At 48.6% G+C, this 53,235-nt stretch overlaps 2 protein-coding genes across 2 annotated transcripts; both read left to right on the forward strand.

The window, feature by feature from the left end:
- Positions 1–2,389: 2,389 nt before the first annotated feature.
- On the forward strand, positions 2,390–10,446 carry LOC140197275 (transmembrane protein 88-like). Its single transcript, XM_072257198.1, has 2 exons — positions 2,390–2,826; positions 10,180–10,446. Exons 1-2 carry the CDS (start codon positions 2,455–2,457, stop codon positions 10,444–10,446), a joined length of 639 nt encoding a protein of 212 aa, XP_072113299.1. The 5' UTR covers positions 2,390–2,454.
- A 10,631-nt stretch (positions 10,447–21,077) lies between these two features.
- Positions 21,078–47,252, forward strand: LOC140197796 (pentraxin-related protein PTX3-like). The gene is made up of 3 exons (XM_072258252.1): positions 21,078–21,232; positions 27,271–27,612; positions 42,991–47,252. The coding sequence occupies exons 1-3, from the start codon at positions 21,136–21,138 to the stop codon at positions 43,545–43,547; spliced, it is 996 nt and encodes a 331-aa protein (XP_072114353.1). The 5' UTR covers positions 21,078–21,135; the 3' UTR covers positions 43,548–47,252.
- Positions 47,253–53,235: the final 5,983 nt, after the last annotated feature.

A 53,235-nucleotide genomic window follows, 5' to 3' on the forward strand; every position in this document is an offset into this window, starting at 1 on the left:
TCCACCTCCATCTCAATCGTCTCCCCTCCTTCCCAAACCTCACCCCTTCCTCATTCTCCATCCCAATCATCTCCCCTCCTTCCCAAACCTCTCCCCTTTCTCCCAGTCCATCCCAAACATATCCTCTTCTTCCCATCGCTTCACAAACCTCTCCCTTTCCTGCCCCTCCTTGCCAAAACTCGTTCCTTCGTCTTTCCCGCATCCTAAGCCTTTCCCCTTCCTCCACCTTCTTCACAAACCTCTCCCTTCCTGCCCCTCCTTCCCAAACTTCTCCCCTTCCTCCCCTCTAACATAAATTTCTCCCATTCCACCCACTCCTTCCCAAACCTTTCCCCAGGCTCCCACTCCATCTCAAAACACATCCTTTCTTGGCCCTCCTTCCCAAACTACTCCCATTCTTCACCTTCTTTTCAAACCACTCCTCTTCCTCCACCTCCTTCCCAAATATCTCCCCTTCATCCCACTCCGTCCAAAATCCCTCCTCATCCTCCCACTCCGTATGAAACCTTTCCCCTCCCTCCCTTTGATCTGAAATCTCTCCCCATCCTCCCCTACTTCCCAAACCTCTTCACTTCCTCCCACTCCTTCCAAAACATTTTCCCTTCCTCCCCCTCCATCCCAATCATCTTCCCTCTTTCCCAAACCTCTCCCCCTCATCATTCCATACCACTTTCCTTTCTCCCCTCCGTCCCAAATCTCTCTCCATTCTCCCCTCCATCCCAATCCTCTCCCCTTCCTCTCCCTTTCCCAAACCTCTCCCCTTCTTCCTATTCCATCCCAAACCTTTTCCCATCCTCCTCTCCTTCCCAAATCTTGCCCCTTCCTCTCTCCATCCTAAACCTCTCCCCTTTATCCCATTCATTCCCAAACCTCTCCCATTCCTCCCACTCCTTCTAAATCCTCTCTCCTTCCTCCACTCCATCTGAAACCTCTCCCCATCTTTCCCTCTTCCTAATCCTCTCCCCTTCCTCAACATCCATCCAAAACCTTTGCCCTACCTCCCCCTCCATTCCAAACCTCTCTCCTTCCTCCCCTCCACCACAAACCTCTCCCTTTCCTCTCCCCTTTCCCAAACTTCAGCCCTTCCACTCCCTCAATCCCAAACTTGTCCTCCTCCCCTCCATCCCAGTCGTCTCCCCTTTCTCCCAATCCTTCCCAAATTTCTCCCCTTCTACCCACTCAATCCCAGACATCTTTCTTTCCTCCCCTCTGTCTCAATCCTCTTCCCTTCCTTCCCAAACCTCTTCCCATCCTCTCCCCTCCATCTCAAATCTCTCCCCTACCTCTCACTCCATCCCAAACCTCTTTACGTCTTCCCTCCCTTTCCAAACATCTACCCATCCTCTCCTGTCGGTCCTATAGTTCTCCCCTCCATTACAAACATCTCCCATTCCACCCCCCTGAATCCCAAACCACTCCCCTTCCTCCCCCTCCTTCCTATCCCACTCCTCTTCCTGCCCTGCTCCCCAAAGACCTCTCCTTCCTCCCACTCCTTCCAAAACCTCTCCCCATCCTCCCCTCCATTACAAACATCTCCCATTCCACCCCCCTGAATCCCAAACCACACCCCTTCCTCCCCCTCCTTTCAAACCTACTCCTCTTCCTCCCTCTCCTTCCTCACCTACTCCTCTTCCTGCCCTGCTCCCCAAAGACCTCCCCTTCCTCCCCTCCATCCCAATCATCTCTCATCCTTCCCAAACCTCTCCCTTTCCTTACCCTCCTTCCCAAACTAATCCCACTGTCCCACTCTCTCCCCACAGCCCTGTGTCAGTCTCCAAACTAATCCCACTGTCCCACTCTCTCCCCACAGACCTGTGTCAGTCTCCAAACTAATCCCACTGTCCCACTCTCTCCCCACAGACCTGTGTCAGTCTCCAAACTAATCCCACTGTCCCACTCTCTCCCCACAGACCTGTGTCAGTCTCCAAACTAATCCCACTGTCCCACTCTCTTCCCACAGACCTGTATCAGTCCCCAAACTAATCCCACTGTCCCACTCTCTTCCCACAGACCTGTATCAGTCCTCAAACCAATCGCACAGACCCACCGTCTCCCAGCAGGCCTACCTCAGTACCCAAAGTAATTCCAGTGTGTGTGTGTGTGTTTCGGTGGTTGTGTGTGGGTATGTTTGTGTGTCTCTGTGTGTATCAGTGTGTGAGTATGAGTGTATGTATCTCTGTGTGAGTGTGTGTGTGTCTTTGTGTGTGTGTTTGTATTTGTGTGCGTGTGTTTGTGTTTGCGCGCTCGTGTGTATATCTGTATTTACGCACGTGTCTCTGTCCCTGTGCACATATTTGTGTGTTTATGTGTGTCTGAGTGTATTTGACCGTGCCTCGTGTCTGTCTGTCTATCTGCGTGTTCGTGTGTGTGTTCTTGTGTTCCCGTCTCCCACGTCCTGCCTCCCCCTCACCGGAGCCGATCGTGGGGGCGGGGGGTTTATCTCACATTCCACACATGAGTGGCCCCCGCCCCCCGCCCGATCGGGGGAGCCTCTCCTGTACCAGGGAGCGCAGTCTCTCCAGTCATCCAGCCAGGGTCCGAGATCGGTCGGAGATCGCCATGTCGGAGAGCAGCGCCTGGACCGCGGAGCGAGAACGAGAGGGAGAGGAGCCGCCGGTTGCCGTCCCACCTCCGTACAGCCCCCCGGGGCAGGGCGAGGCGCCCCAGCTCCGCACAACGCTGGACTGCTGGGCGTGCGGCGTCCTCATCTCCGCTCACAACCTGCTGGTCGCCATGCTCAACCTCCTGCTCCTCATCCTCGTCTTCGGAGCCGTGCTGCTCCCCGCCGCCGTCATGGTCTCCTTCGGTCTGCTCTGTCACTCGCAGGTCAGTCACTCCCTCCCTCCTCGCTCCCAGGTCAGTCACTCCCTCCCTCCTCTCTCCCAGGTCAGTCACTCCCTCCCCCCTCTCTCCCAGGTCGGTCACTACCTCCCTCCTCACTCCCAGGTCAGTCACTCCCTCCCTCCTCTCTCCCAGGTCAGTCACTACCTCCCTCCTCTCTCCCAGGTCTGTCACTACCTCCCTCCTCTCTCCCAGGTCTGTCACTACCTCCCTCCGCACTCCCAGATTAGTCACTACCTCCCTCCTCACTTCCAGGTCAGTTACTACCTTCCTCCTCTCTCCCAGGTCAGTCACTACCTCCCTCCTCACTCCCAGGTCAGTCACTACCTCCCTCCTCACTCCCAGGTCTGTCACTACCTCCCTCCGCACTCCCAGGTCTGTCACTACCTCCCTTCGCACTCCCAGATTAGTCACTACCTCCCTCCTCACTTCCAGGTCAGTCACTACCTGCCTCCTCTCTCCCAGGTCAGTCACTACCTCCCTCCTCACTCCCAGGTCAGTCACTACCTCCCTCCTCACTCCCAGGTCAGTCACTCCCTCCCTCCTTTCTCCCAGGTCAGTCACTACCTCCCTCCTCACTCCCAGGTCAGTCACTCCCTCCCTCCTCACTCCCAGGTCAGTCACTACCTCCCTCCTCTCTCCCAGGTCTGTCACTACCTCCCTCTGCACTCCCAGGTCAGTCACTCCCTCCCTCCTCACTCTCAGATCAGTCACTACCTCTCTCCTCTCTCCCAGGTCAGTCACTACCTCCCTCCTCTCTCCCAGGTCAGTCACTACCTCCCTCCTCTCTCCCAGGTCTGTCATTACCTCCCTCCTCTCTCCCAGGTCAGTCACTCCCTCCCTCCTCACTCCCAGGTCAGTCACTACCTCCCTCCTCTCTCCCAGGTCAGTCACTACCTCCCTCCTCTCTCCCAGGTCTGTCATTACCTCCCTCCTCTCTCCCAGGTCAGTCACTCCCTCCCTCCTCACTTCCAGGTCAGTCACTACCTCTCTCCTCTCTCCCAGGTCAGTCACTACCTCCCTCCTCTCTCCCAGGTCAGTCACTACCTCCCTCCTCTCTCCCAGGTCAGTCATTACCTCCCCTCCTCTCTCTCTGTCACTCCCAGATCAGTCACTCCCTCCCAATGGTGTATCTAAGGCATGGCACATGCCCTGGGTGCCACTTGAGTGGGGGGGCGCCACAGAGCAGTTTCTATTAAAGTCAGACAAGCCATCCTCGGATAGTGAAGAAAGAATTTTCTTCAGATGTATGATCTGTCTTTGATTACCATGGGTGAGAAGCACTAGGATGGCCTTACTTCAGAGCATTGTGTAGGAAGACCATGAAACGTTTCTTCATGAAGAAGAAGGGAAGTGGAGCTGAAGGACGGAAGAGACGAAAGTTGGAGGCAGAGGAAGCCAAGAAGTCGAGTAAGTTCTTCATGCTCTTCTTTGAAAAGCCCGGAACAAGTAGTTCGACACGTTTCATGGAGTCACCTGCACCTGCTGCAAGTTTGTTAGAATCGGAGGTGGATCAAGTACAAATGCGTCACAAGCCGAGGAGGAAGTCAAGTCAGATAAATCTGAGTATGATGAAATTAAGAGTGAGGCTGCCACAGAGAACGTGGACATGACAGGAGGGGAAGACAATGGTGGTGGTGGTGATGTTGAGTTTACTGACAAGCTTTTACCTGATGACACTGAACCTGTGAACTGGATGGTGTCAAAGAGCCTCAAACTGTCATACCAGATGAGATTGAACAGCATGACACTGGACTTCTGAAGATTGACCAGGATACTGGAAAAGCAATTCTGACTGACGCGTTGAGAACAGAAATTATAAAACTGGGTTCAAAGTATTTCCAGAACAGTGAGGGGCCTTTCCTACCAACAAATAACTGCTCAATGAACAAAACTTGGTCCAAGAGGAAATTGGGAAATGGTCGTGGTGAGGAAGTGACTCGCTCACGGCTGGTCTATTCCCCTTCTAAAAAGTCTGCATTTTGTATCAGTTGTCTTCTCTATTCCCGGTCAGTCCATCAATCCTCACTGGAGCAGGAAAGTGGATTCAACCAGTGGAAAGCACCTGAAAGAATTAGTGTTCATGAAAATGCCAAGAATCATCGGGAATGCTTCACACAGTGGAAAGAAATGGAAAGCAATTTAGCTGGAAACAGAGGAGATGGTGACGCGGTATTTCAGTCACAGATTGAGAAGGGAAAGCAGAAGTGGCGTGATATCTTGACGAGAATTCTTCACTGCATAAAATTCCTTGCGACTCAGAACCTGGCTTTGCGAGGACACGGGGAGTTACTTCAGCTAGACAATGACTCCAATGTGGGAAATTTCTTTGGCTTACTGAAACTACTGGCCATCTTTGACCCTGTCATAAAAGAGCACCTCACTCAATTGGAAAATCGTCCTGGATCCATGCCTTATCTTTCACCGGTGTCCAGAACGAATTCATCCATGTGATGGCTTCCACCGCTCGCCAGAGTGTACTGAGAAGCGTTCGTAAAGCCAAGGAGGAGAAGATGGCGGCGCGACAGCAGTGCGCGTGGCCTCTCCGGTGAATGATGTCTGTAATCTGTCAAGTAGGGGACCATGCACAATTCTAATTTGATGGAGACGGACGTGAGAGTACGGAGGAACATCTGGAAAACTTCTGAAATGCCCGCTTCGCTGCCGCTGCTACTGTGTGGTAACCGGAATCTCCGGAGCAGAAGGCCCCGAAATCCACGGCTTTGCTTGATTTAGCAGCCGGGGCTAGGTCGAAGGCACTCGGCAGAGGCTGTATCGGAGGGGCTGGTCGGAGGCTTGAAGTTTTTGGACGAATGGACTCAGTGTCGGTTGTGGTCGGCTGCTTCCAAGGCATTGGCAAGTTGACGGTGCCTGGAGGTTTATGGCAAGGAGTTTCTCCCTTTTGCCGCCTGCTATCGGGGACTCGGGAGTCGATCGACTCGGGGACTTTTGAGACTATTTTTACCGTGCCCATAGTTTGTTCTTCTTCAACTTATGGTATTGCTTTGCACTGCTGTAACTATATGTTATAATTATGTGGTTCTGTCAGTGTTAGTCTTTGGTTTGTCCTGTGTTTCTGTGATATCACTCCGGAGAAACATTGTATCATTTCTTAATGCATGTATGTATGCATTTCTAAATGACAATAAAAGAGGACGTGAGTGTCCTCATAATCTAATCTAATAACACTATTGGCTCATGTTCGACTTGACTCCTGATCAGCCACACCGTGAGCAGATGTCAGAAGTAGTGAGGTATGTGGAAGTTGATTTTGAGAGGAAAACAGTCCATGTTGGAGAGTCCTTCCTTGGTTTTATCCAAATAAGCCAGAAGGATGCTGAGAGCTTGGTTGAAGACATCTTGAAACAGCTAGAGAAGGACGAAATGGAGCTGCAAGATTGTCAGTCACAGTGCTACGACAACGCTGCTGTGATGTCTGGACACAGAGGTGGTGTTCATCAAAGAATAAGTGAGAAAAACAACCGGCAGTGTTTGTGAATTGCAACAATCACTCACTCAGCTTGGTGGGTGTACATGCAGCCAAGCAGGATACAATGATGGTCACATTTTTTGGAACCATCGAAGCTCTCTACGTGTTTTTCTCTCATTCAACACAGCGCTGGGAAAAACTCAAAAACACCGTGCCTGTGGTTGTTAAGTCAGAGTCCAAAACCAGGTGGAGTGCAAGGACAGTGAAGCCCGTCAACAAGTATCCTGAGGTGATACTTCAAGTTCTCCAGGACATGATAGACAATGAAAACGAGACCAGTGAAACAAGAAGTGACGCAAGGCAGCTGTACAACCACATGTTGAGTTACGATTTTCTGATTTTGCTAGGATTTTGGAACAAAGTACTGATTCGCATTGACCATATTCAAAAGAGGCTGCAGGATCATAGCATGAACTTCCACGATGCTGCCCTGGATTTGAAAGCCCTCTGAGATCATTTTTATGATGAAAGAGAAGTGTTGGTCAGTGAGTCACTCGGGGAAGGAGTCGGTCTCTGTCAAGAATGGAATATTGAAGTTGAAAGATGTCAGAGACGAGAGAAACGATTGGCTGATGAGAACTGGAGAGACGCTGGGTTAACAGTTAAGGAGGAAATGGAAAGAGTCATGAAGGGAACACTTGACCGTCTTCACAGAGAAATGGACGAAAGGTTTTCTCGTTTGCACGACACTGACACTGGGTTCCTTCTTGATGTCGAGAGATTGTGTTATGGCACCGACAGTAACGACCTAAAGAAGAAGTGTGAAAATTTGGGCGAATTGTACAGCTCTGATGTTGATGGACAGCAGCTATATGAAGAAATTTTGGATTGCAGAATGTTGCTGTCAAGGCGGGTCAACATGAAAATATCAAGACCTGAAGAGCTTCTTGAATTTATTGTTCAGTATGGAGATGAGAGCGTCTTCCCCAATCTTCGCATTGTTATTCAGATAATGCTACCCATCGCAGTTTCCATCACCTGCTGTGAGAGATCATTCAGCAAGTTAAAGCTAATACTTTCATATCTGAGAGCCTCCATGGGTCAAGGCAGACTCTGTGATCTTGCTCTGCTGAGTGTAGAAAGAGAAGAAACTGAAAAAGCTGACTTTGATCACATCATAGACCAACTTGCATCAGCGAAAGCAAGGAAGGTGCAGTTATAATTTTCATGTAGTGCCATAATTTGTTAATTAAAAGATTAACGAGCTTGACTTGTATTTTTGAGCTGATTAATGGTGTTATCTAAAAGATGGGTGTCAGATGTTTGGATGGGGGCGCAATTTCAGTGCTTGCCAGAGGCGCTATTTTCTATAAGTATGCCCCTGCTACTCCCCTCCTCTCTCTGTCACTCCCAGGTCAGTCACTACCTCCCCTCCTCTCTCCCGGGTCAGTCACTATCTCCCCTCCTTACTCCCGGGTCAGTCACTATCTCCCCTCCTTACTCCCGGGTCAGTCACTATCTCCCCTCCTTACTCCCGGGTCAGTCACTACCTCCTCCTCGCTCTGTCACTCCCAGGTCAGTCACTCCCTCCCCTCCTCTCTCTCTCACTCGCAAGTTAGTATCTCCCTAGTCATCTTCCCTCATCCCATCACTCCTTCCTTCCTCACACAAGTGAGTGACTCCCTTTTTGCATCTTCAAATCAACGACTCCCTCCCTCCCCTTCCCACTATCTCTCCCCACCTCCCTCCTCCAACCTCCTGCTCTAATTGAAGAAGCTGATGGGTACTAGCCTCTCAGACTGTCCCCAGGCTATCCCGGGTAATAGATGTTGCTAAACAGTTGTGATTGCAAGGAAGTCTCCTCTGTTCCCAGCTCTTCGTGATGTTTTAATAAATGACTTGGATTAGAAGTGGAAGGGTGGATTAATAAATTTGCAGATGACACAAAGGTTGGTGGGGTTGTGGATAGTGTAGAACATTGACATGGGTTACAATGGGACGTTGACAAGATACAGAGCTGGGCTGAGAAGTGGCAGATGAAGTTTAATCCAGATGAAGGAGTTCTGTGTCTGTCCTGAACAGCCAGCCATCCCCCTTTCCTGATTCTTAAACCATGACCCCTTGTTCTGGACTCCCGAGGGAAACTGTCATAATGTGATCATAACTCCAGCACAAATTGTAACTGAGGGCTGACTGCCCTCACTTGGCGTATCTTCGTAACCCACCATGGCAATGACTTTGACAGACCCACAACCCCACCCCCGCCCCCACATAGACACACGAAGCCAGCTGAAGAAATTCCTCTTCATCTCAGGAGGATGATCCTTTGTTCTGAGGATGGTTCTAGACTCTCCTATTGATGGAAATATCCTCTCCAGGTCCACTCAACACAGACCTTTCAGTATCCAATGGGTTTCAAAGAGATCCTCCTCATCCTTCTGATCTGGTTCGACCTCCATGTCCATTCCTCTTCTCCCTATTTCTATCTGGCAGAAGATACAGAAGCCTGAAAACACATACACCAGGCTTAAGGAGAGCTCCTAGCCCACTGTTAAAAAAACTTCTAGCCAGATAACTTTTACAATACGAGGGACCCTTGACCTTGGAATTACGTGATTGTCTGCTGGCATGGCACTTTCTCTGTAATTGTAACACTTTATTCTACACTTTGGTTTTGCTTTTCCTATGACTACCTCAATGTACTGATGTTTCCCCTGGACTATCTCAATGTATTGATGATTTCCCCTGGAACTATCTCAATGTACTGATGTTTCCCCTGGACTATCTCAATGTATTGATGATTTCCCCTGGAACTATCTCAATGTACTGATGTTTCCCCTGGAACTATCTCAATGTACTGATGTTTTCCTTTGGACTATCTCAATGTACTGATGGTTTCCCTGGGACTATCTCAATGTACTGATGTTTCCCCTGGACCATCTCAATGCACTGATGTTTTCCTTTGGACTATCTCAATGTACTGATGATTCCCCTGGACCATCTCAATGCACTGATGTTTTCCTTTGGACTATCTCAATGTACTGATGTTTCCCCTGCACTATCTCAATGTACTGATGATTTCCAATGGACTATCTCAATGTACTGATGCTTTGAAATGGTCTAGTAGTACAGGTAGTACAAGTCATTTCATTGATAAAACCCTGTCATATGGCTTGGGCAATCATGATTGTTCTTTGCAAATTTTTCTATGGAAGTGGTTGCCATTGCCTTCTTCTGGGCAGTGTCTTTACAAGATGGGTGATCCCAGCCATTATCAATACTCTTCAGAGATTGTCTGCCTGATGTCAGTGGTCACATAACCAGGACTTGTGATCTGCACCGGCTGTTCATACGACCATCCACCACCTGCTCCCATGGTTTCACGTCACCCTGTATTTTGGGTGGGGGGTGGTGGTTTGGGTAGGCTGAGCAGGTGCTACACCTTCCCCAAGGGTGACCTGCAGGCTAGCAGAGGGAAGAAGTGCCTTACACCCCCTTGGAGATGTGTACTTTCACCCATATCAAATCGTTACACAGTGCATCAAGATTGAACAAGGTAAAGGAATAACATAATGCAGATTAAAGTGTAACAGTTTAAGAGAAAGTGCAGTTGAGGTCGACAATAGGAACCAAAGGCACTATGTGGTACATTGTGAAGTCAAGAATCCATTGTATCTTACAATAGTCTTATTACAGTGGGCTAGAAGCTGTCCGTGAGCTTGGTGGTACGTGTTGTCAGGCGCTTGTATCTTCTGCCCGATGGGAAAGGGGAGGGAGCGAGGTGCTGGGGTTTTTGATTACATTTACTGCTTTACTGAGATGTGTGGACAGTCAGTAGCTGTCACGGCCCTTCGAGGCAGAAGAGCCCTGAGACAATAGTGAGCTGGTTCCATTTCAATCCCCTGCAGGTCCTGCGCTCGCCGCCCGCCCGCTGTCTGGAGATCCTGGGTGACGGCAGCTCCACAGCCCTGATGGTGGTGGGCTTCGTGCTGGTGACGCCCCTGGGAGTCCTCGCCCTTGCTGCCTACTGCCGCCTCGCTCGGCACCTCCAGCTCGGCCTCTGCTTCGTCCCCTACAGCAAGGCCGTCTACCGGAACCTTCCAGCCGCACACTACCGGGCAAGGGGGGTGTGCTGCCTCCAGGGGGCCCAGGAGGCAGGCAAAGTCTGGGTCTAGGGGGCAGCGTAGGGGGCAAGAGGCAGGCAAGGTCTGGGTCTAGGGGGCAGGAGGCGGGCAAAGCCTTGGTCTAGGGGGTGAGAGGCGGGGCGGGGAGGAGGGTGACAGGGCAGTCAGTGACTCTGGGGAAGAGGTTGGGGAGTCTTGACGGACCCCTATCCCCTTGGTGGGGAGGGACTACAGGACATCCTTACTCCTCCGGCTGGATACTCGACTCCAGGAGGCTTCACACCCAACCCCCTCATCAGAGCCGGCAGTTTCCCCTCACTGACTTACATGGGGGGGTGACGGGAGGAAAAGGTTCACTGCGTTAACAAATAGGACTGGTGGGTGGGGCTGAAATTCCCTCCCATCCCATCATAACCAATCATAGATTCAAAGGTTCATTTATTATCAAAGTATACACCTCTGAAATCCTTCTCCAGATAGCCACAAAGCCAGGAAAGAAAAGAATGGCAGTACAATCATCAATCCCCTCCCCCAAAATTCCCCTCCCCACACAAAAAACACGGAACAGGCACACAACCCTCAACTCCCCCCTCACACATAAAAAAAAACGAGAAGGATTGGGCGAAAAACACAGAACCCTTTCCCCCTCTGTAGCAGAGCGATCCCCCAGCGATCAAAAGGCAGTGATCCAGTGCTCACCTTCTGCACTTGCCTCGGTGTCCACTCAGCCTGACGTTCCCAATAGAGAGGCTCAGCAGATAGTCCTAACCCAACGCCATAACTTGTTCCAGCTGTCAGTCATTTCAATCCCCTCCTCAGTCCCATCCAACCATTTTCAACCTTCCAACCTCAGCCTTCTCCTCCATGGAGTCATACATTAAGAAACAGGCCCTTCGGCCCAAAGCGTCCATGCTGACCAACCTAAGCGGGTTCCATTTGCTCTGGTGAAGCTGAAGAACTAGAGGAAGAGAACCTCGTACCCCTCACTAGGGGGTCTACATTCCGACGGCATGAATGTTGAATACACCAATTTAAAGGTAACCTGCCAGAGAAGGCCACTCAGCCAATCATTACTGTCACCTAGACCATCAGATCATCAGCAGCCCATTGAGTCTGCTCGCCAGTCAACCACGGCCAATTGCTTTTCTCTCCCACCTTCTCCCTGTAAGCCTTAACCCTCTTACCAGTCAAGAACCTATCAATCTGTGCCTTAAATTCCACCAGTGCCTTGGCCTCGATGGCTCTCTGTGTCAGCGAATTTCAGGGATTCACCACTCTCTGGTTAAAGAAATTCCTCCCCATCTCCATTCCAAACGGATGTCCTTGTATTCTGAGGCTGTGCGTTCCGGTCCTGGACTCACCCACGCTAGGAAACATCCTCTCTACGTCCACTCTATCTAGGCCTTTCAACATTCGATAGGTTTCAATGAAGTTTGGCCCTTCCCCCCATTCTTCTGAATTCCAGTGAGTACAGACCCAGAGCCGTCAAATGCTCCTGGTTTATTAAACCCTTCATTTCTGTGCGGCTCCTCTGGACCATCTCCAGCGGTAGCACATCTTTCCTCAGGTACAGGGCACAAACCTGCTGGCAATATTCCAAATGCAATCTGACCTATGCCTTATAGAGCCTCAGTGTTACATTCTTGCCTTTGTGTTCTAGTCCTCTGGGAATGAATGCCAAGATTGCATCTCCGATATCTGAACTCCCTCCACATTTAGAAAATAGCCTACCTTTTATTCCTCCGTCCAAAGTGAATAATTCAACACTTCCCGACACTGAATTCCATCTGCCACTTCCTCACCCCCAGCTGCAACCTGTGTAACCCTACAGGCTCCTTGTCTCCGCCACACGACCTGTCCCCTCCCCCATTTTGGTGTCCTCTGCAAACGTGGCCATCGTTCCCTCGTGATGATCATTCCGTTGTTCACTGGGGTTGTGGCTGTACCTCAGCCTACCTTCCCTCCTTCTCCCCACAAACCCCGATCACATCACTGACGAGAAGTCCACCTCAGACGTAGATGTGGGATTCTGATCTCTGAGAAGTACAACCTTCGCAGAGAAGAAGACTTTCCTCATAGAACCTTGAACAGTACAGAACAGAACAGACCACTCGGCCCACAATGTTGTGCTGAACCGGCTAAATAGCAAATCAAAAACACCCAAACACTAATCCCTCCTACTTACACCATGTCCATCCCTCCATCCTCCTTACAACCATGTGCCTATTTAAATACCTCTCAAAAGCCTTGAATATATTTCCCTCTACCACCATTCCAGGCATTCACCGCTCTCCGAGTAAAAAACTTACGCCTCACATCCCCCTTGAACCCACTCCCTCTCACCTTCAATGCATGTCCTCTGGTATTAGACATTCCAACCCTGGGAAACTGGCACTGTCTGTCCACTCTATATATGCTTTTCATAATCCTATAAACGCCTATCTGATCTCCACTCAGTTTATCCAGCCTCTCATGACAGCACACGCCCTCTAAACCAGGCAGGGTCCTGGTAAACCTCTTCTGCACCCTCTCCAAAGCCTCAACATCCTTCCTGTAGACGGTGCTCTCTCATTCAGAGGCCCTGCCTCTCCCAGAAGAGAACCCCTTCAACACTGATCTTCCACCGTCCACTGACACTACCTTTCACTCCTCTGTACTTGACTGAGTAGAAGAATTCACCAATTTAACCTTTTCCCATACACAGATCCACCACACCGAGGAACATCCCAGCGAATTTTCCTGGGCTGCTTGCAGAAACCCACGATCTTTTGTAATGCACTGGGAGCAAGATAAATTATTTAAAAATTCAAAGTCAATTGTCGTGTGTTTTTGTGTTCCAGCTGTGAGCACCACCCATCAAACTAACGTTTTCTCCCACTTTGCATTCTGTGGAAGGCAACGCTGTGACGATTCCCCCAAGGAAGCCTTTAAAACGATAAAAGGAGACAAAAGTTAAACTCGAGTTTATTGTCTAGTCACAGTGAAAAACTTACTTGTAGTAGCATCAAAGGTGCAGTGCAACAGATACCCGAAACTGTTCCTCAAGTGGTGGGACACAAGGGTTAGAGGTCATAGTGTACACTCATTTAACATTGGAATTAAAGCTTTGGTTAAGTTTAATTTGATTAAACCATCCTCATTCTTCACTCTGTCACTTCTCTGTCCCTCTCCTGGGACTGAGATGGGACAGTGTAGAGGGAGCTTCACTCTGTGTCTGACCCTGGGAGTGTGTGATGGGACAGTGTAGAGGGAGCTTCACTCTGTGTCTGACCCTGGGAGTGTGTGATGGGACAGTGTAGAGGGAGCTTCACTCTGTGTCTGACCCTGGGAGTGTGTGATGGGACAGTGTAGAGGGAGCTCACTCTGTGTCTGACCCTGGGAGTGTGTGATGGGACAGTGTAGAGGGAGCTTCACTCTGTGTCTGACCCTGTGATGACTCTGCCCTACGAATATGTAATGTTCAGCTCAGCTCAAGAAGCAGAGTAATTTCTTCCCAACAATCAAATCATATTTTTACAGGAATAGATTTTATTCATTTTAGATTATGAGAACAGTCAGTCCTCTTTTATTGTCATTGAGAAATGCATACACGCATTAAGAAATGATACAATGTTTCTCCAGAGTGATATCACAGAAAACAGGACAGACCAAAGACTAACACTGACAAAACCACATAATTATAACATATAGTTACAGCAGTGCAAAGCAATACCATAATTTGATAAAGAACAGACCATGGGCACAGTAAAAAAAAAAAGTCTCAAAGTCCCGAGTCGATCGACTCCCGAGTCCCCGATAGCAGGCGGCAAAGGGGAGAAACTCCCTGCCATAAACCTCCAGGCACCGTCAACTTGCTGATACCTTGGAAGCAGCCAACCACAGCCGACACTGAGTCCATCCGTCCGAAAACTCCAAGCTTCCGAGCAGCCTCTCCGATACAGCCTCCCGAGCACCATGCTCTGCCGAGCGCCTTCGACCTCTCCCTGGCCGCTGAAACATGCAAAGCCGAGGATTTCGGGGCCTTCAGCTCCGGAGATTCCGGTTACCACACAGTAGCAGCGGCAGCGAAGCGGGCATTTCAGAAGTGTTCCAGATGTTCTGCTGTGCTCTCACATCCGTCTCCATCAAATCAGGATTGTGCACGGTCCCCTACTTGACAGATAACAGATATCATTCACTGGAGAGGCCGCGTGCGCTGTCATCGCGCCGCCATCTTCTCACCCCAAATACAAATTTTCTCTACATTCCTTTTGCCATCAGTTCAATAGATCCTATTGTAGTGATGATGCTCAATGGAGATTTGAAGTGTAAAGGGTGGACTGATTGAAACCTTTTGAATATTGAAAGGGCTAGATAGAATGGACGTGCAGGGGATGTTTCCAATCGTGGGGGAGCCTAAGACCAGATACACGGCCTCAGAATAGAACGATCTCTTTACAACAGAGATGTGAATGAATTTCTTCAGCCAAAGTGTAATGAATCTGTGAAATTTGTTGCCATAGGTTGCTGTGGAGGCCAAATCTTTGGGTGTATTTAAAGCAGAGATTGATAGGCTTCTGATTAGTCAGGGCACCAGAGCTTATGGGGAGAGGGCAGAGGAGGAATAGATCAGCCATGATGGAATGGTGGAGCAGACCCGATGGGCCAAATGGCCTAATTCTGCTCCTACGTCTGATGATATACTTATGAAATTATTGTATGCATGTTTGCATTTATTCACCTCTCAGTGAGGAGGAGGGTGTTTGAAGTCGGACTAACATCCTCAGCTCCCGCAAACATTTCCCTGCCTGAATGCAGGGATTTGCCTCCTAATAATGCTTCCCATATGTAACAAGCTCTTCGGGCCAGTGCAGGGCATCAGAGAGCACTGGGCTCCAAGGTGTTTAGAGCATCTTAATTGGTTATTTAATCACAAATGAGATACTGGAAATCCAAAGCAACACACACAAAATGTTGGAGGAACTCAGCAGGCCAGGCAGCATCTATGGAAAAGAGCACATTCAACGTTTTGGGCCAAAATGTCGATCGTTTTCCCTTTACCATAGATGCTGCCTGGCCTGCTGAGTTCCTCCAACATTTTGTGTGTGTTAATTGATTATTTGTTGTTTAACAAGAGTTAGTGAGAGTTGTATTTTTCTTGAGTGACTCAATCTTTGAAACGCAGTCTCCCAGTGCTTTCTGTTTACACACGTTAAGTTTATTTTGATAGGCTTGGGTATTCTGTGTTACTTGTATTATTTAGGTGGATGCCTGATTGGCGCTAATTGCGGGGTCCTAGTTCTGAAAATGTTACTTATCGCAAGCCATCGATGTTCTGTTGGAATAATTATGAATAAACTCTCGCTGGCGTCTCCACATCAGAGTCTGTCTATCATCTGCGCTTGGGTTCCGTCACTGGGTGGCACGATACTGTACAGCACAGGCGACCGGGTTCATTTCCTGCCACTGTCCGTAAGGAGCTTGCACATTCAACTGGTGACCGCGTGGGTTTCCTCCGGGTGCTCCAGATTCCTCCCACAGACCAAAGATGAACCATTTAGTAGGTTAATTGGTCATTGTAAACTGTGCCGTAATTAGGCTAGGGTTAAATGAGAGGACTGATGGACAGCACGGCTCAAAGGGCCAGAAGGGCCAGTTCCTGGGCTATATCTCAATACACAAGTAACTATCACACAAACCAGTCTTCCGTCCGTGGACTCACTTTACACCGCACGCTGTCGGAGCAGTGCCGCCAGGATAATCAAGGACACAACCCAGCCAACCAACACACTTTTCGTCCCTCTTCCCTCCGGGAGAAGGTTCAGGAGCTTGAAGACTCGTACAGGCAGATTTGGGAACAGCTTCTTTCCAACTGTGATAAGACTGCTGAACGGATCCTGACCCGGATCTGGGCCGTACCCCCCAAATATCTGGACCTGTCTCTCGGTTTTTTCACACTACCTTACTTTCCCTTTTCTATTTTCTATTCATAATTTATAATTTAAATTTTTATTATATTTACTATTGATTTGTACTTCAGGGAGTGCAAAGCGCAGAATCAAATATCGCTGTGATGATTGTACGCTCTAGTATCAATTGTTTGGCAGCAATAAAGTAATGACAATAAGATTGCCAGTGCAGATTGCGACACCAGGAGATCGGGGACCATGGTGATCAGAGCCCTTACTCCATGAATCAACACTGCCAACTCCAGATGCACAGACTCCGAAGACCCAAAGGGCTACAAGATGCAATTCCCCCTGAGGATGGACCGGCTAGTGGGAATGCACTGTCGGGGAAGTCCCCATTTCCGGAACACACTGATCATCATGTTAATCCATGCCTGCCCGGGGATGGAGCAGAAGAAGGGGAAGGATCGAGGCAGGTAGAGAGGAGCTTTCTTCATCATCTCACTCTGTCTGTGCCTTCGCAGGGCTGTTGTAGTTCCAGCCCCTCCTCAGAGGGCGGAGAGAGCAGCTCAGGGCAGCAAATACCTGTTCGCTTCATTCACTGGCCAGGTCAATCCCTGAGAGTCACTCGAGAGGGGCTGGTGACCACAGACAGGAAAAAATGCCAACACACGCTGGCAGAGCTCCCACATGTCCACCTCAACACCTACAGCCCAGACTGTGCCCGGGTGAGGGGTGAAGGGAGGGAGGAGGTTATCAGAGGGTGAAGTGGGGTCACAGTGAGGGGTGTGGGGTGTGTCAGTGTCACAGTGAGGGGTGCGGGGTGTGTCAGTGTCGGTGTTACAGTGATGGGTGTATCAGTGTCACAGTGGGGGGTGTGGGGTGTGTCAGTGTTACAGTGAGGGTGTGGGTGTGTCAGTGTCACAGTGAGGGTGTGGGTTGTGTCAGTGTCACAGTGAGGGGTGTGGGGTGTGTCAGTGTCACAGTGGGGGGTGTGGGGTGTGTCAGTGTTACAGTGAGGGGTGTGGGGTGTGTCAGTGTTACAGTGAGGGGTGTGGGGTGTGTCAGTGTCACAGTGGGGGGTGTGGGGTGTGTCAGTGTTACAGTGAGGGTGTGAGCTGTTTCAGTGTTACAGTGAGGGGTGTGGGGAGTGTCAGTGTCACAGTGAGGGTGTGGGGTGTGTCAGTGTCACAGTGAGGGGTGTGGGGTGTGTCAGTGTCACAGTGAGGGGTTTGGGGGGTGTCGGTGTTACAGAGAGGGGTGTGGGGTGCATCAGTGTTACTATGATGGGTGAGGGTGTGGCAGAGTTACAGTGTGGGTTGTGTCAGTGTCACAGTGAGGGGTGTGGGGTATATCAGTGTTACAGTGGGGGGTGTGGGGTGTGTCAGTGTTACAGTGAGGGGTGTGGGGTGTGTCAGTGTCACAGTGAGGGTGTGGGGTGTTTCAGTGTCACAGTGAGGGGTGTGGGGTGTGTCAGTGTCACAGTGGGGGGTGTGGGGTGTGTCAGTGTTACAGTGAGGGTGTGGGGTGTATCAGTGTCACAGTGAGGGGTGTGGGTGTATCTGTCACAGTGAGGGGTGTGGGGTGTGTCAGTGTCACAGTGAGGGTGTGGGTTGTGTCAGTGTCACAGTGAGGGGTGTGGGGTGTGTCAGTGTCACAGTGAGGGTGTGGGGTGTTTCAGTGTCACAGTGAGGGGTGCGGGGTGTGTCAGTGTCACAGTGAGGGGTGTGGGGTGTGTCAGTGTCACAGTGAGGGTGTGGGGTGTGTCAGTGTTACAGTGAGGGGTGTGGGTTGTGTCAGTGTCACAGTGGGGGGTGTGGGGTGTGTCAGTGTCACAGTGAGTGTGTGGGTGTGTCGGTGTCACAGTGAGGGTTGTGGGGTGTGTCAGTGTCACAGTGAGGGTGTGGTTGTGTCAGTGTCACAGTGAGGGGTGAGGGGTGTGTCAGTGTCACAGTGAGGGGTGTTGGTTGTGTCAGTGTCACAGTGAGGGGTGTGGGGTGTGTCAGTGTTACAGTGAGGAGTGTGGGGTGTGTCAGTGTCACAGGGAGGGGTGTGGGGTGTGTCAGTGTCACAGTGAGGGTGTGGGTGTGTCAGTGTCACAGTGAGGGGTGTGGGGTGTGTCAGTGTTACAGTGAGGGGTTTGGGGGGTGTCAGTGTCACAGTGAGGGGTGTGGGGTGTGTCAGTGTCACAGTGTGTGTGTGGGGTGTGTCAGTGTTACAGTGAGGGGTGTGGGTTGTGTCAGTGTCACAGTGAGGGGTGTGGGGTGTGTCGGTGTTACAGTGAGGGTGTGGGGTGTGTCAGGGTTACAGTGAGGGGTTTGGGGGGTGTCGGTGTTTCAGTGTTACAGTGTGGGGTGTATCAGTGTCACAGTGAGGGGTGTGGGGTGTGTCAGTGTCACAGTGAGGGGTGTGGGGTGTGTCAGTGTTACAGTGAGGGGTGTGGGTTGTGTCAGTGTCACAGTGAGGGGTGTGGGGTGTGTCGGTGTTACAGTGAGGGGTGTGGGGTGTGTCAGTGTTACAGTGAGGGGTTTGGGGGGTGTCAGTGTCACAGTGAGGGGTGTGGGGTGTGTCAGTGTCACAGTGTGTGTGTGGGGTGTATCAGTGTCACAGTGAGGGGTGTGGGGTGTGTCAGTGTCACAGTGAGGGGTGTGGGGTGTTTCAGTGTTACAGTGAGGGTGTGGGGTGTGTCAGTGTCACAGTGAGGGGTGTGGTGTGTGTCGGTGTCACAGTGAGGGGTGCGGGGTGTGTCAGTGTCACAGTGAGGGTGTGGGGCGTGTCAGTGTCACAGTGAGGGTGTGGTGTGTGTCGGTGTTACTGTGGGGGTGTGGGGTGTGTCAGTGTCACAGTGAGGGGTGTGGGGTGTGTCAGTGTTACAGGGAGGGGAGTCGGGTGTATCAGTGTCACAGTGAGGGGTGTGGGGTGTGTCAGTGTTACAGTGAGGAGTGTGGGGTGTGTCAGTGTCACAGGGAGGGGTTTGGGGTGTGTCAGTGTCACAGTGAGGGTGTGGGTGTGTCAGTGTCACAGTGAGGGTGTGGGGTGTGTCAGTGTCACAGTGAGGGTGTGGGTGTGTCAGTGTCACAGTGAGGGGTGTGGGGTGTGTCAGTGTCACAGTGAGGGTGTGGGGTGTGTCAGTGTCACAGTGGGGGGTGTGGGGTGTGTCAGTGTCACAGTGAGGGTGTGGGTGTTTCAGTGTCACAGTGAGGGGTGTGGGGTGTTTCAGTGTCACAGTGAGGGGTGTGGGTTGTATCAGTGTCACAGTGAGGGGTGTGGGTTGTGTCAGTGTTACAGTGAGGGTGTAGGTGTGTCAGTGTCACAGTCAGTGGTGTGGGTTGTGTCAGTGTCACAGTGAGGGGTGTGAGTTGTGTCAGTGTTACAGTGAATGGTGTGGGCTGTATCAGTGTTACAGTGAGGGGTGTGGGTTGTGTCGGTGTTACAGTGAGGGTGTGGGTGTGTCAGTGTTACAGTGAGGGTGTGGGCTGTATCAGTGTTACAGTGGGAGGTGTGGGGTGTGTCAGTGTTACAGTGAGGCGTTTGGGGTGTGTCAGTGTCACAGTGAGGGGTGTGGGGTGTGTCAGTGTCACAGTGAGGTTGTGGGTTGTGTCAGTGTCACAGTGAGGGGTGTGGGTTGTGTCAGTGTTACAGTGAGGGTGTAGGTGTGTCAGTGTCACAGTCAGTGGTGTGGGTTGTGTCAGTGTCACAGTGAGGGGTGTGAGTTGTGTCAGTGTTACAGTGAATGGTGTGGGCTGTATCAGTGTTACAGTGAGGGGTGTGGGTTGTGTCGGTGTTACAGTGAGGGTGTGGGTGTGTCAGTGTTACAGTGAGGGTGTGGGCTGTATCAGTGTTACAGTGGGAGGTGTGGGGTGTGTCAGTGTTACAGTGAGGCGTTTGGGGGGTGTCAGTGTCACAGTGAGGGGTGTGGGGTGTATCAGTGTTACAGTGAGGGTGTGGGTTGTGTCAGTGTTACAGTGAGGGGTGTGGGGTGTATTAGTGTTACAGTGGGGGTGTGTGGGTTGTGTCAGTGTTACAGTGAGGGGTGTGGGGTGTGTCAGTGTCACAGTGAGGGTTGTGGGGTGTGTCAGTGTTACAGTGAGGGGTGTGGGGTGTGCAGTGTCACAGTGAGGGTTGTGGGGTGTGTCAGTGTTACAGTGAGGGGTGTGGGGTGTGTCAGTGTCACAGTGAGGATGTGAGGTGTTCAGTGTTACAGTGTGGGGTGTATCAGTGTTACAGTGAGGGGAGTCGGGTGTGTCAGTGTCACAGTGAAGGGGTGTGGGGTGTGTCAGTGTCACAGTGAGGGGTGTATCAGTGTTACAGTGAGGGTGTGGGGTGTATCAGTGTCACAGTGAGGGTGTGGGGTGTGTCAGTGTCACAGTGAGGGGTGTGGGGTGTATCAGTGTCACAGTGAGGGGTGTGGGGTGTGTCAGTATCACAGTGAGAGTGTGGGGTGTGTCAGTGTCACAGTGAGGGTGTGGGGTGTGTCAGTGTCACAGTGAGGGTGTGGGGTGTGTCAGTGTCACAGGGAGGTATTTGAGGTCTGGATATTGTTTGGGAAGATGCTGTATCGGAAAGTTGCTGGGCTGAGCTGACTTTTTACTTCAGGACTGTCCACCCCCGCCACGCCAGTCCCACACTCACAAAGAATATTGCCTTTGTGTTACACACATGGGATCTCTGAGGCATGACCCTCCCTGTCCGACACAGCAGGGGATCTGAGAAGCCAATTAGTTCTCACGCTGAGAATGACTTCTGTCCAAGTGTCGGCTGTCAGAGTGGCCAGTCTGCGTGTGTGCTCCATCCCGTCACAGGAGAGGCGCCCTCTTCCTTTATCCCTTCAGCCAGAGGAAGCCAGTTTGCAATGCTTGTCCGATTCGTCCTCCTGCTTTCCTTCTCTCTCTGCGTTGGCACGGGTTACCCCGAGTATTACTCGGTAGAAGGCTATGACGATGGGGAAGGTAAGGACCATGCTCTCCTCACTCACTGGGTGTTGGAAGGGGTAAGGGTCAAAATGGCCTGATTCCTTACTCTGGTGGTCACAGGTCGTTGGGTGAGGGACTGGGTGCACTGACTCTCCTCTTGTGGAATCAAGGGGAAAATGGGGGTGGGTGGCAAAGTGGATGGGGAGTCAGGTTCAGTCTTGGTGAGCAAGGCGGTGGTTCTTGGGACTGATATGAGCTGGGTGTGGGATCGGAACTAGGAGGGGGAAGGAGACGAGTTTGGGGCCAGTTGTCTCGGGACGTTGGAAAGTTCAGACACTCGAGGGCAGAGACACAGTGGCTCCCAGCGCTACAGGCAGCTGAGGCTGACGACCTTCCTCGGCAGGGGTGACCAGCTCCCAAAACCCCCACGCAGTCCGCCGTCTGCACCATCAGGATTATGCCCCCATTCGGAACTGAAGGGGTTAATTGGTAGGAGTCGCAGCCCAATCTCCGGCCCGTCATCGATCCGAATGCAAGTCTATCCCTGTCAGCTGAGAAACTGGAGAACAAAGTTTGTAATGGGTGTGGATGGGGACTCTCTCCGTCACAGTCATTGTTAAAATGCTCCTATAACCAGATTGGTGTTTAAATGTCCCCATAATTCACACCTCTCATCACTGGGGGAGCCTGTCCTGGGGAACACACACAAAACACTGGGAAAATCAGCGGCTCAGGCAGCAGGAACAAAGGGTCAACATCTCGGGCTGAAGTGATTCCAGGGGTTTCGCGCTGCAGGAGGGGTAGCTAGGGGTAGACACCATGGTGGGGTGCAGATGCGTCTCCACCAGAGGAGATGTAAGGCTCTCCTTCCCTCTGCTAGCCGCAGATCACCCTTGGGCAAGGTGTAGCACCTGATTATCCCCCACCCACTGATCAGGGTCATGTGAAGTCATGGGACCAGGTGGTGGATGGTCGTACAAGCACAAGTCCTGGTTATGTGACCACTGATGCCAGGCAGACAATCTCTGAAGAGTATTGATAATGGCTGGGCTCACCCGTCTTGTAAAGACACTGCCCAGGAGAAGGCAATGGCAAACCACTTCTGTAGAAAAATTTGCCAAGAGCGATTATGGCCATGGAAAGACCATGATCACCCATGGCACAGGCTGTCTATAGCCGTGCCTCCCAGCCCCAAAGAAGCAGGTTTAATCACATGTTTCCCCCGAGTGCTCAATTTCTTCCCACATCCCACATCTCAACAACTTGCGGGGTTAACCAGCCGCTGTAAATTGCACCCCCCACCCCCCCCATGTGTGAGTGGTGGGTGGAATATGGAGGAAGCCGGTGGGAATGTGGGGAGATGGAAATGGGATTTATATGATTTTGTTGTTGATGATCGATGTGGATTCGATGGACCGAGGGGACTTGGCACTGAATGGTTGAAGGGGCAGTACATTGGCCAAAGTGGTCACAGTGTTGCTAAACCGAGGTACTAATTAGGGCCATGCAGGCTGGTTCAGGAACCGAATGGTTGAAGGGAAATAGCTGTTCCTAAAACTGGTGGTGTGGGAATTCAGGCTTCTGTACTTCCTGCCCGATGGTAGCTGTGAAAAGATAGACCATAAGACAGGGGAGCAGAATTAGGCCATTTGGCCCATCGGATCTGCTCTGCCATTCAATCACGGCTGATCCTTTTCTCCCCTCCACAGCCCCACTCCCCGACCTTCTCCACGTAACCTTTGATGCCGTGTCCAATCAATAACCTATCAAGCTCTGCCTTAAATACAGCCAACAACCTGGCCTCCATAGCTGCCTGTGGTAATAAATTCCACAATTCATTACTCCCTTGGCTAAAGAAATTTCTCCTCTTCTCTGTTTTAAATGGACACCCTCTATCCTGAAGTTGTGCCCTCTTGTCCTAGACTCCCTCACTATGGCAAACATCTTTTTCACATCTGTCCTGTCTAAGCCTTTCAATATTTAAAAGGTTTCAATGAGATCCCCCCGATCCTTCTAAATTCCAGCGAGTACAGATGCAGAGCTATCAAATTTTCCTTGTATGATAACCCTTTTATTCCTGGAATCATCCTTGTGAACCTCCTCTGAACCCTCTCCAATGCCAGCACATCTTTTCTTAGGTGAGGAGCCCAAAACTGTTCACAATATTCAAGGTGAGGCCTCACCAGTGCCTTATAAAGCCTCAGCATCACATCCCTGCTCTTGTATTCTCGACCTCTTGAAATGAATGCTGAAATTGTATTTGCCTTCCTCATCACCAACTCAACCTGCAAATTAACCTTTATGGTGCTCTGCACAAAGAATCCCAAATCCTTTTGCATCTCAGGTGTTTGGATTTTCTCATTGTTTAGAAAATAGTCTGCACATTTATTTCTACTACCAAAGTGCATGACCATGCATTTTCCAACATTTGTTTCATTTCCTACTCTCTTGCCCATTCTCCTAATCTATCTAAGTCCTTCTGCAGTCTACCTGTTTCCTCAACACTACCTGCCCTCCATCATTCTTCAAACTTGACAACAAAACCATCTATTCCATCATATAAATCATTGAATTTTTTTTTAAAGCCCTTAACTCCGGGTGGAGTCATCGGGACGCTGTCATGACGGTGTTTTTTTAGCAGGCTTTCTTGTTTTTATGAGGCGGAGTTGCTAGCTCAACGCTCAACCCAACATGGATGGAAAGCGTGCAAGGGAGCCAGCTGGATTCGAACTCGGGAACCTTCGCTCCGAAGTCCAGCGCTGATGCCACTACGCCACCAGCTGGCAATAAATCATTGATAAACAGCATAAAAAGAAGTGGTCCCATCACCAATCCCTGAGCCACTAGTCACTGGCAACCAGAAAAGGATTCTTTTATTCCCACTCGCTGCCTCCTATCAATCAGCCAATGCTCTAACCATTCTAGTAACTTTCCTGTATTGCCATGGGCTCTTACCTTGGTAAATAGCCTCATGTGTGGCACCTTGTCAAAGGCCTTTTGAAATTCCAAATATACAACATCCACTGCATCCCCTTTATCTATCCTACTTGTAATCTCCTCAAAGAATTCCAACAGGTTCGTCAGGCAAGATTTTCCCTTAAGGAAACCGTGGTGACTTTGCCTTATCTTGTTCTATGTCACCAAATACTCCATAATCTCAACCTTAACCATTGACTCCAACATCCTCCCCAACCACTGAGGTCAGGCTAATGAGTCTATAATTTCCTTTCTGCTGCCTTCCTCCTTTCTTAAAGAGTGGAGTGACATTTGCAATTTTCCAGTTCTCCGGCACCATGCCGGAGTCCAATGATTCTTGAAAGATCGTTACTAATCCCTCCACAATCTCTACCACTAACTCTTTCAGAACACTAGGGTGCAGTTCATCTGGTCAGGGTGACTTATTCACCCTTAGGTCTCTCAGCTTTTGAACATCTTCTCCCTTGTAATAGTAACTGCACCCACTCCTCTCCCCTCACATCCTTCAACATCTGCCACACTGCTAGTGTCTTCCACAGTGAAAACTGATGCAGAATACTCAATTAGTTCAGCAGCCATCTCCTTGGCCCCAATTATTATTTCTCCACCTCATTTTCCACTGGTCCTATGGCCACTCTCATCTCTCTTTTATTTTTTACATACTTCAAAAAGCTTTTACTATCCACTTTCATATAGTTTGTTAGCTTGCTTTCATATTACATCTCCCCCCCATGATTCTTTTAGTTGCTTGCTATAGGTTTTTAAAAGCTTCTCAATCCTCTGTCTTCCAGCTAATTTTTACTTTGTTGTATGCTCTGTTTTACTTTTACATTAGCTTTGTCTTCCCTTGTCAGCCACAGTTGTACTATTTTGCCATTTGAGTATTTCTTCATTTTTAGAATGTACCTGTCCTGTACCTTCCTCACTTTTCCCAGAAACTCAAGCAACTATTGCTCTGCTGTCATCCCTGCCAGCATCTCCATCCAATTTACTTTGGCCAACTCCTCTCTCATACCACTGTTGTTTCCTTTACTCCACTGAAATACTGCTACATCAGACTTTACTTTCTTCCTATCAAACTTCAAGTTGATGTCAGTCATATTGTGATCACAGTCTCCTAAGGGTTTCTTTACCGAAACATAAACTGAATCCAGTATAGCTGATTCCCTCGGAGGCTCAATGATAAGCTGCTCTAAAAGCCATCTCGTAGGCATTCAACAAACTCAATCTCTTGAGATCCATTTCAAACCTGATTTTTCAAATTGACCTGCATGTTGAAATCTCCCATGACTATCATAACATTGCCCTTTTGACATACCTTTTCCATTTCCCATTGTAATCTGTGGTCCACCTCCTAACCACCATTGGCAGGCCTGTATATAACTGCCATCAGGGTCCCTTTACCCTTGCAGTTTCTTAACTCAACCCACAAGGTTGCAACATCTTCCAAACCTATGACACATCTTTCTACTGATTCTGATGCCATTCCTTACCAGTAGTGCCACACCACCCCTCTGTCTATCTTCCAAACCCTCCTTTACAATGTGTAACCTTGGACATTCAGCTCCCAACTACAACCATCCACGATTCAGTGATAGTCACAATATCATACCTGACAATCTGTAATAGTGCAACAAGATCATCCACCTTATTTCTTATACTCTGTGCATTGAGATGTAACACTTTGAGTATTGTATTTGCTACCCTTTTTGATTCTGCATCCCTAATTCACTGATACGCACCTTGTTGGCTGCAATTTTGTTCTATCATCTGCCTGTCCTTCCTGACAGTCTGACTGCACGCTATCTTTGCTTTTTTACCATCTGTCCTCTCCTGAGTCCCATCAATCTGGTTCCCACTCCCTTGCCAAATTAGCTTAAGCCCTCCCCAACAGCCCGTGAGAATATTGGTCCTCCTGGGGTTCAGGTATAACCCATCACTTTTGAATAGGTCATACCTCCACCAGAAGAGATACCAATGATTCAAGAACCAACTCCTCAGCCACTCATTAATCTGCCAGATCATTCTGTTTCTACCCACAGTGGCGCGTGGCACAAAGATGGCATGAGCCAGGTGATGGGGACCTTTGATGAGAGATTTGCCTTCTTGAGGCAGTGCTTCCTGTGGATGTGACCAATGGTGGGGAGTGATGAACCAGAGGTGTATTGGGCTAAGACCTCTACTGTCCGTAGCTCCTTATGTTCCAGCACATTCAAACCGGCCTACCAGACTGTGATGTAGCTGTGATACTTTCAACGGTGAACCTTCCTACACAGCCCTCATTACTAGCTCAGTATATTGCCTCCAAGCTTCTCCCCTTAACCCCCTCCAACAGCCACACTCTCACCTGGCTTCACCTGTCACCTGTTAGCTTGTTCTCCTTCCTCCCCACCCGCCTTCTTGTTCTGGCTTCTTCTTGCTTTCTTTCCAGTCCTGATGAAGCGTTGTGGCCCGAAACATCGACTGCTTATTCCTTTCCATAGATGCTGCCTGACCTGCTGAGTTCCTCCAGCATTGTGTGTTCGTTACTCTGGATTTCCAGCATCTGCAGAATCCCTTGTGCTTATGATTAGCAACATTATGGCCACTTTGTACTACAATTTACTTTGAGTTTCTGTTCTCATTGTATTTTTTCTTGTAGAAAATGTGTATTGTTAATGTTTTCCTTGTGACTGCATGGTTGTGAAGAAGATGTTTCCTATGGTGGGGGAGTCTAGGACCAGAGGGGACAGACTCAGAATAGAGTGGTCCGTTTAGAATGGAGATGAGGAGGAATTTCTCTGGCCAGAGAGTGGTGAATCTGTGGAATCTGTTGTCACAGGCAGCTGTGGAGGCCCAGTCATTGGGTATACTTAAGGCAGAGGTTGATAGATTCGTGGTTGGTCAGGGCATGTAGGGATACAAGGAGAAGGCAGAAGACTGAGGCTGACAGGGAGAAAGATCAGCCATTATGAAATGGCCTAATTCTGCTCTTATGGTCTTATCAGTTGCTCTGTGTTTGTGAACCTACAAATACATTTATCATTGGATTTTGGTATACAAGTATTGTGCACTTGACAATAAACCCCTCTTTGACTTTGCGTGTCTCTCTCTCCCAGGGACGACGTGCCCTTGCGACCAGGAACTGTCTCGCTGGGACAAGGTCTTTGTGATGCTGGAGGACTCCCAGATGCGGCAGAACATGCTGCTGTCGTCGGTAAAGGAGAATTTGCCAGGCCTGGTGGGGGCACTGCAGGCAGAGGTCCGCCAGGAGGCGGAGCTGAGGCGCCAATGGCTGAGACAGGTGCAGGGCCTGGACCTCAGGCTGAGGGCAGTGGAGGGCAGGTTGGAGAGGGCGGGGTCCCCAGCGTCGCCCCCAGGTCCTGAGGAAGGCTGTCCAAGCCCGAGGGCCCCAAAACCTCAGATTGCTACGAAGACCCCAGCCAAAGATCTTCCCGCAGGTAAGAACACGCCGAGGCCAGTTACGGAAAGAGAACAGAATAAAAGCACCACCGGAATCCCATGTGAAAATGGGAAGGTCTGGAAACACTCAGCAGGTCACGCAATGTTTGAGGGAGAGTCAATGCTGCAGGTGGGAAACACTGGCTAGATCTATCACAAACAGAAAGGCAGGTTATCTGAGATTGTTGGATTCGGTGTTGAATCTCAAAGGTTCAATTTAACTTGCGTTGTTATGGAGCCAAGTGGCTGATGCAGGCACAATAAATACATTTAAAAGGTGTTTGGCTTGGATAGGTTCAGAGGGAGATGGGCAAAATGTGGGCACATGGGCATCTTGGTTGGCATGGACGACTCCGGCCAAAGGGCCTGTACGCAAGCTATTTTACCAAAGGAATCAATGATCTGTGGGCATTCACCCCCACTGTTTCTCTGCACCTCTCTATACCCTCCCATTCCCTCACCGCTTTCCACCTCTCTGACTAGGTTACCTTGCTATAATCAAACCCTATTAGCCAATTCACCATCCCAATGACCTGACCACCTCAAGTTTACTACAGCGAACAGCTTTCCTCTTCATTATCAACCGCAGGATCTTATGTCATTGGCTAGTTTTTTAAAAAAATCATTCCCTCTGCATTTAAATTCAAATTGTCAAATTATAATGTAGAAAGTGAAGAGCAAGTACTGAGCCCTGGGAAGGGCAGGACCAGGATGGCGGGCATCTTCGGCGCAGTCTCCTATAGATGCTATCGGTAGAGGGGAGGACTGTGCCTGTGATGGGCTGTGATGACTAGATGAGATGAATGGCTTTGATGCTGGAGTCATCCATGCCAACCAAGATGCCCATCTACCCCAGTCCCATGTGCCTGTTAATGATTGTTGTCCCGCAAAAGGACCACAACCTTGTCGTAGGGTTTGGGGGCTTGCGTGCCTCAGTGACCTGGAGATCTATGTTGGCTGCAGTCAGGGCTTTATGCTTTGACTCTTGGCAGGGTCACCCAGGTCAAAGGGTAGAAGCCAAACCAGGAGTGGTTCACTGGTCCTCCAGGTTCAGGGGTTCAGTTCAGGACTAACAACCCTGACTAGTAAAACAAAACTGTTACAGAAACAGGAATGAAGAACCAATGAAGAGTGTGACAGTATTCCTGAGTCTCCACCTGAAACTTGCGTGACTGACAGTGGTGAAAACCGAGCTCCTGGCACAATGAAGGGAGCTCTGAACACCACCAGAGATGAAGGACCTTCATTGCTGCCCTCAGCCCCAGTGGCAGAACAGGCAGAAGAGAGATGCTCATTATTGAATCCCATAGGCAGATCCCAGCCTGCTCACACACTGAACCGGGAATCTTGTATGCCAGTCACCGAACAGAGAACAGCTGACCACACAGATACAGGCCCTTCGGCCCGCAATGTTAGACTCATTAAACTAATGATACCTAATCCCTTCTGCCCGCACACGAATCGGAATCACGCTTAATATCACTGAAATATGTCGTGAAATGTGTTGTTTTGAGGCAGCAGTACATAAAAAAACTATAAATTACAATAAGAAGTATATATAAAGTATTAATGCAAATGTAATGAAGTAGTGAGGTTCATTAGTTCGATGTCCATTCAGAAATCAGATGGCAGAGAGGAAGTAACTGTTCCTGAATCACTGAGTGTGTGTCTTCAGGCTCCTGTACCTCCTCCCTGATGGTAGCAATGAGAAGAGGGCATGTCCTGGGTGATGGGGTCCTTAATGATGGATGCCGCCTTTTTGAGGCATCGCTCCTTGAAGATGTCCTGGATGCTGAGAAGGCTAGTAAATTTTGTTATCAAAGGACATGCAGAACATGTCACCATATACAACCCCGAGATTCACTTTTCTTGCAATAGATACTGAGAAATATAATAGAATCAATGAAACTCACACAGAACAAGATGAACAAACAACCAGTGTGCAAAAGGCAACAAACTGGGCTAATGTATAATCATAATAATAGTAATAAGTAAGCAAAAAATATCAAGAACGTGAGAGGAAATATCCTAGAAAGTGAGTCCATAGGTTGTGAGAATATTTCAGTGATGGAGCAGGTGAAGTTGAGTGAGGTTATCCCCTTTGGTTCAAGAGCCTGATGGTTGAGGGGGTAGTAACTGTTCCTGAACCTGGCGGTTTGAGTCCTGAGGCTCCTGTTCCTTCTTCCTGATGGCAGCAGTGGATGAGAGCGTGGCCTGGATGGTGGGGGTCCCTGGCGGATGCAGCTTCCCTGGGACAGCGCTGTGTGTAGATGTGCTCAGCGGTGGGGAGGGATTCACCCGTGACGGACTGGGCCATAACCACTACTTTCTGTAGAGTTTTCTGTTCAAGGGCAGACTTGCAGGCTGTGAAGCAATTTGTCAATATGCTCTCCACCACACACTGGACCGGGAATCTTGTATGCCAGTCACCGAACATAGAACAGCTGCCAAAGTTTTAGAGTGTATACTGAATCTTCACTAACCTCTAAGGAAGTTTGTGATTGATGTGCCTAAGAGCTTCTTTAAACACCTCCATCATTCTGCCTTCACCAGCACTCCTGGCAACACATTCCACTCTGCATAACTCACCACTCTGTGTAACAATACTGACCCAGCACATCTCCTATCGCCTTCATTGCATGCCCTCTAGTCTTTAATATTTCAACCTCGGGATAACATTACTGTCTGTCTACTCTATCTACACCTCTCATATTCTTATAAACCTGTATCAGATCTGCCCTCAGCCTCCGTCGCTCCAGCAAAAACAGCCCGCTCTAACTTTCACATTTGCCGTCTCCCTCTCTGTACATTGTAGCGAGAACTGTTAAGAAGTGCAACCAAAAGCTAGCTTCTACCGCGGTGATGGATTACTCACAGCCGGCCTGGAATCTCCATCCTGAACCAGCGAGATCAGGGGCCGGCTGCAGTCTGTGTTGTATCCGCCTCCACCCCTCCCTCCGCTCTGTCTCGCCTGGCCTGTGGCGCCGTCCGTTGTGCATGGGCCAGTTCCCCGCAGGTCCAGCGATCACATACAAGGAGATGTGCCAAGGTTATCGGTAATGGGAAGACTGACAGTGTCTAACCTGCTGTTCTCAGACTCTCGAACAGACCTAAACGAGGGATTCTCGATCTCCTGATCTACCTCGCTGCCCTTGTCTGCCTGCACTGCACTTTCTGGGTAACTGTAACACTTTATTCTGCGTTCTGCTAACCTCGGCGTATTTCTGTGTGGAATGGAACTGTCCGGATGACATTCAAACAAAGCCTTTTACTGTACAGGTGACGATGGTAAACCAGTTACCAATTCTAACACACTGCCAGCGAGCCCGGCTTCACACTATTAACTGTCACCCTGACAAGGAGGGCTGGCGAGAGAGGAGGAGAGGGTCAATGTGGGAAAGTGTACAGCTCAGAAACTGTGGATCCAAGAAGCAGTCTAGGAGGTTTCCAGAGAAATAAAAGGCCATCAGGGACACCGAGTGTTGTAATGTATTCCTGAACACATTCACGCTTCCCACAGATTCCAGTGTTGTGACGGTCTTGCAGCCAAGCCAATGTCATTGGGGATTTGGCTTGCAAACCAGATTCAGGGGATCCATACATGATTTACTGGAGGTGCAAATCACAGGCACAGGAGACTCCGTAGATCCAGAGCAACACCCACACAATGCTGGAGGGACTCAGCAGGCCAGGCAGCATCCATGGAGAGGAACCAGCGGTCGATGTTTTGGGCGGAGACCCTTCATCGGGACTGAAAAGGAAGGGGGAAGAAACCGGCATAAGAAAGTGGGGGTTGTGGGGGAAGGAGCACAGGCTAGAGCGTGATAGGTGAAGCCAGGTGAGGAGGAAGTAAGGGGGCATGAAATAGAAGCTGGGAGGAGATAGGTGGAAAAGGCAAAGGGATGAAGAAGAAGGAATGTGAAAGGGGAAGAGAGTGGACTACGGGAGAAAGGGAAGGTGGAGAGGACCCAGGGGACCTGAGAAGGGGTAGGAGGGAACAGGGAATTGAAAAAGAGAGAAGTGGGATGGGGAAGGAGTTACTGGAAGTTTGAGAAATTGATCATCAGATCGGAGGCTAACTAGATCGAATATGAGGTGTTGCTCCTCCAACCTGAGAGTGGCCTCATCGTGGCAGAAGAGGAGGCTGTGGACTGCCATGTCGGAATGGAGAAGGGGATAAGAATTAAAGTGATTATCCGCCGGGATATCCTGCAAGTTGCGGACTGAGCAAAAGTTTTTGTACATGAGCCGCCTGTCCCTGGGCTAGCCTCGTTTGCACTCTTCTTGTCCTGAAGTTCTGGGCTTCCAGACAGAAGTAGGCAGGGTTCCCAACGGGAATCTAGGGATGGGAAACACCAGGAATGTTCACAGGTCAGATGGCGTCTGTGGACAGAGCAGTTTCAGGTGAAGGGTCTCTGTCAGAACTCTGTGGGTGTACTGTGACAGAGAGAGGGGTGAAAAGAGAGGGGCAGATCCCACTAAACACACACACACACACACACACACACATACAGATATATTTGCAGACACATGCACACTCACACAACACCAGAAGTCAATATCAAACTCCACTCTCTGTAGTTTCAGAATATTCTGTTCAGGGACTTGAAATCTTTCCTCATCCCTCTGTGCTTCCCTGACCTTCTCCTCCCTGTCCTGCCTCCCCAGATTAACAGATTCACTGGAAAACTTTCCCAGCCGAATTCACACTTTCCCACAGCTTGGGCGCCCCTCACTATCCCTCTTCCAACCTCTCTGGGCCCTCAAGTTGATCATTGTCCATTTGTTACAATCTTGATGGACTCAGCAGCGAGGGGATTTTGGCAACAACTCTCCTCTCTCTCCCCCTTTCTCCGAACCCTGCACAGGCTCCAGTGTTTGGTTAAAGATGAAGACTCCAAGTTGTTGATGGTTTTGTAGTGCTGAGACTTGGAGAGCGCATCTGGATCTCCCCCCACAATCTGTCTGCTCGTTGGCTCCATGTGACGTCGATTGTTCCCAAGACACTGAGAGCAGGGGCTGTCTGGTGGAATTTTCCTGGATCCAGTCACCAGGAGTTAATTGAATCTCCACCACCATCAAATGTTGCTCAGAGTCACAAGCTTTCCTGACACGTCCCTGTCACCAAACCAGACAGCCAAGCCTTGCTTGTCTTCCTTGGGTCTTCAAGACCACCACGGTCTGGCCACCTCCAGTCTCAGTTGCCCCATGTCTTCATCTCACCCCACCAGCCACCCCAAACTCTGCCTGTTTGCCCATTGCAGCTCAGACCCGCACTATTTTCTCAGTTAGTCATAGAGTCATACAAAAGTACACCATAGAAACGGTCGCTCCGGCCCATCTAGTCCATGCTGAACCATTTAAACTCCTAGTCACACTTACCTGCACCAGGACCGTAGTCCTCCATACCCCTGCCGTCCAGGTAAACTTCTCTTCAAAGTTAAAATCAAGTTCGCCTGCACTATTTCTGCTGGCAGCTTGCTCCACCCTCTCACCACCCTCTGAGTGAAGAAGTTTCCCCTTACGTTCTTGTTAAACTTTTCACCTTTTGCCCTTAACCTGTGACCTCTAGTTGTAGTCTCACCCAACCTCTCGCTGCCCCTTCTGTCCTCACTTCCTTCCATCCAGTGCACCACAGCTTCAGGGCTTCAGGAAGAGCTAGCAGGATCGTCAGGGTTGCCCACCCAGGCCACTCCCTTTCTCTCTTCTGAGAGAAGAAACAGGAGCTTGAAAGCCTGGATGACCGAGTTCAAGAACAGTTTCATCCCCACTGCTGTCAGACCCTCAAACCGGTCACCTGTCTCACGTTCCCTTCCCGGTGGTGTGGTCACGTTCTCGGACTCTAATTCCACCTCTCTCCGTTATCGTCACTTCAGCATTCCTGTTTGTACCACCTCCGACCGCACGGCAGCGTCTGCACCATTCGGCTGTGTGACACTGGTCGCTGTACCTACTGTTGGATTCGTTATTGTCATGTTGGCTGCTTACCCTATGAGCTTCACACGACCGTGCTGACATGTCAGTCCATGGCCTCCTCTTGTTCCAAGATGTAGCCGCCCTCAGATTGGAGGAGCAACACCTTATATTCTGTCTGGGTAGCCTCCAACCTGATGGCATGAATATCGATTTCTCCTTCCAGTGAACACATTCCCCCTCTTCTCTTCTTCTATTCATGGGAGAGGGGGGTAGGACATGGCTTTAAAGTAAGGGGTGGGAAATTCAAGGTGGATATTAGAGGAAGTTTTTTTACTCAGAGAGTGATTGGTGCGTGGAATGTACTGCCTGAGTCAGTGGTGGAGGCAGATACACTAGTGAAGTTTAAGAGACTACTAGACAGGTATATGGAGGAATTTAAGGTGGGGGGTTATATGGGAGGCAGGGTTTGAGGATCGGCACAACATTATGGGCCGAAGGGCCTGTACTGTGCTGTACTATTCTATCTATTCCTCATTCAGACTTCATACCCCTTCTCACCTATCACCTCCCCCTGGGTCACATCCTCCTTCCCTTTCTGCTATGGTCCACTCCCCTCTCTTATCAGATTCTTTCCTCTCCAGCCCTTTACCTTTTCCACCCACCTGGCTTCACCAGTCACCTTCACCTCCTCCCACCTTTTTATTCTGGCTTCTTCTCCCTTCCTTTCCAATTCTGCTGAAGGGTTTCAGCTCAAAACATCAACTGTTTATTAATTTCTGTAGATGCTGCCTGACCTGTTGAGTTCGTCCAGCATTTTCTGTGTGTTGTTCTGTCCCATCCCTCCCCCATCCTCATGTGTGTGAGAGGTAGAATCTGTGGGTGACACAAAGTTGATGATGAAACAGGGTACTGAAAGGGGTATAGAGCCAAAAGGGTTTCTCTGCTGACTGTGATGGGCTGAATAGCCTCCCGGACCTTGCCACCTTGATGCTCATGGGATCTGACTCTCACCAAATCACACGTGTCGTTTCCCACATCACAGCTTTGTTGTTCCAAGTGTGGTGAAGGTGCTAGGCAGATGGAAGTTCATTGGGAGCTTCTCGATATCTCCGACACACTGCTCTAAGAGACTTGCCGATGAGATCTCCCTCCCTTCGGAGCCCAATCCCTCACTCTGCCCTCAATTAATTTGGCTTTTGCCAAAGTCTAACTTTATTTATGACTCCCCCCCCCCCACCCCCCCCCCCCGCCCCCATGCAGTGGAGCTGCTGGTGAGAAGAGGTATGTGACTGCTGAGAGGGAGCCTTGTTTTTCTTGGCTGTTAACACTCACACCAGCAAAGCCTTGCCATAATGGAAACCAGATGTTCTTAAGGCACTGTAACAAACAGCAAAGTAAATATACAGCCTTTGATGTGCTGGAGGAGACTGCCTGCTAAATACATCCCGGCCCCACTGTACATTACCCTCCTGCATAGAACTCTGTGACTTGCTGGAGACTGGACATTCATTAAACTTCAAAGCTTCCTGCTGAGAACCGGCCTGTTGCTCACATCTGATACAGAATCATTATCTCCTTCCCACTACTGGAGATAAGGGGGGGAAATGAGGCAGCAAGATCACCAGAGGGACTGGGAGAGGAGGTACAGTACTGTGCAAAACTCTTAGAGTGTGTATATATATATATATATATGTGTATGTGTGTGTGTGTGTGTGTGTGTGTGTGTGTGTGTATAGTTAGGGTGCCTAAGACTTTTGCACAGTACTGTAGTAATTTCATTTATTGCACTGTACTGCTGCCCAAAAAAAATCAAGTTTCATGACAGATGTGAGTGATGATAAACCTGATTCGGATATGGGTCTCTATCGTGGACTGAGAGTGGGAAGGGGACAGGGAGAGGGGGATCATGGTTGAGAAAGGGGGAGGGAGAGGGGAGGGAGCAGGAAGCACCGGAGAGACATTCTGTAATGATCAATAAACCAATTGTTTGGAATCAAATGACCTGGCCTGGTACCTCAGGGTTGGATGTGTCTGCACCCTCACCACCTCCTGCCCGTGGCACTCCTCTGCCACCTGTCCCACACCCCTCCCGTGGCACTGCACCCTCGCCATTCTCAGCATCCTTTGCTCCTGTCAGATTTACAAACTGGCTCCCTGCTCCACATTGACAAATACAGTATTGTACAGAAGTCTTAGGCACCCCGGCTATATAGATGTGCCTAAGACTTTTGCACAGCACTGTAGGTCAGGGAATGGAGGATAATTTGGAACAGGCACAGAGAGGAGAATGAAGTCCTGGGAATGATCAGACCAGAATTCAGGGAAGGTAAGAGGGGATTCTACAAGAGACGGTCCCTCAGGAAGGTGGCATCTATTGTTGCCAGTTATACCGTCAGGCTAGCTCCTTGAGAGTGGCTACACAGGTCGATGAGGTGGTTAAGATTTATGGAACGCTTGCTTTCATTAGTTGAGGCATTGCGCTCAAAAATCAAGAGGTTGTGTTGCAACTTTATAAAACTCTGGTTAGGCCACATCTGGAATTTTGCACACAGTTCTGATCGCCCCACTATAGGAGGGGTGTTGAGGTTTTGGAGAGGGTGCAGAAGAGGTTTTCCAGGACACTGCCTGGATTAGAGGGCATGTGCTAACATGAGAGGCTGGACAAACTTAGGTTGTTTTCTTTGGAGCGGTGGAGGCTTAGGGGAGATCTGATAGAGGTTTACAGGATTATGAGAGGCGTAGATAGAGTAGACAGAGAGTATCTGTTTCCCAGGGTTGAAATGTCTAATACCAGAGGGCATGTATTGAAGGTGAGAGGGGGTAGGTTCAAAGGGGACGTGACGGGCGAGTATTTTACCCAGAGAGTTGTGGATGTTTGGAGTGTGCTGCCTGGTATGGTGGGAGAGGCAAATACATTAGAGGCTTTTAAGAGACGTTTGGATAGGTACATGAATGTGAGGAAGATGGAGGGATATGGACACTGTGCAGGTAGGAGGGATTAGTGTTTGGGTGTTTTAGCTCGATCAGCACAACATTGTGGACCAAAGAGCCTGTTCCTGTGCTGTACTCGTCTACGTAGTTACAGTGGCCTGAATCCCACAGCACCAGGTTCAGGAACAGCTACTTCCCTATAACCATCGGGCCCTTGAACTGACCTGTACAACCCTAACCTTACCTCAGGTACGGAACAGTACGGACCACCTCTCTCACTACCATGGTCTTGTCTGATTGCAATCTTTTCCCATCAGGGACGTACAATGTATATTGTGTGCTGCCTGTGATGCTGCTGTGAGTTTTGTTTTCTGTCTGTACCTCACCGTACATGGACACATGACTAAACTCGAACTGAGCTGACAAGTAGCCCCTTCCTGCTACTTACTTGGTGTTTCAGTAGAGCCTCTTGTGCTCTCTATTGTATTTGAGCACCGTGGTAGCGTGACACTATTATTGCTTGCGCCGTTGCAGTTCAGAGTTGAATCCCGGCATCCTCTGTAAGGAGTCTGTACGTCCTCTCGGTGGAGTGTGAGAGTTTGCTCCGATTTCCTCCCACAGACCAAAGACGTATCGGTTGGTAGGTTAATTGGTCATTGTAAATTGTCCTGTGATTAAGTCGGGCGTTGCTGGGGCAGCACAGGTTGAAGGGCCTGATGGGTCTATTCTAAATAAATAAATAGGCAGATAGATAAATAAATAAACGAGAACATTCAGCCCATTTAGTTGATGCCAGCTCTCAGAACACTGAAGAGACTATCCCTGTGTTACAAATGTCCAACGTATGAATACTATTAAGAGTAGTAATAGTTGGAGTTGATTGTTAAGGATGAGGTTTCGGAGAACTTGGAGGAGCATGATAAAGTAGGCCTGAGTCAGCATGTTTTCCTCGAGGGAAAATCTTGCCTCTCAAATCTGTTGGAATCCTTTGAAGAATTATCAAGCAGGATAGATAAAGGAGAATCAGTGAATATTCTTTACTTGGATTTTCAGAAGGCCTTTGAGCCTGCTTAACAAGCCCATGGTATTACAGGAAAGATACTAGCATAGATAGAAGATCAGCTGATTGGCAGGAGGCAAAAAGTGGGAATAAAGGGAGCCTTTTCTGGTTGGCTGCCAGTGACTAGTTGTGTTTAGCAGGGTCAATATTGGGACCGCTTCTTTTCACATTACATGCAAACGATCCGGATGAAGGAGTTGATGGCTTTGTGGCCAGGTTGCAGACAATACAAAGAGGTGGAGGGGCAGGTTGTGTTGAGGAAGCAGGGAGTCTGCAGAAGGACTTGGAGAGACTGGGAGAAAGGGCAGAGAAGTGGCAGATGGAATACAGTGTCGGAAAGTGTATGGTCGTGCACTTTGGCAGAAGGAATAAAGGCACTGACCATTTCTAAATAACGAGAATATTCAAAAATCTGAGGTGCAAAGGGACTTACGAGTCCTTGTGCAGGGTTCCCTTAAGGTTAACTTGCAGGTTGAGTCAGTGGTAAGAAAGGCATTCATTTTGAGAGGATGCGAATATAAGAGCAAGGATGTAATGTTGAGGCTTTATAGAGCATTGGTCAAAACCACACGGAGTATTGTGAGCAGTTTCAAGCCCCTAATCTAAGAAAGGATGTACTGGCATTGGAGAGGACCCAGAGGAGGTTCATGAGTATTCCAGGAATGTCTGCTGGAGTTTAGAAGAATGAGGAAAGATCTTATTGAAACCTATTGTATATTGAAAGGTCTAGATAGAGTGGACGTGGAGAGGATTTATCCTATATCGAGGGAGTCTAGGACCAGAAGGCACAGCCTCAGAATCGAGGCACATCCATTTACAATGGAAATGAGGAGGAATTTCTTTAGCCGGGGGGTGGTGAATCTGTGGAATTCATTGCCACAGGCGGCTGTGGAGGTCAAGTCACTGAGTACATTTAAAGCAGAGGTTGCTAGCTTCTTGACTAGTAAGTGCGTCAAAGGTTGTGGGGAGAAGACAGGAGAATAGGGTTGAGAGGGATAGTAAATGGTGGAGTAGACTCAATGGGCTGAGTGGCCTAATTCTGCTCCTATGTCTTACGGTCTAAACCTCTCATCTCTGATGTTAAGCATAAGTCCCTCCTGTTTTAGCAACACCTCCCTGTGAAAAAAAAATCTATGTGCTTTCACCCCGTCTGTGCCCCTTCATCAGGTCACCACTTAATCTACGTTCCAGCAGGGTCTGCTGACCCCTGTGGCATACCAGCAGTCACGGGCTCCCAGTCTCCTGAGGTGACATTAAACTGTAAACACGTTTGGCCTTTGTAGAGAGAAAGAACAGGCTCGAGAATAAAGCCTTCTCTGTGTGAAGCTGTGGCTGAGCAACCCACAGACAGAGATAAAGACCAAGCCGTGTTTGTGTTTGAAGGTCAAATGGCTGTGTGCTTTCACTCTGTACTTAATCTTTTTAAACTCTACCCTTATCATGTTATGTGGGTGGGGGGAGTGCACAAAGTGACTACAAAGCAGGCCAACCCTTTAACAGGGAGCCCGCCTGAACAGGGAAACTTTAGAGGAACTTTTAGAAATCATGGAATCAAAAACTTCAAGACAGGCTCTTTAGACCATTGAATTCATGCTGATCATTCATACTGATCCCATTATATTCCCTGCAATCCCACCAACCCCCTGCTCCCACCCCCAGACGCTGACCCTCACCCACACACACACTATGTCCGGACAATTTGCAGCAGACAATGAATGCACCAACCCCCACATGTTGGGTTGTGGGAAGGAACCAGAACACCAGAGGGAAGCCCACACAGTCACAGGGAGCACATGCAAACTCCACACACACACACCACAGAGCGTCAGGGGTCCGGACCGCACACTGGTCTCTGGGGCTATGAAGCAGCAGCCCAACCCCGCTGCATCACCAATTCATTGCTGTAAATTATCCCTGGTGTAGGTGGGTGGGAAGAGAGTTGGGGGGGAGGGGTAGTGTTGGCAGGAAGGTGAGAGAGACTAAATTCCAGGGGAATAGGACTAATAGGAATACTGAGCCAGTATAGAATCAATGGATCGAATGGCCCATTTTTAAACAGCAACCTTTCCAGACCACCCACCACACACAGAAAAATGTCATATAATTATGACTAATAACCGCTAGCGATTGCAGAACTTATTTATTTGGAGATACAGTGTGGAGTAGGCCCTTCAAGCTGCATTACCCAGCAACCCGATTTAACCACAATCTATCACAGGACAATTAACGATGGCCAATTAATCTACTGCCTGCTACATCTTTGGGATCTGGGGGGAAACTGGAGCACCCGGAGAAAACCCCTGTATTCCATCCGGAGGACGCACAAACGCCTTACAGAGGCTGCTGGGATTGAACCCCAAACTCTGAATGAGTCCTCTGTAAAGAGGCTGTGCAAACTGCTTTCAGAGGTCGCTGGGACTGGAAGTCAAACTCCAATACTGTACCCCAAGCTGTTGAGCCAATGTACTTTCACTGGGGGAAGTAACGGGTTCCTGAGGGAGTGTCACACAAACAGTCCCAGCCTCTTAAAGTGGCATTGCTCCCCCTTTGACACAACAGCATATACTACACTGAGGATCAAAGGGAAAGGTTAGCTACTAATATCTGTGCCATATAACCTTCTCTGAACGCTATAAATACAGGGGTGGTCATATACGTGACTGCAAACTAGCTTAACTGTCTGTGTCCTTGCATGACAGGGGCCTGGGTCCAAGAGCAGAGAACACCAAAGGTTTGCCACTTTAAGCACCAGGCCAGGTTCAAGAGGTCAGGGTGTTGGGGTCGGAGGTGAGGGACAGAACAGCGCTCAGCTCACTGCTCATGAGGTTTACTCTGTGCTAAGCTGAGGCTGCTGGACCGGCAGCAGCGATGACTGGCTTTCTGGCTGTCAACTCACTTTCCTGAACTTCAGTTCTGAATGTTATTTGCTTACTTTTATTGTTTGCATGATTTGTTTTTTTCTGCACATTGGGTGTTTGATGGTCTTTTTTAAAAGGTTCATAGAAACACAGAAACATAGAAAATAGGTGCAGGAGTTGGCCATTCGGCACTTCGAGCCTGCACCGCCATTCAGTATGATTATGGCTGATCATCCAACTCAGAACCCCGCCCCAGCCTTCCCTCCATACCCCCTGACCCCCGTAGCCACAAGGGCCATATCTAACTCCCTCTTAAATATGGCCAATGAACTGGCCTCAACTGTTTCCTGTGGCAGAGAATTCCACAGATTCACCACTCTCTGTGTGAAGAAGGTTTCCTAATCTTGGTCCTAAAAGGCTTCCCCTTTATCCTCAAACTGTGGCCCCTCGTTCTGGACTTCCACAACATCGGGAACAATCTTCCTGCATCCAGCCTGTCCAATCCCTTTAGGATTTTATATTTTCAATCAGATCCCCCCTCAATCTTCTAAATTCCAACGAGTATAAGCCTAGTTCATCCAGTCTTTCATCATATGAAAGTCCTGCCATCCCAGGAATCAATCTGGTGAACCTTCTTTGTACTCCCTCTATGGCAAGGATGTCTTTCCTCAGATTAGGGGACCAAAACTGCACACAATACTCCTGGTGTGGTCTCACCAGGGCCTTGTACAACTGCAGTAGTACCTCCCTGCTCCTGTACTCGAATCCTCTTGCTATAAATGCCAGCATACCATTCGCCTTTTTCACCACCTGCTGTACCTGCATGCCCACTTTCAATGACTGATGTACAATGACACCCAGGTCTCGTTGCACCTCCCCTTTTCCTAATCGGCCACCATTCAGATAATAATCTGTTTTCCTATTTTTGCCACCAAAGTGGATAACTTCACATTTATCCACATTAAATTGCATCTGCCATGAATTTGCCCACTTACCTAACCTATCCAGGTCACCCTGCATCCTCCTCACAGCTAACACTGCCGCCCAGCTTCGTGTCATCTGCAAACTTGGAGATGCTGCAATAGATGGTTCTATTGGCTTTCTTTGTTTTGTGGCTGCTTGTAAGGAGAGAAATCTCAAGATTGTATATAGTATATGTACTTTGATAATAAAAGTACTTTATACTCCGTATTCATGTGCCTAAGAGGCTCAGAAACACCTCTATTGTATCCGTATTCTAGGCAAACACTACTCTATATTAAAAAAAATCTTGCCACATACATCTCCTTTGAACTTTAGACATAGCAGGTTCTGCAAGAGCAACACACACAAAATGCTGGAGGAACTCAGCAAGTCAAGCAGCATCTATGAAGGAAAATGGACAGTTGACATTTCGGATAGAGAACCTCAATCAGGACTGGAAAGGAAGGGGGCAGAACAGGGAAAGGACTACAAGCTGGCAAGTGATAGCTGAAACCAGTTGGGGAGAGTTGGAAGCGAAGTGGGCAGAAATGATGTGAGAAGCTGTGTTAGGTGACTGGGTAAGACCATAGGACATAGGAACAGAATTAGGCCACTTAGCCCATCGAGTCAGCTCTGCCATTCGATCATGTCAGATATACTTTCCCTCTCAACACCATTTTCCTGCCTTCAGCCTCTGCTTTAAACATACACAATGACTTGGCCTCTTCTGCAATGAGTTCCACAGATTCACCACTTTCTGGGTACAGAAATTCCTCCTCATCTCTGTTCTAAAGAGACACCATTGTATTGAGGCTGTGCCTGCTGGTTCCAGACTCCCTCACTACAGGAAACATCCTCTCCACGTCCACTCTATCTAGACCTTTCAATATTCAGTAGATTTCAATGAGATCCCCCCTCATTCTTCTAAACTTCAGCAAGTACAGACCCAGAGCCATCAAACACTCCTCTCATTTTCATCCCCTGCCAGCTTGAGCTCCTCCCTCGCCTTTTTATTTTAGCTTTCTAATCTTGACGATGTATCTCAGCCCAAAATGTCAACTGTCCATTTCCATCAGTGATCTGCCTCACTGAGTTCTTCCAGCATTTTGCGTGTGTTACCCTCTCATTTCAAATGCTTGCCCTCTAGAATTTAAAATTTTGATCCTTAGAAAAAATGCACCAGGAATCTATCCTATCTTGGTGTGTTATAATTTTATAAAGCTATCAAATCGCCCCTCAGCTTCCTTTGCTCTAGAGAAAACCACCCAGGTTTGTTCAGCTTCTCATAACTCACCTTCTAAATCAGGCAGCGTGCTGATAAACGTACACGAAATGCTGGAGGAACACAGCAGGCCAGGCAGGACTGCCAAGGGTTTCAGCCTGAAATATCCACTGTACTCATTTCCATAGCTGCTGCCTGGCCTGCTGAGTTCCTCCAGCATTTTGTGTGTGTTCCTTGGATTTCTAGCATCTGCGAATTTTCTCGTTAGCATCCCGGTAAAGCTTTTCTGCAGCCTCTCCAAAGCCTCCACATTCTTCCTGCACTGAGATGACCAGATTTAAAAGCAGTACTGTAATCCTAATTTTCAATTCTGCCCATGGTTATACTGCTCTCTCTCTCTCTCTCTGTCATCTTGTTGTTTCAACAGGGTGCCAGGGGGCAATGATGTTGAGCAAGCCGTTTCCAGTGGATAGACGCGACCTTCTCGCCTTCACCGCCTGCCTCTGGGCAAAAACTAGTGGCACGACAATAAGAACAATCCTCCTGACCTACTGCAGCAGAGGGTCTGGCTCCCACTTCCAGCTGTCCCTCAGCCACGGCCAGGCGTGCTTTGCAGTGGGCCCCACAGAGGTGAAGGTGCGGGCCGGCCACGCCAGAAGATGGACGCACTACTGTGGGATTTGGGATGGGGCGCAGCGGAACGTCGTGTTAGTCGTGGATGGGAAGGTGGCCGCAGACAGTCCAGCAGGAGGGGCACGGGCCATTCCCGGCGGGGGTGCCGTGCGGCTGGGAGTGGGCTGCCAAGCTGGCGCTCATTCCACCTCCTTTGCTGGAAAGATGGCGGGGTTCAACCTGTGGGACACAGCAATTGCTGGGGTGGAGGCCGTCCGCCTGCTGAGGAGCAGAGGGTGCAATGTCAACGGGACCTTGGTGGGAATGGGAGCCCCTCGGGTCAGTGTGGATCACAAGACTTTGCCCCACTAGTCTACCATCCAGATCCAGTGACTTAAGGCTCTGTTAAACACTAATACAAGCAAAATGTACAAAGTATTATCTGGGGGACTTAGCATCACTTGTTTTTAAAGGCACAGCAGTTACTCCAGGAAAAAGCAAAAAAAAAAGTACATTATTGTTTCAATTATCCTGAAAGTGGTCATGGCAGCCATTTTGGAAAGTAGTCTAGGCAGCTATTTTGTGACCACTGTTCCATATTCCTGGTTTACTTCATGCTATGAACTTGTTAACTAATTAAACTAGTAATTAAGTACCTCCCTAGTCCCTTCTACCTACACAAGATCCACATCCCCCCACTGTCTGCATATTCATGTGCCTGTCCAAGAGTCCACCTAAATGCTTCAATCGCTTACCTTCATCACCACCCATTTCAGTGCTCAGGGGTTGTAGATGTTGTGGCCAGCAACTGCTGATATTGTACGAGCTAGGATGCAGCCTGACCCAACACAGGCAGTGACGAAGGGCATACTACAAGGTCTACCGCTTGCTTCCCTAAATAAGCAAAAAATCCTAATTGTCTATTGTCAGGAGCTATTTTATGTACCATCTGTTCATTAAAACCCAATCATGGGTTAAGAGTTATGGGGAGAAGGCAGAAACATAGGGGTTGAGAGAGAAGAGGAAAAAAAAGTCAGTAATGACTGAATAGCAGAGCAAACTCAATGGGCTGAATGGATTAACCTGTCCCTTTATCTTATGGTCAAACACATTTTTATACCACGGACAAAGATAATTACATTGGCCCCTGCAGATGGGTGTCTGTGGACCTTTACTGGCTCACATGTCCCCCGTGGTCTCTACTGGCTCACACAGCCCCTGTGAACAGGTGTCTGCGGACCCTTACGGGCTCGCATGGCCCTGCCTTCTTGCATAGCTACTATTAATAAAGGAGCATAGAAACACAGCAGGGACACAGGCCCATCTCTATATAGAGATACACAAACTCGTCCCAGTTGCCTGGATTTGGCCTCCAAACCCCTCATGCCCACATACAGAACAAAATATCATCTGAATGTTACACAAGTGAATAGTCTTGTGATGGTGGCCTGTAGGCCACACAGCTTCATTAGCTGGGCGTGGAATACAGGGACAGGAAAATGACAGAACATGGGTGAAGCCACACGTGGAATATTACCGATGCCGCAATGGAGAAAGGACATAATTGTGCTGGAGATGGTGAAAGAGGATCCACCAGGTCTGTGCTTGGGATGGAGTGACTTTCTTTTGAGGGGCTGTCTTCCCCAAATCAGGGACACAGATAAGAGATGGTAGGAAACTCCTCACACAAAAAAAATGAGGAGTCTATAACCAAAGGTAGAGTTGAGGTGAGGAGCAAGAAATTTAGATTGGATACAAGGAAGAATTCTTTTCAACTAGAGGATGACTGGAAACTCCAATGCTCTGCCTTAGGGAGTGGTGGAGGAATATTGTAATATCTGTTCAAACAGTTAAATTGCCAAGGCTAGGATGGCTATTGACCAAATGGGATTACTCAAGCACTCAACGGTCAGCATTGATTTGATGGGCTGATGGGCATTTCTGTGCCAGATGACTATAAAAGCGTACAAACCACTACACCTTTTCAGCCCACAATGTTACACCAACCTTTTAAATTACCCTAATATCAGTCTAACCCTTCCCTCCCACAGAGCACTCCACCTGTCTATCGTAGAAACATAGAAAACCCACAACACAATACAGGCCCTTCGGCCCACAAAGCTGTGCTGAACATGTCCTTACCTTAGAAATTACCTAGGGTTACCCACAGCGCTCTGTTTTTCTGAGCTCCATGTACCTGTCCAGGAGTCTCTTAAAAGACCCTGTCATATCCACCTCCACCACCATCACCCCATTCCACACACTCACCACTCTCTGCGTAATAAAACTTACCCCTGACATCTCCTCTGTACCCACTTCCAAGCACCTTAAAACTGTGCCTTCTTGTGCTGGCCATTTCAGCCCTGGGAAAAAGCCTCTGACTATCCACACGATCAATGCCTCTCATCATCTTATACACCTCTATCAGGTCACCTCTCATCCTCCGTCACTCCAAAGGCCAAGTTCACTCAGCCTATTCTCATAAGGCACGCTCCCCGATCCAGGCAACATCCTTGTAAATCTCCTCTGCACCCTTTCTATGGTTTCACATCCTTCCTATAGTGAGGCAACCAGAACTGAGCAGAGTACTCCAAGTGGAGTCTGACCAGGGTCCTATATAGTTGTAACATTACCTCTCGGCTCCTAAACTCAATCCCACAATTGATGAAGGCCATTGCACTGTATGCTTTCTTAACCAGAGTCAACCTACACAGCAGCTTTGAGTGTCCTATGGACTCAGACCCCAAGATCCCTCTGACCCTCCACACTGCCAAGTCTTACCATGAATACTATATCCGTGTGCCTATCAAAGAGTTCCTTAAACAAACCAAATGTAGCTGCCTTTACCACCACCCCTGACAGTGCATTACACACCCACCACTCTGTGTAAAAACTTACCTTTGACATCCTCTTCCCCCCCCCCCCCCCCACCTTCCTCACATCCGCTTGAAATTATGCCCCCTGGTATATTCCATTTTCAACTTGGGGAAAAAAAAGTCTCTGGCTGTCCACTCAATCAATGCCTCTTATCACCTTGTACACCTCTATCACGTCATTTCTCATCCTCCTTCACTCCAAAGAGAAAAGCCCTAGCTCAAAGGCTGAGATGATGTTAGGATAAAGAAGCCTGGTTTGCCCACGCACCTCAAATACATCTGTGCTATTGATAGTCCTGTGGTAATGAACTTCCTGTTTTCAATACTCTAAAGAGCTTTCTCCTGGATTGAGCATGCATTAACTGGAGACACTCCTATGTGTATATCTGAATCCAAGATGAATTACCCTCACCCAGAATTATCTTCCCCATCCCAAACCTCATTCAGAATTATACAGACTTCCACCAGGACTGTCAAACCACTCATTGCCACAGCAGCTGTAGAGGCCAAGCTGGGTATATTGAAGGTAGACGTTGATGAATTCTTGATTAGTCAGAGCATGGAGGGATATGGGGAGAAGGCGGGAGTTTGGGGCTGACAGGGAAATAGATCAACCCATGATGAAATGGTGGAGCAGACTCAATGGGCCAAATGACCCAATTCTGCTCATATTTCTTTTGGTTAAACAGGGGGACTCAATCTGGTCATCTTCCTGACAGGTAGGAACTCAGCAGGTCAACCAGCATCTGTCCAGACCGGTTTTGGGTTGAGACTCTGCAACAGATGGTTCCAAACCAGGGTTTCAACCATGCCATTCCGCCTCCACAGATGCTGCTTTACTCTGACTTCTTCCAGAAGATGGTCCAGATTCCATCAATGCAGTCTCTTGTCTCCGGGTCTCCAGCAGGGATTGGACAGCCTTGACCCTTACCGAGACAGACTGCTGCCTGAAACACAATGGTGTGGGGAAGGGATGACTAACTGAAGTATGCAGTGTGTATCTACAATCTGGTAAAGAACAGGTTAATGTACAGTGAAAAACCAAATGTAAAAAAATGTCCAACACCAGCAGCCCCTCAGCCACCAATTTATATTGCATCTCTTCCATTCATTATGATTTTATTGTACACTTTTTACATGGTCAAAAATAAACTATTTAAATATTTCTTCTGAATGCACATTATTTCAATAAAAATGACAATTATGACAAAATACATTTTGGACTCTTGCATTCTGTAGAAAAACTTGTCCCCAACGCTTAGGAGATGCTGTCAAGATGGTTCATTGCTTTGCACTGCAGGGAGTGACATTTAAAGTTTCCCAATCAGTTTGAAAAGGGAACTCCAGAAGATGGAAATTAAAACAGGAAATTCTGGCAACACTGACAGTCAGTTAACATCTGTGGAAAAAGAAATTATTTGTATTTTAGTTCAATAATCTCCCTTCAGAATGTGACCTAAAGCATTATTTTTATTTATTTAGAGCAGGGATCCCAACCTTTTTTATGCCATGGACACCTACCACTAACTAAGGGGTCTGTCGACCCCAGGTTGGAAACCCCTGATTTAGAGATACAGCGTGGAACAGGCCCTTCTGGACCAACAGGCCACGCCGCATAGCAACCCACTGATTTAAACACAGCCTAATCACAGGCCAAGTTACAACGACCAATTAACTTACCAACTGTGGGAGGAAGCCCACATGGTCACTGGGAGAATGTACAGTGGTACTAGAAAGTCTGTGAGCCCTGTAGCATTTTCTCGACTTCTACATAAACATGACCTAAAATGTGATCAGATCTTCACACAAGTCCTAAAACTAGATAAAGAAAATCCAATTAAATAAATAACAAAAATATTATACTCGTTCATTTATTGAGAAAAATGATCCGATATTACATGTATTTGTTGGAAAAAGTATGTGAACCTTTGCTTTCAGTAACTGGTGTGATCCCTTTATACAGCAAAAACTTCAACCAAATGTTTCCAGTAACTGTTGATCAGTCCTGCACGTCAGCTTGGAGGAATTTTAGGCCATTCCTTCTTACAAAACCGTTTCAATTCTAGGCTGTTGGTGGGCTTCTCTGCATGAACTGCTTGCTTCAGGTCCTTCCACAACACCTCTATAGGATTAAGATCAGGATTTTGACTCCGCCATTCCAAAACACAATTTTTCTTCTTTTTAAACCATTCTGTTGTTGTTTTACTAGTCTTTCACATCATTGTCTTGTTGTATTATCCAACTTCTATTAAGCTGCAGATGACAGACCGCTACCCTGACATTCTCCTGTAAAATGTCTTGATACAATTTTGAATTCATTGTTCCCACAATTGCAAGCTGTCCAGGCCCTGAGGCACCAAAACAGCCCCAAACCACAATGCTCCTTCCACCATGCTTCACAGTTGGGATGAGGTGTTGGTGGTGGTGTGCAGTGCCCTTTTTCCTCCAAACATAGTGGTGTACTTTTCTGCCAAAATGTTCAACTTTTGTCTCAGCTGTCCACAGAACATAGTAGAACATCATGGTCTTTTAGAAACTTGAGATACACAGCAATGTTTTTTTTTGGAGAGCAGTGGTTTCCTCCGTGGTGTCCTTCCATGAACACCATTCTTATTCAGTACTTTCCTTATAGTGGGCACATAAACAGAGACTTTAGCAAGTTCTAGAGATTTCTGCAAGTCTTTTGCTGTTACCGGTGGGTTTTTTCACCTCCTTCAGCATTGGGCTCTTGGTGTGATCTTTGCAGGATGCCCACTCCTAGGGAGAGTAGCAACAGAACTGAGTTCCCTCCTTTTGTAAACAATTTCTCTTACTGTGGAATGATGAACACACAGGTCTTTAGAAGTGCTTTTGTAGCCTTTTCCAGATTCAATAATCTCTACAATTCTTCTTCTAAAGTCCTTTGAAAGTTGTTTTGATTGAGGCATTGGGCACATAAACGGATCTTTCTTGAGAAGAGCTGGCTCTGTCAGTAACCTGACTTTGTGTGTCTTTTTTAATAGGGCAGGGCAGCTCTACAACCCACACCCCCAATCTCATCTCATTGGTTGGAACACCTGACTCCAAATGGTTTTTGCAGAGGGCATTACCCCAGAGGTTTACTTACTTTTACCAACAGATACATGTAATATTGGATCCTTTTTCTCAATAAATAAATGAATGTATAATTTTTTTTGCGTTACTTATTTAATTGGGCTCCCTTTATCTAGTTTTAGGACTTATGTGAAGATCTGATCACATTTTAGGTCATATTGATGCAGAAGCAGAAAATTCTACAGGGTTCACAAACTTTCTAGCACACTGCACAAAGTTTATTACAGAAAACAGCATGGAATTGAACCTGAATGGTTGCCGCTGTAAATTGTAACGCTAACTGTTATACTACCATGCAGTCCCACTGTGGATACCCCCATTCTCATTATTCCCTCATTCAATCTCTCTCCCTCTCACTCCGTACCATTCAGCTTTGAGTAGCCCAGGATAAACTGGTTTACTATTGGCACAGGTATCGAGGTACTGGCTGGCAGGGTATGTAGCACCTGCTTAGCCCCACCCCCCAACCCCCTCCCCCTGGATCAGGGTCACGTGAAGCCATGGCAACAGGTGGTGGATGGTCATATGAGCTGCTGGTGCAGATCACAAGTCCTGGTTATGTGACCACTCACGCCACCAGCAAACAATTTCTGAAGAGTTGGGGGTCATCCATTGCTCAGAAGGCAGCAATGGCAAACCACTTCTGTAGAAACATTGCCAAGAACAATCATGGTCATGGATAGAGAAAAGAATAAGAACAGATGGAAGACCATGATCACCTACATCATACGACACAGCACATGATGGTGATGACGACTGAGGTACAGTGTAAAACGTTGTTTCACATACCACAGTTACAGATTGTTTCATCACATCAGTACACTGAGGTACAAGGGAAAACAATAACAGTTACAGAGAAAGTGCAGTGCAGGCAGACAGACAGTAAGGGGCAAGAGCCACAATGAGGTAGACATGGAGGTCAATAAGGAGAGCCCATCCTATTGTACACGGGGACTGTTCAGATCTTATCACAGTGTGGTAGAAGTCGTCCCTGAGCCTGATGGTATGTGTTTTACAGCTTTTATGTCTTCTGCGACAGGAAGGGCGAGGTGGGGTGTGGGAGAGAGAATGTTCAGGGTCTTTGATTACGAGGTAGCGAGTAGGGTTGGGGTGATGCTGCAGAGGAAGAGGTCAATCAGTGTCCTGTTTATGGACTGGCCACCACAAACATACCAGCATTAGTAAATTCATGTCCTTGCCCCTCATTCCCACCTCCCCTCACCAACATTAACAAATGAGGAAGCACAGTCGATGAGAGTGGCAATACCGGGGTCTCTCGGTGGCTTCAGCCCGCTGGCTTTCCATGGCAACGACGCCCACTGCTCATGTGTATGGCAGGCTCGACACGCTCTCCGCCTCCACTTCAATGGAGACCACGTGGTGTCCGGGGATCATGGCCAGGCCCAGGACACGAGGCTCACCCTGCACCAGGGAATCTGCAACAAGAGGGGGATGTTATACCTTTGCTCCATGCACCTCTCACATCCTGGGAACGGGGGAGCAGCAGATCGAGTTGTTTGGCGAGTTGGGTGGGGTGGAGTGAGCAATGCTTCTGGTTGTGTTCTTAATTACTTACTGCCTGTTATGTTGTTGGCATTTAGAGAAGCAATGAAGGTGCTCCATCTCTGCCTGTCCACACTGTTGCACACAGACAGAGAAGGATTCTTCGTTGCTGATTCTGTAACAGTTTTTTTTGACCAGTCAGGGTTGTTAGTTCTGAGCTCAATCCCCTAACCTGGGGGACCGGTGGACCACTCTTAGTCTGGCCTCTACCCTTTGACCTGTTTGGCATGTGTGACCCTACCAAGAGGCAAAGCACAAAGCCTTGACCCCAGCCAAAGTAAGTCTCCAGGTCATTGAGACACGCAAGCCTCCAAACCCTACAGCAAGGTTGTGGTCCTCTTGGAGGTCTGGTTGTGCTCACTAGGGATAAAAGGAGAGGTATTGAGCTGGAGCAGGCAACAAAGGGAAGAGATAAGGCTCACTAATTTCATAAAACCCTACTGCAAGGAAACAGGCCCTCCAGCCCCCTGAGGCCGTACTGATTTATTTAGATTATTCACCCAAGAGATTTAGAAAGGTGTGCTCGCAGGCTTTTGGCTTTTTCTGGCAGCCCAATCGAATCGAGGGAGGAGGCTACACACAGGTCAGGGCGAGAGATTAAAAAGGAACATTCCTGGGATTTCAGTTTCATCCAGCCAGTGAATCAAATCACCAATCATTAGCAAGTGCAAACAAAAATAAGGTAGGGACAAGCAGAGTGACAATTGCATGAGTGGACCAGTGTTAGAGCGGAGAGGCTTTGGCTCAATAGGCTTGGGCAAGGTAGGTTTCTTGCTCTGCATTCTTTGTCAGTTAGATCAGTGAGAATGGCTCCAAGTGCTGTGTTGTGTTCCTCGTGTGAGATGTGGGAATTTTTGGGAGACCTTCAGCCTTCCTGATAATCTTATCTGCACTTGGTGCACTGAGCTGTAGCTCCTCAGAGAACGTGTAAAGGAACTGGAACTGCAGCTCAATGACCTACAGCTACAGGGAGTAGTCACCCTAGTGTGCAGGAGGCAGATTCTTGACTGACCGTCAGGAGAGGAAAAGGGAACAGACGGGAGTGCAGAGTACCCCTGGGGCCAATCCCCTAAATAATAAGTATACCGTTTTGGATACTGTTGAGGGGGATGCTCTACCTGGGTAACTGCAGCAACTGGGTCACTGCAATGAGTCTGGCGCTATGGCTCAGGAGGAAAGGGGGGGGCAGGAAGAGGACTGCAGTAATGTTAGGGGAGTTAAAGAGCTTAGTTAAAGGCGTACACACAAGATTCAATGGAAATGAAAGAGAAACCCGGATGGTATGTTGCCTCCCAGATGCCAGGGTCAGGAACATCTCAGCACCAATGATACAAGTAGGAAAGGTGAGGAGGTCTTGAAGAGAGAATTTAGGGAGCTAGGTAGAAAGTTGAAAATCAGGACCTCCAAGGTAGTTGCCTTTGACGCGTCGCCTGTGCCACGCGACAGTGAGGGTAAGAACAGGATGACTTGCAGATGAATGTGTGGCTGAGGAACTGGTGCAGGGAACAGGGGTTCAGATTTCTCAATCATTGGGATCTATTCTGTGCAAGGTATGACCTGTACAAAAGGGACAGGCTACACCTGAACCACGGGGAGACCAATATCCTTGCAGGCAGGTTTGCTAGAATGGTTAGGGAGAGTTTAAACTAATTTGGCAGGTGGATGGGAAACTGAGTCTTAGGGCTAAGGCAGTATGTAGTGAGACTGTCAGGAAGAACATGGCAGAAGACAGTACAAAATTGCAACCAGTGGAATGAGTTGCAGTGTAACGTGGGGACAAAATCAAAAAGGGTATGAATATAGGACTGAAAGTTTTATATTTTAATATACGTAGCATACAGAAGATGACCTTGTAGCACAGTTAGAAATTGGCAGGCATGATGTTGTGGGCATCACTGAGTTGTGGCTGAAAGATTACAGTTGTGAGTTTAACATCCAAGGATACACATTGTATCAAAAGGACAGACAGGTAGGCAGAGATGGTGGTGTGGCTCTGTTGGTAATAAATTTAATCAAGTTTTTAAAAAGGTGACATAGGACTGGAAGATGTAAAACTGTTAAAGGTAGAGTTAAGAAACTGCAAGGGTAAAAAGACCCTGATGGGATTTGTATACAGGCCTCCTAACAGTAGCCAGAATGTGGGCTACAACTTACAAAGGGAAATAGAAAAGGCGTGTAGAAAGGGCAGTGTTATGGGAGATTTCAATATGCAAATAGATTGGTGCCGGATCCCAGAGGAGAAGATTTGTAGACTTTGTAGAATGCTTACGAGATGGCTTTTTTAGAGCAGCTTGTGGTTTTCTGGGGGTTGGGGGGGGGGTGCTGGGGAGAAGCAGAATCTCATATGTAGGATCACAGAACAGTCTAATAGCAGGGTAGTGCTGGATAAGCTATTTGCAAACATACAGTGTCATGAAGGTGCAAATCTGTTGATCTGCTCTGGCAATGGAGTGAGTAAATGATTGTGGATGGGATGTCCATCTAGCGGCTGCTCTGTACTGGGTGGTGATGAGCTCTGTGTGAGTTGT

This window comes from Mobula birostris, chromosome 5 (assembly GCF_030028105.1).
Source record: "Mobula birostris isolate sMobBir1 chromosome 5, sMobBir1.hap1, whole genome shotgun sequence".
In the NCBI taxonomy this organism is placed as follows: Eukaryota; Metazoa; Chordata; class Chondrichthyes; order Myliobatiformes; family Myliobatidae; genus Mobula; species Mobula birostris.

Bases quoted from the DNA above. Each gene is read 5' to 3' on its own strand.
- LOC140197275 (XM_072257198.1), top strand. From the start codon at position 2,455: ATGAGTGGCCCCCGCCCCCCGCCCGATCGGGGGAGCCTCTCCTGTACC. The intron at 2,827-10,179 runs GTCAGTCACTCC...AATCCCCTGCAG, and splicing joins GTCTGCTCTGTCACTCGCAG to GTCCTGCGCTCGCCGCCCGC.
- LOC140197796 (XM_072258252.1), top strand. From the start codon at position 21,136: ATGCTTGTCCGATTCGTCCTCCTGCTTTCCTTCTCTCTCTGCGTTGGC. The intron at 21,233-27,270 runs GTAAGGACCATG...TCTCTCTCCCAG, and splicing joins AGGCTATGACGATGGGGAAG to GGACGACGTGCCCTTGCGAC. The intron at 27,613-42,990 runs GTAAGAACACGC...TTGTTTCAACAG, and splicing joins AGCCAAAGATCTTCCCGCAG to GGTGCCAGGGGGCAATGATG.